Raw genomic sequence first — 60,948 nt, 5'->3', positions numbered from 1 at the left:
AAGTATATGTAAATACAGGAGTTGACATTCTGCTGCCTTTAATTAATGTCTTGAGAAATTTGCTGTGAGAAGTTTTGTTTGTAATGCTGATCCCAGGACATCCCTCGTTTACTATAATTTTTATTTTAAAAAGATGACAAGTATAACAATCTGAAGTGATTTGCGTGTTTATGAAAGCGTTGTAGAGTTTTTTGTAATTATCTATTTGAAAGAAAAAAAACGTTTGTGACTCCCTGGTCTCACTGCGCATGCTCTGTTTGTAAAAGAGGAGGGGCGCTACTCTCTGCTCCATCCGGGTACTTCAGAATCACCATTGACAGCCGAAGCACAACTTTTCCCGAGGCAAAGTGAAATTAAGCCGCGGACTCGGACAAAATATAGTCCACGTTTTTAAACTAAATTTATCGAAAAAACGTCGAGCTTCTCCCGCGTCGGACCTCTCGACGTTCGCTTGTCATCTGGAGAGGATCTGTCCGGGGCCTGACGTCTTTTTGTCGGCTTCGGACCACTTTTTAAGACGGGCGGAAAGTCGGTGATGAGTCCCAGGCTGTAAAAAGAAGCGAGAACTTGCTTTCCCTGTCGAGTACTTCTTCTTTCGATTGTTATTGTCGCTTCAAAAACCTCCAATTCACTTAAAGTTCGTCTCGTTCGTGTCGAAAGTGTGAGCAAAGTGCTTTTGTCGACGGAACATGGAAGTACAAGGCCTGCAAGAGGCGCTGAAAGTAGAGATCCAATGTCATCAGGTAAGGAAAGATGGTGTTATGATTTGCAGCTTGGAGGACGTCAAGGAGGCGAAACTAATGTCTGCTTTCTCCTCGCCGTCACTCCTTCGCACTTTGTCTCTCGCTATTGTGTTTTTGCGAGCAACAAGAACGGGGAGCTAATGCGGCGAGCAGGACGCGAGCTGAATATTTATGAGGGGCAAGAAGAAGAAACATCCATGGCCGCTTTGTTCCTCGCACACACAACAACTTCAACACTTTTTCCCAACGTATTCTGGCGGCTCTCTTCCCGACTAACTAGTTGCACACATGAAGCACAAGCGCCAGGTAAAGCTCTTTTTTGCACGAATCCACCGCCCGGTCTGGGGAATTTGACGAGTGTGACAAACTTTATCAGTGTAAATCTTCCTCGGGGCTAGCGGCCACTTAGCTCTCCTGCTAGCGAGCTGCCATTGATGTGCTTTTCGTGACGACTTTCTTGTCAAAACACTGGAAAGGTGCGCAAACGCCAGCTGTGTTGTCATTTTTTTGTGCTTGGTGCCGTCAGCCGACTTGCTCTCAAACTTGTGCAATGTTGCTCTAAATTAGCGTCCATTTTGAGTTGTTCGACGTGTTTCTCCCGAGTGCCGTTAGAGGCGAGCTAACTAGCACATCGGCTAACTGGGAGCAGTCTATACGACTTCTGTGGAGCTTAAGTCAACCAAAGCTGACGTCCGCGGCAGCCTCGACGTGCCTTGTAACGTCTTTTTTATTCGCTACGCTCCCCCATTTTGTTACTTTACACTTAGTCTGCTGGCATTATTTCTTCGGGTGTCACGTGACGGCAGCGAGGCGTCTGATTGGCCCACGACTACGCTTTCACTCTTGCACACTTCATGGCCGCCCGGCGGCCTCTCCCGTCAACTTTGCCGAGGTGTTTGTTTTGAGCTAGGCGGCTTCGGCAGGTGCGCTGGGATGCTGGAGGATGCTGCGAGCAACCTTCAGCACCCTGGCCAGCTCCGCCCGCACCGCCCCTTCGGCAGGCGCCGTGCAGAAAGCGGCGCACACAAGTTGGCAGCGCTAGCAAGAGGAGGAGGAATTGATGGAAAAGAGGTCGATATTTGTTTAGTCGCGGCAGTTACGTGTTCTATCACAGCTGTTAGAGGGCCCTTTTCCCTCCCTGCCCGACTTTGATCGATCCCATTTCTGGTGGAATGTAGTTTCTTAGCACTTGAATGCACCCTCGAAGTTGCTTCTTCCAACAAAATGTGTTGGACTGTTTTCGTCTGCTCCCTCACATTCATAGTGGAAGCATCCATTTTGAGACAGAAGGGGTGCTTTCTGCCCCCCCACCCCTTTTCCAACATGGAGAGCAAAAAGTCTGCAGAGTTTAGTGCAGGAGGAGGGGGGGATGGGCCCCATTCATGCCTAACATTACCATTTTGATTGCTCTGATGCTGTTTTTGGTTGGAGGGGGAGGGGTGGTCGGGAGAGGCAGAGAAAGCCCAGTCAGCATTGCACAGCCATGTTTTTTTTTTTTAATCATTCCATTCTGACTTGTCTGTTTTTAGCAACAAAATGTGACCTTTGCAGTACTCCCGCACACACACACACACACACTCTTCTTGTTGTTAAAGGCTCATTAAGCCCAGCAGACTTTGTGAACATTTGCAGTGCCTGAAAATAAACTGCACGTGAAGTGGGAACAGTTTATTGGTCAACTGTTTATTGGCCAGGATGAGGAGTGATGGAGTAACGAGTGCATTTCTCCTGCCCGGAAAGGAATGGAGATCAGTTTGTTTGGGAGCGTCCTCGTTGAGAATACGAAGGAGGAGTTGTTACTTGACAGTGCTTGAAAAGCGCTCGTTCATTTGAACGACTTGTGTCCACAACTGCCTCAATGATTTCTGGTGCCAGCAGTCAAGTCCATCTGTCACCATGGTTACGGCTACTTCTTCCACGTTTGAGTGTAAAGCTAGTTAAGGCTGTAAAGTGCACAGGGAGTGTAGCTGTGACTGCGCCGCCATGTTGTTCACATCCATCGCAATGTCCCCAATATAAGGTTACTGCTCTGCTTCATGGTCACATGACACGTCAAGGAGTCTGACGTTAGCGTAGCTGCTGTCAATCAAGTGTGACTGTGTGTCTGATGTCATCAACACGCTCCCTTCTGTCCTCTAAAGGCCCAATTGTGTTCGTTATCCCATAATGCTCTGCTTTTTATGCATTTTGCCACATTCTTGAGCAAGTGATGATGCCACTGCAAGTGGTTAATGACTAAGCCTGCCTTAAAGGCCGAGGAGGCCACCGCATCACCTGGTTGCTCATGAAGATACATAAATGGCCACAACCTGCAGCCGCTCGTTACGTCACGTGGCGGCCATGTTTCAGGATCATTTTGCTGCTAAGCTGACATGAGCCATCAGGTCGACACCTCCGTGCGTCTAATCCCAATCCATCTCATCCTCCCGTTGCTTGACGGAGCTTTAGGACTGATAATCTTTCAAATCCTTTTAATCGAAGCTGTTTGATGAGATTTTTATTGGAACAAGTGCTTCATTTCTGAAAATGCACGAGTGCACTGTGAGTCCTCAAATGTGCACGAGTCACCTCGCCGCCGTTCAAAGACGTCACGTGACCGCCACAAGATGAGGTCTGAGTCAAACATGGAAGCGTGGACCTTGGATGTGAGAGTTTGCTGTATGCCAACACTGATTGGTTGTTCTAAACCACCATGATAAGGTCTGCTGAGAGTGACCAGGAAGTGCAAAGCAACTTCCTCTGCCAAAGTGCTCAGCAAGGGGCCTCGTCGCCTGCGTTGTGCACAACTGACCAGAAGCTGTTGACTTGGTGAAGCCATGTGTGAATATTGATCTTATTGATTAGCATTGGCATGTTCCTAACTCAGTGGTTCTCAAACTTCTTTTCACATGTACCCCTCAGAAACCACTTGGCTCTCCGAGTACTACCATAATGACCAACATTAAAATACAGTAGCGTAGTAGGATTATGTTTTCATTAAAAATATGGCAGAGGTTTTATTTTACAAGTATATTCAATATTTTGGCCGCTTTAACATTACACACAGTTTGAACAGTAACACTGTTTGAAACTTGGAAAATTAAACACTAATCACTTACGTAATTCTTTGGCGTACCACTAGATGGAGCCTGTGTACAACTTAAGGCATCTGTACCACAGTTTGAGAATCGCTGTCATAACTCATTACTTTGTGTTCTTAGGCAACAATGAGTCTTCTTTTCACGGGGACCTTTTAAAGAACAGTTAAACACTGAACCGGTTCTGAAATTCTGCACACATGTGCAGTGTTTGACCTTGAGTTGCATTATGAATTATTCAGTCTTGCTATTAAAGGTTTAAAGTTGAGAGGTTTGTTTGGTAGCCGCAGGTTAGAATATCATCATGGAGCAGCCATGAATGAAAACTGTTTGGCGTGTCCTGTTCCTTCTTCTAAAGTGGTCACATTATGATTTGTTATAAAATACTTCCTTGTGGTCTACATAACATGTAATGGTGGTTCTTTGGTCAAAAGTTTGCATAGAGTTTTACAGATTTGTTTTTTTAAGCTGCTTTCTGATCATCTCTCAAGGCTGCTTAGGGAACCTCAAATATACACAACCAAAATGGCTAAATAAAGTGTTGACAAACAAAATTGAACATGTAGGCAGAGGTAGAGTTGTACATTACTGAACAGACAATCAACTTAGGAACTTTTAGAAAATAATTTGAAGAAGAACAATATAAACACTACAGTAACAGGTCGTATGAAAAAAAAAACAAAAAAAAACCTTAAGTGTCTGATTTCCGGGCCCTGCGACGAGGTGGCGACTTGTCCAGGGTGTATCATGTCTTCCTCCCGAATGCAGTTTGGACACCCCCGCGAGAGACAAGCGGAAGAAAATGGATGGATGATGGATGGCAGATTCTGAGTGAGGAACACCAACATGACTTGACAACATGACAAATGTCTGTCAAACGTTTGCAACACTTTTTTAGAAATGCTAGTTTTCAACAGCATTATGGATAAATGGCAGCATGTTTTTGGGGATTGTATTTTAACAACAATTTCTTTAAGTGCTCGCCCTTTTGCGCTGTTTTGTTTGCACTCAGCTTGTACACCAAATACGGATTGTTGTGTTTCAAGTGGGCGTGCAAGTTTGTTGTATTCGCACACAATCGGCCAACTTGGTCATGGTGTCGATAGGCTCATCTCGTTCCAAAGGTTAAAACCTGAAATATTCCCACACTGCTGCGGTGGGATTTGGTTTTGTGATCATTTTGTCCATTTTCGCTACATGTTACATGGACAAACTTGTTGCACTGTCTGACGCTAGCAGGCCAGTGGCCCCGCCTCGCCACACAAAGAATCAAAGACACTTAATGAAGGACAGGAGAATTTACACCCTTCTTTTCATTCCGCTATGGCACAAACATAGCAGCTGCTGAAACCAATGAAAAGCATGAATGCTCTTGAAGCATACACATGACGATTTATTAATGCTGGAAAACTTACTGTCTTTTTTCATTTATCGTTGGTTAATTGACTTACGAATATTGGCCCAGGCCTACACGAGTCATTACAGGTATGCATGGTATCCCCGTCTTTATCAAAATAAAACTATAGATCTATTAGGGGTGCTACAATACACATATTCATATTGAATCTTTCGATACAATGGTTTTGGTTCAGTTTGATCAACTTCTGACTATACGCTCTGTGCTGAAAGCTCAGTGGATCTGCGCTCGACTATGCCTCTTTAGGCTGCATAGTTGAGCGCAGATCCACTAAGCTGCGCCACTCACATTCATTCAGGTCAAAACAAGCTGCTGAGACAGAAGCTACATGCGAAGCGAGCTCCTTGCAACATGGCTAATGCCTCAAACATACCTGAAATCGAAGATCCTCCACCATCATTCAGATCTGGCGTGTGGAACTACCGTATTTTCCGCACTATAAGGCGCACCTAAAAACCACAAATTTTCTCAAAAGCTGACAGTGCGCCTTATAACCCGGTGCGCTTTATATATGGATAAATATTAAGATTCATTTTCATAAAGTTTCGGTCTCGCAACTTCGGTAAACAGCCGCCATCTTTTTTCCCCGTAGAAGAAGCGCGCGGTGCATGCTGGGATATGTGACGTTTCATTTCCATTTGTGTGTTTATGTAAAGACCCCAAAATGGCTCCTATTAAGTGTGTTGTCTGTCTAATTATAAATAATGCAGACGAGGCGTGTTAACTGAGTTCTCAACGTTTACTCACAGCGTGCTCATAACCACATTCTAACTCCCAGCATACAACAACGCTTCTCAGGGCTACCGCGCATGCTCGTCACTATCGTTGCATGCTGGGTAGTGTAGTTGTTATATTTGCTAGCTCATAACATCACATTAAGAGACACGCTTACGCGCTTAATTCAATACTCGCCGTCATTCCGGGTGGATTGACAAAAGACCTCCAGCCGCTAGATATTGGTGTCAACAGGGCATTCGAAGCTAGACTGCTAACTGCGTGGGAACAGTGGATGACAGAAGGCGAACACACGTGACGTTCACCAAGACAGGGAGGCAGGGAGACAGCGCCAGACGACATTTTGGATCCCACATTCGCCCAACTTTTCAATTCGGACAACGAAGGAGAATAATTAGAGGGATTTATGAATGAAGAATAACTTCAGAAAGTGAGCGTTATGTTTATTTTGTGTGTTGTGACATTAACGTTCGAGCAACATTATGTTGCTATTGCTCTGCACTATTTTGAATTTTACTATGTTTGTGATTGCAAATTTGCGTACATTTTGGGAGTGAACAGAGTTGTTAGAACGCTGGTTTTTAATATATTATTAAAGTTTGACTGACCTATCTGACTGTTTTTTTTTTACATTCCTTTAGCGCAGTTAGATGCGGCTTACAACACCGGGCGGCTTATAGGTGGACAAAGTTTTGAAATATGCCGTTCATTGAAGGCGCGGCTTTTAACCCAGGGCGCCTTATGGTGCGGAAAATACGGTACTTTGATTTTCGTGTTAAGTATGACCCTGATGGCAAGTGTGTAAGGGACACGAATGCAATGGTATGTCGGAAGTGTCACACAACAATAAACTACAACAGTTGAAATACGACAAACCATGACAACACATTTACGCCGACATCACCCCGATGCGGTAATAGGTGGAACCAAACAAAAACAAAGAGCGACAACACACATGCTACAAACTTTACCCGGGGCTTTTAGAGAGCCATTAGCGCATTCAAAGAGGGCAAAATAAATCAATCGGGCTGTTGCTACTTTTATTGTTGACGACACGTGACCCTTTTCTGTTGTGGAAAATGTCTGGTTTGCTGCGGTACACTTGAGCCGCGTTACAAGATTCCTTCACAAACATATTTCACAGATACCAAAGTTCCTGCTTTGTAAAACAAGACACACGCCCAGTTAGATACAGCATTGTCCGTAGCACCCGCTGTTACTTTGCTGCTAAGAATGCACCACAGAATATGGGTATTTATCAGGTGCATTTATTTTAGTTTTTTTTTTTTTTTTTTACAAGGTGCTGGTTTTGTTTTGTATGGTGCTAAGTATGCACAGCTGAAAACGGGAAAGGTATAGCTGCACCAGATACATTTAATTTAGTTTAAAAAGTGTACTTTTGAGTTTAAACAAAAATGTTTATAATTGTATTAAATTATAAGTAAAAAAAGGCATGAAAATTAATTTTTTTGTATCGAAAAAATATCGAACGTGACACTAAAATATGGAACTGAACCGAACCGTGAATTTTGTGTATCGTTGCACATGAAATGTTGTGTATGCGCTAAAAGTTTCATTTATGATTACTGCCTTTGGTAAAAGCTTAATAACTCTTTTAGGTTTTGCTCACATTTGCTTTCTTTTATTTAGACTCGCTGAGTTGGTGCTTTACGAAACACTTTTTGCAAAAAAACTTTTTAAGAACTCCGGAACAAAACAAAATACAAATAATATCAAGATAATCCCTAAATCGGAGACACTAAACGTTAAAAATATATCAAACAAACCTTTAACGGAGTGATCACTGCAAACTCATGCCTTTCTCGTCGTCTTTTTGTAAACTTTTGCGCTTTTTCACCCTTCTCGAATTCTGAAGAAACTTGTGTCCTTTTTGCGATTTGAACAATAAGGATTCCGCCCGAATGCAGCTGAGATAGGCTCCAACACCCCCGGGGACCACAAAAGGGACAAGCGGTAGAAAATGGATGGATGGGTGGGGCATTTTACTTCGAGAAAGGCAAAATGTCGCCCAGAACACCTTGACAACAAATGCTCGCTTGACCACCACTTGGAGCCTCTCATGTTTAATGATTTGGATGTGACATCAGGTGAATACAACCTAATCACATGCGCAGATACCATCAGGTTAGAAAAGTTGGTTTTGCATAATAGGGCCCCTTTAAATGGATCTTATTGTGAGTTTTTTCTATGTTTAAAAACTCTTCGTTTTGGTCTATATAACATGAAATGATGGTTCTCCGGTGAAAAATGTGCATATATTTTATTTTACAGACCTATTTGTAAGCAATGTTTTTGCTCCGTTTAAAACTGCTCGTCTTGAGAGGCCGAGTTCTTAGATGCAAATTAACCCCACCTCACCACGACCCCTGGCGCTGAGTTGGCTTTCGTCCCCACCTGGCAAAAATGTTCTGTAGTTTTTTAGCTTTCTTGCTTTTATTGTGCACTTTGGACATCGATGACCGGCACCAGCCCTCTGTTTTGAGTGATTTTCACCACAACACAACATCCCAGATGATACAACAAGATCAAAGAGCTCACCGTGTTCTATTGTTTGCACGATAAGGAGACTATATGCGGGTGGACTAAAGTAAGGAAGCAGGAAGCAGACGCAATAGGCTGCAGTCTGTAACTATACACTAAGGTTAAACTTCTACAGAGTCTGTTTCTCTCCAATGCTAAATTCTGTACATACAGTCCAAAGTTTACATACACTTGTGAAGTTAAAGTTTAAGTACCAAGGACATAATCTCATGGTTATCTTGAGTTTCCAATAATTTCTACAACTCTTATTTTTTTGTGACAGAGTGATTGGAGCACATACTTGTTGGTCACAAAAAACATTCATGAAGTTTGGTTCTTTTATGAATTTATTATGGGTCTACTGAAAATGTGACCAAATCTGCTGGGTCAAAAGTATACATACAGCAATGTTAATATTTGGTTACATGTTCCTTGGCAAGTTTCACTGCAATAAGGCGCTTTTGGTAGCCATCCACAAGCTTCTGGCAAGCTTTTGGTTTCATTTTTGACCACGCCTCTTGACAAAATTGGTGCAGTTCAGCTAAATTTGTTGTCTTTCTGACATGGACTTGTTTATTCAGCATTGTCCACATGTTTAAGTCAGGACTTTGGGAAGGCCATTCTAAAACTTTAATTTGAGCCTGATTTAGCCATTCATTTACCACTTTTGATGTGTGTTTGGGGTCATTGTCCTGTTGGAACACCCAACTACGTCCAAGACCCAACCTCCGGGCTGATGATTTTAGGTTGTCCTGAAGAATTTGGAGGTAATCCTCCTTTTTCATTGTCCCATTTACTCTCTGTAAAGCACCAGTTCCATTGGCAGCAAAACAGACCCAGAGCATAATACTACCACCACCATGCTTGACGGTAGGTTGGTGTTCCTGGGATTAAAGGCCTTACCTTTTCTCCTCCAAACATATCGCTGGGTATTGTGGCCAAACAGCTCAATCCATGTGATGTCAGATGAAACAAAAATTGACCTGTTTGGCCACAATACCCAGCAAGAGGAGTGGTCAAAAATTCAACCAGAAGCTTGCCAGAAGCTTGTGGATGGCTACCAAGAGCGCCTTATTGCAGTGGAACTTGCCAAGGGACATGTAACCAAATATAACATTGCTGTATGTATTCTTTTGACCCATCAGATTTGGTCACATTTTCAGGAGACCCATAATAAATCCATAAAAGAACCAAACTTTTTTCTGACCAACAAGTATGTGCTCCAATCACTCTATCACAAAAAAATAAGAGTTGTAGAAATTATTGGAAACTCAGAACAGCAATGACATTATGTTCTTTACAAGTTTATGTAAACTTTTGACCACGACTGTATCTTATCCATCCATCCATTTTCTACTGCTTGTCCCTTTCGGGGTGGCGGGGGGTGCTGGAGCCTATCTCAGTTGCATTTTGACAATAAAATGCTTTACTATTCTATATCATGTTCATTTCACTTCTGCTGCCTTGAACACTTGTAAACAATGGAGGTTCAAGCAGTAAAGTAAGCCGGGCTATGACCGACATCGCAAATCTAACAACAAATTACATTACTAACTGATCCATTGCCAAACACATTAGGCACTGATCCAATTAAAGTAGTTTTTCGGAAAAATATTGTTTATTTTGTTGCAGAACGGTGATGCTATTGTCTTACATTAGAAAGCTAAGTTAGCTACATAACTAAAGCTAACAATGCTAGCGTATCATTCACAAATGTCTAACCTACTGTTATTACTTACCCTTTTATTGTTTTCTCCATTGCCATAAATAGTAGTCACCGACTCTGCAATTAAACAGTTTTTTGGAAAATCTATCTTTCTGTGCAAGTTTTTGGTTTGGACTCTTCTTTACACACACGTAAAGCAACTTCTTCACAGATGAAGAAGGCTCACTGCCACAAACCATAAAAGTTAAAAGTAAGGCACTTTTTACTTCAGATAAGGCTGAAAGTTAGTGTAGTGACTTGTGCTGGTTAAAACAATCAAACAGAGCATTTTTCTTCATTGGGTTTCATCGAGGGCATGATGTTGTAGCACTCATGGAAGGATGTCTGGGTAAATCTCTACCATATGTGGATAATCCGCTGATGTCACACTTGAACAAAACGTCACACTTGAACAAAATTCCTAACGAACCAGTTAGGGGAAGTAGGAAGAAAGGCCAAATTGTTATATAAATATCTCTGCAATGTGTCCACGGTTTGATTTCCAATTTTCGGGACTTACGCAGATCCCAAATACATGTAAGCAGGTACCATCAGGTAAAAAAAAAAAGTTGGTTTTGGATAATAGGTCCCCTTTAAGAACTATGGCTACATGTTTGCAAGAACAAATTGTGCTCTGGCTTTTTGCGTGCATCTTTGTCACACAGAGCAGGCTCACCCTTGGTTCCTGGGCTAATTTCCTGCTTAACTGCACAATGCTGCCCAAAATAAGTGTCCTTGGTGTCTTTTGTGCTTTTACACTGTGTTGCCATGGTGAACCTTCACAATATGTAAAAAATGAAGTGAGACTTGTGTAACACCTGCTCACATGGTCAGTGGACACAGTGATCATGTGACTGACTAATGTGCAAACCAAATTAGCATGTTAGCAGTGTGACGGTGACGATAAATGCTGTTCTGACTGTGTTCAACTTTCTTTCTGTAGAACCAGATGCTGTGCAAAGGCCTCAATGAGCTTCAGAATGGGCAGGTAGGCCACTCCCACTTACCTGTTAGCATGATGCCTATTTGTCTATGTATGCAGCATGCACAGATCTTCCGTGCTGTCTCTGCTGTGTGTCATCCTTCATCTTCATTCATTCATGCGAGCTCATTAGGCGGCAGTGGCTCAGGAGGTGGAGAGCAGGTCGTCCAAAAACAAAAGGATTAGCAGTTTCAACCCAGCTTTTTCATTTCAGTCATTGCTATTGTGTCCTTGGGCAAGACACTTCACCCACCTTGCTTCCAGTGCAGCCCACACTGGTGTATACATGGCAATGAATGTTTGGTGGGGTCGGAGAGAGAGTTCGAGCAAATTGGTAGCCATGTTTCTACCCCAAGTCCGCTGTGGCTACAAATGTGTTTTCCAGCACCAGTGTGGGACTGTGGACTGAATTAATAATTGTTAGTCTGAAGTGCTTTGGTTGTCTGGAAAGGTGCTATATAAATCCAATCAATGATTATTATTATTATTATTGAACCACACAGCGTTGAATACGATGTAAAGATGACGGAGGGATTGCCTGTTTTGCTCTGTCTCATTGGTGCAAATGTGTCCTTGCACTTAGGCTTTGTGGACACTGCAAGTCAGTTCCGTCTTTTGTGCCCATATGTGACGTGTATCAATTTTTTTCATGTTGGTGTGAACAGTACAATTAAGATTTTTTTTCTAAATAAACCCAGGCCTGTTTGGTATGTGGTCAGAAATCCAATATGTATCTGATATGACTGAAGTCTGGACGCTCAGGTCGCATTCCGCCAACCTATGTCATTGAGAGGCGGTATATGTCACAATCCCCACCAAAAAACGTTCCTGAAAAGGAATGGACAAATAAGCAGAACAGTCAGTGCCGAAATTAAAATGTTTTAGAACTAGGGTTTTAACAATAGGAAAATGAATAGATTGGTAAATGACGTTCACAATGACAGAAGACGTCAATCTGTCTTGAATTCAAGCTTGCAGCAATGAGTGCACTACATCGTAGCTAGTAATCAGGGCTCAAATGCGACAGGACTGAGACTGCAACGCATGTGATATCAGGTTTTGTGCACATGTATGGACCCATTTTGTTCACTTCAAACCAAGGGTTTGTAATATTTTTTACCTCGGGTCCCAACTTTTCCACTACTCAAATATTAACACTGTATTAGTAATCTTACTCTTGATTTTAATTTTATTCAATAATTATATCTAACCAATTTACAGTTTACAACCTTGTCAAATGATATGAAACCATGTGCTGATTACAAATATTTATTTAACACATAAACCATAGGCTTAGGTCAGGCTGATTAGGAAAAATGAATACTAACCAAATATACCGCATAAGAAGGGACTCACAAATAACTGACAAACAATTTACATACAATTATCCATCCATTCATTTTCTATCACTTGTCTTTCTTGGGGTTGTGGGGGGCTGGAGCCTATCCCAGCTGCACTCGGACAGAAGGCAGGGTACACCCTGAACAAGTTTCCAACACAGACAGACAAGCATTCACACTCGCATTCACACACTAGGGCCAATTTTATTGTTGCCAATTAGCCTATTCCCAGGTGCATGTCTTTGGAGGTGGGAGGAAACTGGAGTACCCGGAGGGAACCCACGCAGTCATGGGAAGAACATGCAATCTTCATAAGGAAAGACCCCCACTCTGGGAATTGAACCTAGGCCTTTCTCACTTTCTCACGAGTGGTAACCACTGTACACCGTGCTGCCCTACATACAGTTATGTTGAGTAGAATAAACTAAATTAATAATTAATGTTTCTTAACTAAACTGTCAATACAAATAAAGTGCAAATGAAAATATAGCTTTACCACTTTAGTCATAATTTTGCGCTTAAACTTCTGTGACTTTAGCTCCATACTTCTTCTGTTTGTTTGAGATTGTCACTACTGCCCCAAGTGGTGGAAAAGTGTATTACAACTGAGTATCACTGTGGCCCATACGGACCACAGTTGAGAAACAGATATTTTTTGGCGGCCCAGTGGTTAAGGAACTGCTTTAGCCAGCTATTTTTAGGGGTGCACTGTAAATATTGGACGGACATGAGAAACTTTGACGATACACTGCAGGGTTTCCCCCAGATTGCCAATACAATTGGGTGTGGTCAATATGTCATATAATTTGCATAAATGGTAATGAGGCATATATTTTAATTTTAAAAAGGCAAAACAATTTCATACATTTAAAATATATCTGTATTTAGCATCAAAATATAGCATCTTATATTATATCGCTTTGCTCTAGTTTTCAATTGTTGCTGCTTTTTGTACAATGTAACAGACTGTAGTAGGGCTGGGCGATATGGCCTTTTTTTAATATCGCGATACACGATATATATCTCGATATTTTGCCTTAGCCTTGAATGAACACTTGATGCATATAATCACAGCAGTATGATGATTCTGTGTGTCTACATTAAAACATTCTTCTTCATACTGCATTAATATATGCTACTTTAAAACTTTCATGCAGAGAAGGAAATCACAACTAAAAAAAAATCACTATTTTTTTCATACGGTGTTGATCTGGAAATGTTTGCCTCGGCATTTTGTTGGTGTGGGCGTGTGGCACCGAACGGAGATGTTGACATGCAAAGTAAGCACTGTTCATTCTCTAGCAGGTGACTTTTCAAATGATGCTACATATTAGCAGTAATGCTACTTTTTATAGCAACGCTTTCGCCCCACACTTGACAAGTTACGGTTGTCTGTTCGACATATTCCCACTTGAAGCCAAACCACCGCCAGACGATGGGCCCCCTGCTGTTTTTTGGGGGAATTAATTATTCCTTCATTTGTTACCAGATTCGCATCTTCTTTCTCTCGTATTACCGCTCACACGGCTACGCTAGCATCACAGCTAGCGTTAGCCATGCTGCTACCTCTTTGCTGCGCGAGGGCGTATACGTATGGGACGTATGACGTGACAGTATGTGACGTGTGTAGAAGCTGCGCTTGCTATCTGTGAGAAGGAGAGACAGGAAAGAGCGAGTAATGCCAGCAGCTAAAAGCAACTGCGTGAGAACGCATACTCGAATATCACGATATAGTAATTTTCTATATCGCACAGAGACAAACCCGCGATATATCGCGTATATCGATATATCGCCCAGCCCTAGACTGTACACATATCCACAGCAAGTTTCCAAAGTGAACAGTGTCTAGTATGTAACTTAGGGAAAAGGATTGGCTCTAAGGGCTGGGTCGTGGCTGGCGTGCAAAGCGGGAATCGACGTGTTTCGCGGCAAGAGCGGGAAACGCAGCCTCTGTATTACTGCCAACCCCCACACACTTCCCTCCTTGAACGCAAACCACTCTTAGAATTTACACATTACACATTTTGTAAATCGCTGTGTATGGGTATGTTTTGGATATATTAAGTATTATATTACCGTATTTTCCGCACTATAAGGCGCACCTAAAAACCACAATTTTTCTCAAAAGCTGACAGTGCGCCTAATAACCCGGTGCGCTTTATTACGATTCATTTTCATAAAGTTTCGGTCTCGCAACTTCGGTAAACAGCCGCCATCTTTTTTCCCGGTAGAACAGGAAGCGCTTCTTCTTCTACGCAAGCAACCGCCAAGGAAAGCACCCGCCCCCATAGAACAGGAAGCGCTTCACCCGCCCCCATAGAACAGGAAGCGCTTCACCCGCCCCCGGAAGAAGAAGAAAAAACGCGCGGATATCACCGTACGTTTCATTTCCTGTTTACATCTGTAAAGACCACAAAATGGCTCCTACTAAACGATCCGGGTCATAAAAAGACGCAATCTCTCCATCCGCACACGGATTACTACCGTATTTCACAGCAACTGAACCGCACTGTGGAACGGGAGCACGTACGGTGAATATTCGCTCCACAGGGAATGAGAAGTCATCCTTCACTGTGGTTCTAGCTTGCCATGCTAACTTCCACTCATGGTGATATTCAAAAGGAAGACCTTGCCAAAAGAGACCTTTCCAGCCGGCGTCATCATAAAAGCTAACTCGAAGGGATGGATGGATGAAGAAAAGATGAGCGAGTGGTTAAGGGAAGTTTACGCGAAGAGGCCGGGTGGCTTTTTTCACACAGCTCCGAAGGCGAACACACCTTCACTAAGACGGGCAGACAGCCTCGGACGACATACGCCAACATCTGCCAGTGGATCGTAAATGCTTGGGCAGATATTTCGGTCACAACTGTGGTCCGAGCTTTCCGGAAGGCAGGATTCACAGAACAACAGCGACACTGACTCCCGATGACTTCTACGAGACGGAACCGGCCATTTTGGATCCCACGCTAGCGCAACTTTTCAATTCGGACACCGAAGACGAAGAATTCGAAGGATTTACGAATGAAGAATAACTTCAGAAGGTGAGCGCTATGTTTATTTTGTGTGTTGTGACATTAACGTTCGAGCAACATTATGTTACTATTGCTCTACACCATTTTGAATTTTACTATGTTTGTGATTGCACATTTGCGTACATTTTGGGACAGAGTTGTTAGAACGCTGGTTTTCAATATATTATTAAAGTTTGACTGAACTATCTGACTGTTTTTTTGACATTCACTTTAGCGCAGCGTTTTTTTGACATTCACTTTAGCGCAGCGTAGGCGCGGCTTTTAGTCCGGGGCGGCTTATTGGTGGACAAAATTATGAAATATGTAATTCATAGAAGGTGCGGCTAATAATCCGGTGCGCCTTATAGTGCGGAAAATACGGTAATAAGTATGTCCACATCGCAGACATGCCGCCTCCGCTCCAGACAAATGCATACGTCTTGCTCTACATCATCCCAACATCTTGTTTCGACATTGCTGTTTTGGTGATCGAATTTTCGGTGCATCACAAGGTAATACTGTGCAAATAATAGGTTATATACATCCATTCATACAATATATTACTTAAATTTGTTTTCACATTAAAAAAAACACATTTTTAAGATGTGCCGGTTTTTATTTTGTCGTGTTGCTACGAGACAATCAATTTAAATGTAGAGGAAACCCTGCACTGATAAATCTAGAAAAATAGCTCAGATAACCACATAAAAGTGCTCAAATGAGGTGAGATGAGCAGTAATGTACTGTAGGAGGGTTCGGGTGAGCAAATAAAGTGCCGACCAGTCTTGCTGTAAGCCTGCCTGTAAAAAGTTAATTGGAAACAAACATGACATTGATCGTTAGATGAAGACTTTTCACGTGTCAATTGCACCAAATGTTCTGCTAACATTCGAGGTGGGAAATACTGTCAATTTTTATTATTTTTTTTAAATGTAAATGTAAACCTTTATTGAACCAGGAAGAAAATCCCTTTTAGATTAAAAACCTATTTTTCAAGGGAGTCCTGGCCAAGAGGCAGCAAAGTTACACATAAAGTTACATCCACATTACACATTAAAATGACAGGATGGACATCAAGTAAAACAGTCACGGATAACTTAGGCTCCTTCAAATTCTCTCAGTTCAGATTTAAAAACATTTAAGGATAAAAGGCAAGTTTATTTATAGAGCACAAGGCAATTCAAAGTGCTTTACAGAAAATTACAAGAAGGCAATCCATCAAACCTTATCAGCCACCTGAAGCGCCAGCATCGCTACGACAGGTTTTTTCATAGTGTTAGGCGCTTGCTGCAAAAGATACAGCCCTAAAGACGGACGCAAAAAAGGCCTGGGGCTTGTCGCCATCGCTGTGGCGATTGGAAGAGTGCAGAAAGTTTGCCAGAGACGGCCTAAGGTCAAAAACAGATTTCATTGTGGAAATCAGGGTGCTGGATGACCAGCCTTTTAACGTTGTTGAAAATACTGGCTTTAGGCAGTACAAATATACAAGTACAGTTGGTCAAATTCCCATTTTGTTTGAGTGTTTCTGACCTCCATGTGTTTACAAACTACATCATTGAAGCCAACATTTAAAAATAACAGATATAAATTAGAAAAATTCCAATTGGACATCATACCCTGCAGTGTGAACATAGCCTTAGGCCTGTAAATGCATATGTGCGATCAGTTATGGTACAATAGGCCCTTTTCCACCAAAAGTTCCTTTTAGTTCCTGGAACCTCTAGTTCCTGAAAGTGTAGGTTCCTGTAGAAGTGTGTGGTTAAAACGATATGGTTTAAAAAATAAAGTCTACTGAATTGTTCATAAAAAGTCAGGCGTTTGCCCGCAATGTCAAACAGTCAGAAAGTTGTCCTCTCAGTAAATGATGAGTTCATGAGGGTCAGGGGAGGGTCAGGCAATTCTTTTTGGTCCATTTCAGCTGTAAATAACAATATGTAAAGAAATAAGTCAGTGTTTATCTTACGCCGACAACACAAACTCATCGGCTTTCGCGTTAACTTTTTAGCATTAACGTTCGGTTAGCTCTGATTGAGGCTAATAACTACACAAATGGAGTGTCACTAACTACTTGTACAACATGTAATAAAGTAAATTGTTAATATTTGATGTTATTTACTTTCTTACCACTTGTGTCCTGCCTCATTTATTCATATTTATCCAAAGAAGTCAGAGTAGTAAGCAGCTGAGTCCGGCTTCATACTCCTTCGTAAATGTGTTTAAAATATTCCGTTGTCCTCTCATAGCTTTGCGTATTGAAATTAAGTTTTTAAAAATAATAAACAACAATAAACAGCATAGAGTTTAAAGACTATGGCTGAGTAAAAACACTGCAAGATAGCTCCCCTGATCAGTGTTCTTCAGCACAAAGATGCTCCACAAAAGTTGTTGCCAGTCAAAAGTTCCTCTCGTTCTTCTTTCCCTTTGTAGTCAAGTTTGTTGTAATATAAATACATAAGAAATAAACAAGTCGTCCTTGCATAACTTTACTCCGCAATGATAATTGTGTGTTTGAAAAATAGGTTTTAGGAATAACGCCAATGGTGTTCAACTAATCAGCGTTTGACAGCACAGCCCGCCCCCGAAAAGGTTCCGGGTAGCTTCGAAAAGTCCCACCAAGCTAGGAGGAACTCCTAAAGGTTCCTGAAAAACTAAATCTACCCATGTAGTTTTTGGTGGAAGCACAGTGGGAACTTTATTTGCACGAGTAAGTGGGAAAGTTCCTGGAAAAGTTTCTGCGGTGGAAGAGGGCCTATTCACCACCTGCCATAGAGGTGGGGGGAAATTATCGATTATTCAAGGCCAAAGACACAGATTCTTAACAGCCTTCCCCGATTATTCGATGCATGACAATTGGAACGTGGACGATTCTAAATCAATGAACAAATGTCTAATTATCAATTTCTTATGTATGTTAAATAAATCAGCAGAGACTGTTAAAATGCAGAAGTAGTGCAGACACACGTATGAGGCAAGAGATAAGGAAAAGCTATGATAGCTGCGGCGCAAAGCCAGTAATGTAACGATAAAAGAATGAATGCTTTGTACAGTTCAACTGACATGTGATTGAAACAAAATTAAAGCAGAGAGTAACCAGCAATGAAGATGAAATTAGCAAATAGATTATTTGGTCAGGACAAGGAATAATATCTACACTGTGTGGCACAACAATCAGCCAGAGATATGAATGAGTAGATAGATGACACGTCTTTAAGGTGCAAGTTTATGGCAACTGGTGGCAAAGTGTCTGAACATTCAATGGTTTTAAAAGACATGAAAATAAAAAAGGGTTCCTGCTTGCCAAGTAGGGATTTTGATTTTATTATTCAGCAGGCAGCTACAGTTCTCACGTATCTATGTATGCTTTGCGCACACACATCCCAAACCGGTCATGACGCCTTACCACACACGTTCACAGCCAAAGGAGGAGCCTTTTGTATATATTATAAACAATTTAATATAGTACATTCATAATATATATTATAACAATATATTAATCATATACAATATGATAATCTACAATATAATAAATATGAAACCTCCATTTATAATTTAATTGTAGCCCCTGAATCGGAATCTAATCGTGAGTTGTCCGAAGATTCCCACCTCGAGTTGAGATCTTGGACATAGCAGAAGGGGAGGGACTACCAAAGAAAAAGTAGTAGTAGTAATAGCAGTTGGCAGAAAAAAATCTTATTTAAAGATTGTACAATGGAGAAGTAGCGGGCAGCAAAACTGGTAGATATTTTTTTTCTAGCAATCTAAATGTTGGTAATAATGCTGTCAAGTGGTCGCACTTCACCATTAAAACGGAGAGAAAATGTTGATTAAAAAAGGTAAACATTTAAAGGTGATGAGACTTTGACCACATAAAAGGATCAGCTAAATGTCTATCATACATGACTGACAACATTTAATTTGCACTTGATTTACACTGTATGTGTGATCATCTTCTTCATGCTATTTTGGTCGTAAAAATAGTAAGAGTTTAGGTAAATATTCCTGGCTCTTTGGTCAGCTACTCAAAATTTGGCAGTGATACCTGTCGAAGACCCTTTGTATTCACAGGATTTTAAATTTAATGTACTGATGCAAGCTTACAACCAGTCAGAACCTGGTCTATGCAGCCCCTGCCATCCTTGTCCTCCTGTGTGCTGCAAAAATCTAATGTTTTCCATGTTAGTATTTTAGTCTTAAAATGACACATCAGCAAGCTGACTAAGCGCCGTCTCCTCACCATGTTGACAAGTTTTGAACTTTGTACTGTACGCCCAGTTCGCTGCTTCAGGCTGTGGCCCCGCCTCCTCTTCAATAGTAGAAGAAGGTGGCGGGTGGGTGGGGACAGAGCCTTTTCCCCTCAACGCCACAAGACCCTTAGGAAGTTTGCAAATGTCTGTGAAGAGAGTGATCAAGAGACATGGCGTGCTGTGTACATGTTAACTTATGATGATGACATCTGAAGAAAAGTTCATGTCAAATTCTGACTTGATCCTCATCCTTGCGCTCTTGCACTCACACGCTTGTGACAAATGATAAAGTAGACACTTTTGAAAGTCACTAAAACACTAAGAAATGATGAACACCTGCTTTGTATGTGTTGCTGTTCATTGTGAATGCATCTGTCGGCCTCCATTGTTTCTGGAGGTCCATCTGCTGGCTTTCAGTACCGACCCCCCCCCCCCCCCCCCCACCATTTACCCTCCCCCCTCAGAGCCCCCTGCTTAGGTAACATCCCTCCCTCTGCCTGCTTCTCTCACTGAGGAGAAAGTTGCCAAATGCTCACGTTGGCTGGGGAAAAGAAGATAACATGGTGACAGTAGAGAAAGTTCGTATTTTTATGAAGGATGCTCTGCCCTTGTGTGCGTGCGTACAGGCGTATGTGTGTGTGTGTGTTTGAGATCTGGCAGCCTCTTAAGCACTTGTGGAAAAGTGAAGTAAACACATCCTCATGTTCTGCGTCCGCCATGTTTTTTTCCGTCAAGAGAGGAAATGAGGTGCAAGACGATCTTCCTGACCTCTGCACTTCAACTTCTCCTTCATCGTGACAGAGTCCTGTTTACTGCCGTGAGGCCGCTCAGTGTGACGGGCATTTGTTTAAGACTCCACCTTCTTCTTTGTGATTGATGATGACGATTGCATGTTCATCACATGATGAAGAGGTTGAGCATGGCGAGGCAGACAAGAGGGCTGTTGTCACATGACTCGTCCTTCGGTGGGGGACGTCTTTCAATGAATGACCTTTACTGCATTCCTGCTGGGACCACCATCTACCCCCTTAAAAGCAAGCAATGAGTGCTTGTTTGCTCTTGGATGTAACATAATAGTGTAGGCCAAGTGAGGTTAGCTTGTTAGCGACAGGCTAACACTTTCTTACGCATGCAAAGTCATTCTCTGGTTACCATGACAACACTATTGTTAAACAGCTGGGCTTTACATCTTAAACCATTCACCTGACACCACCAACCCTGCAGCTCGCCATCATTTATTTTCACCATGACTGTGACACTCCTGCTTTAGAAACTGACTGTGTTTTTTGTGTGTGTGTGCGTGTGTGTGTGCGTGTGTGTGTGTGTGTGTGTGAGAAGCTGGCTGTCAGAACTTGTCCCGTAGGGACTACCAAGCCGCTGTCTCTCATCAAGCCCCCCAGCCAGGGCATCGCAATCTCTGTGGTTCCGGCCAAGACTCCCGTTTCCATGGTGACGCCACACATTAACGGACAGAAGGTGGCGAGCTCGGAGTTGCTGCAGACGTCGCCCATCAACCTCCAGACGGGCGGCAGGGTGGTGGCGGCCGGAGTCCACCCAGTGAGCAGCAGGAGGCTTGGAGAGATTCCTCCCTCTCAGGTAATGCTTGGGAAGTGTATGACTAAATGAATGATAATAAACCTAATGAATGTTGATATCCTTTTGCCGGTCAACCACCCAGCAAGCAAACCGTACTATTCGCGGCGTGTGCGCCGCTTTAGCGTTAACAGTAATCAAAGAAACCCAGCCAATTAGGAGCCTTTCTACCTGCAGAGTGGGTGGGGCTGGTCTGATCACACGAGCAGTCACCATGGCTACCAGTCTGTGAGTTTATGTTGTCAACATGTGTCAGTCTTCCACATTTGGAAGTTTTTTCCAAGTGTTTGGTTTGTGCCACAGCAGGCAATGTTGATTGAGTGATGAAGGATGGCTGAGGAGCAGTGTTGCCATGGAAACAGCTCATTCCTGCTGTTTGGGGGTTAGTTGATCCAAGTGGAGGAGCACAAACATCTGCTCTTCAAAACAGCAATGAACTTTGACCCCAGTGAATTGATAGCATACGAGGCATAGCGCCCTCTGCTAGTGGCTGCAGGAACAACAGGTGCAATAGTAGGTCAAAAAGTATTATTCACTTAAAGCACTTTGTGTGACCATGACAACTGATAGAGGCGGAGCTTTGTTGGTCTTGAGGCGGTATCAGAATGAACAGGAAATGAGTGTATACTCTGCTCCCGTCCCCACTCTGCAAGACGCTTGACTTGGGAGAAAAAAGAAGCAATTAGGAAAATAAAAGCTCCCGCACTGCAAGAATGTTCTCCTGTGCGGTTTCCATGGGAACTGGCCTGCACCGCCTCCCTCCCCCTCCCCCTCCTGGCCGAGTGGCTCTGCAGTACAATACCACGGAACGAAGGGATTACCACTGAAGAAGAAGGGAGGAGGCTGGGCCTCTTTTTTTACATGATAAAATGAACAGGAAGTGAAGACAAAAACTTAAGAGACCTTATAATAAAACCAGAAAAGTATCTTTGTCTCACCATGCACCTGGTCTCTGTCACAATGATGTTGTCATATTATGTCTGCAGATGTTCACTGCTGTTCCCATCAAGGTGCCTCAAATCAGCTCTCTGCATCGACTGGCCGGGCACGCTGCCACCGTGCTACCTCAGGTACAGACACATACACGTGCATATAAGGCCATGTCCACATGAACACGGATACTTAATAAACGTATACTTATCTCTGCGTTTAGGCCATTTGTTCACACGCAAACGTATACTTTATTTTTTTAAAATGCAGACTTTTGCAAACGCTGGCCAAAGTGTAGAGTTACAAAACTTGCCGCTTAAAGTAGACTAGTGATGATGTCACTGTTCGCTGTCATTACCAAAGCTCAACAACACTGCTTTGCTGGATTTAAACACACTATAAGAGGACTTAATGTATGCTTGAACGTAAACATGTTGCTCTTTTCATTCAACATTAATAAAAAAGACAAATATAAATGGGCTTTGTGACACTCCCTCCAGCGCTAATGACAGTCAGCTGTTTGGGATATGATCGTTGTGGAACATCCAGCTGATGAAACATCCAGCTGATGGAACAACTTTGACACTTTTTGATCTGTATCATAAGAAAGGTGCAACATTATCTTATGTTTTTAGTCCTTATTTAACGACAAATCATAAAGTCAACTTTCATGTGTTGCTTCCATTTTTGTAGATGGAAACAGGCGCGAACGTACACGCGTCTAAAAAGCGACCTTGCAACTAAAAAAAACATGATGTAGCGTCCTCCTTGTAGTGTGTACTGCTGTTAAAGATATACACTTCATTGCACATGTTATGTACCACTACATCGATGATTAAATGTTTTATAATTCCACGGGAGTTTTGCAGCGGCAGATGCACGTCCATGCGCTTTATATAGGCACTGAAAACGTTTCCTTGGCTCGTTAGTTGTGCTAATTTTAGAAATAATGTACACTTCACTGCAAATGCGATTTATCACCATGTTGCTGAACATGTTATAATTCTATGAGTGTTGTGTTTCAGCAGTACAGGCGTGCATGCACGCCTTAAACACTGGAAAAAAAGATACACAATGTCCCCAGGGCTCTGTGTAAGTGCAGGCTGGTTTTAAAGATAATGTACATGTCATTGTACGTCTAGTATATCAAAATTAACATAAAGGAGGTATAATGCCACCAAGTCAGCTGTTGCTGCTTTTTCAGGCTTCTTATGGGACAAAATGTGCATGACAGCAGGTATATGCGTTTGTGTGTAGACATAGACAGTTTTGAAACTACTCTTGTGTGGATGGAGATCGTTTTAACCCCAAATATGCATTTTTGAAACTCTCCGTGTTCGTGCGGACATGGCCTAAGACAACAGTGTAGTATTTGTATTTAATTAGTTATATTGAATAGCACCACATGTTTACACAAATGAACACATCTAAAAAGGTGTAGAAAAAAGTAGAGCTTATTTCATCCTACCACTTTTCTATATTTCAGCAATTATTGATAAGGTGTTCAATTATTAGCTTTTTCTAAGAATAGAGAATGTAATAAGACATAAATGGTTTGTGCAGTCATCAGGCTGAAAAAAATTGTGAAATTACACATACATAAATACAATGAATCCAAAAAAATGATTGCATAAATAGGAATAAAATTACATACTGTAGGTAGCAGGCCATGGCCTCTTCTCCTGTTTACCACCACCCCACTATTTGCGTAGATCATTGGGAAGCTTATTTTGCTGAGCTTGGAGTTCTATACATTATTCCAGCATACAATTACAACTGCAGGCTCCATGAACACAAATATAAGACTCGTCGCAAACATAATTGAAATTGGAAGCTTGCAGTATTCCATCTTCCATGTTTTTCATCAAATGTGCATATTTACTTCTGCCAGGAAGTTATGTATTCACTGGAGTTTGTTGTCTGTTTAGTTAGTTAGCAACATAACTCAAGATGTTATAGGCAGTTTTTGATGGAACTTTCAGGAAATGTCAGAAATGGGATTAGAAACAAGTGATCAGCTTTTGGGGGTGATCCGGTGGTTTCAGGATTTTTTTTTTTTAAAGGATTGTTTTTATTGTGAGATAGGGCCTGGACCGGGTCTCCAGGTCCTGATTGTAAACTCGGTTAGCATAGATGCATTAGCCACTTCTCACTACCTAATGAACTGTGAATGTTTAACTGACACCTCACTTGACCTAATAAAAAACTGTTTACATGTCTGTTATGGTGAAATTGCCCATTAAAAAGTACCATCCCCACTTTTTTGTATGTAGCTAAGGCTTGTTACATACAAGCTTAAACTGCACTTTTTTTGGAATGTTGCCTATCGTTTACAATCCCTATGTAAGACAAGAACACAAACGTTTTTCTTTTCTTGCATTCTCAGTCGTAAAATACGACAAGTATGAGGTGGCTAACAATTGAGATGAGAGGACTTTACTGCCCCCCTAAAACCATCCAAAAGCATCCAAAAACCTCCAAATATACTCCATTTACATCTTGTGACCGGAATATTAACCAAGTATTAGTGATATTGTATTCTAAGCGCTAACGTAGATGAAATACTTTTAGCCACTTTGTGATCACAGAGAGCTAACTAGCTTATGTAGCTACTGTGTTGACATATTGATCTGCTACATCGCCTCTGAATTGTTTAAAAGTTATTTATAGGTTGTAAATCATGCCTTCAACTTGTACAGCAGGTTGTTGCCATAAACCCAGAAGTTGGTCAATTTTGACATTCAACTTAGACCTGGAGATGGCGAGAAAGGCACGATTAAAACGCTTGTTTGTGGCAACATTCTTTTTTTTTAACCTGCGTGATAATTCTTCATCTAATTAGGAAGATATGAACATCCCATTAGTCGGCATCCCAGGGAGAGCAGACATTGTACAGTGAGTGATTGTTTTATTTTCAGAATTTGTATTTCTTGTTCAGCAAAATACTGCTGCGTGATGCTTTGTGTGTCACTGAAGCTGGATCTGTTTAGCACGCAGCTTCTATAACTTGTAGCTAATTCTCCTTATATTCAAGCTTAAAAATATAAGGTTCTGGACCATTCAAAGTAGTTGTTGACTCCCATGCAGTCTGCCATGATTAGCAGTTTTTATAGGGAAAAACGATTGTTGCATCGTATGCTTAAAATCACAAAAATACATAAATATGACATGTTATTATGAATGTGCCTATTACTACATTACATATATACTTAACGTTGATGGAGGTTTTTGGATGCGCTTCATAGGCGGCATGGACCGAACCCCATTGGCTCTATTGTTAGATTACTTTTGCTAGCGTTTATTTATGAGTTAGAATGCATCCATCCATCTTCTACCGCTTGTCACTGGGCGCTGTAGCCTATCTCAGCTGCACTCGGGCGGAAGTCCGGGCACACCCTGGACAAGTCGCCATCTTATTGCACGGCCAATAAAAAAATTAAAACACATGTGTTCTTGTCTTATAAGGATTGTGAATGATAGGCAACATTTCCCCCAAGAAAGTGCAGTTCCCCTTTAATGATGACTGACACATTGAAGAGCCAATGAAATGGTTGAAACATTGAAGTGTTGATTTATGTATTTGATTGTATAGTTATAAACATTTGTCTGTGCTGTTTCTTTACTCACTCAATTTCATAAAGTTACTTCTTATACATATTGTTGTTCATCTGGATTCAGGTCAGGCCAAAGACCCAGATTCCCAACAGCCTTCCCCACAGTCCTTGCCAGGAGCCCCCCCAGTTTGTCAGCCAGCCAAGGACCACCTCTGTGCCCAGTCCCAAGAACCTGGGCCCCACCTTGCCCACCCCGAACTGCACGCTCAGTCCTGACCACCACACAAATGGCCAGAACGACGCCGCGTCTCCGCTTATGGCTGCGCCCCTTAGCCTACCGAGCAACGCCAATTCCAGCAGCCCCTCCCAGCACGCATCAGCGGGACCCGGTGTGGCCTACGCCATCATCGCAGCCTCTCCCACCACGGCGAACGGCGTGTCGGCGGTCAGCGAGGCTGTCAAAGTATGCAACTCTCGTTGTTTTGATTGATTGTTCACAACATGATGTAAAAAAAGTGTGTGTGGGTGCGTTCAATCAGGTGATCATCATCCAGCCTCAAGCCCCCAGCTGCAGTGAGGGCTCCCAGCCCTCCACACTCCCATCCCAAGAAGCCCCCTCTGCTCCCAGCTCCACGCCTCACAAGGAGGAAGAGGATGCAGAGGTGAGGTGAACAGGAAGTGAGCAACAGGAAGTGTCCGTATGCCACTAACGTCATGTCTTTGACAGAAAATCTCCTTCATGGTCTCCCTGGGCCTCGTCACCAACGAGCACCTGGAAGGTGACGTGCAGTGTCAGCGTTTCTTTGTCTGTGGGCTGCGAGCCAATTTTTAACAGCCATCTTTTTGCTATAAGTAGAGATCCAGATGAAGAGACAGGAGAGGAAGAGGCGGAGCACAGCCAACCCTGCCTACAGCGGCCTCTTTGAACCAGAGGTACTTGTCCTTCCTGTCGTTTTATTGTCTTGATCGTCTTGTCCACCCTGACTCAGGCTCGTTTGTTTGCCCACAGCGCAAACGTCTGACGTCCCATTACCTGAGCAGCTCGCTCTTCCTGTCAGCACGAGGTAAAACCAACAAGCAGCAACAACAGTATAACATTCATTTAATGAACATATTTATCATGTCTTTTTACTAACGATTTTACGAACACCATCATTAGCTTGCTGCATGGCTTTTAACGTGTGCGCTTGTCTGTTGCTGCTAACGTGTGCTCTGCTTCCATCCACATGCTAGACTCTGAGGAATTCTGCTGGAAGGTAGGTCACATGGCGCTTGTAGTTGTGTGAATGCTGAAGACACGTATGTTACTCTTCTTTTTTGTATTCTTATTCCACTTCCACACTTTAACACATTGAAATAATTCCAACATTAATATGTCGGGATCATTTGTGAAACGATGGATATCTATGGACTAGAGATCCAAGTTTTATGCTGCTGATTCCGATACTGATCATCCATGAGTGAGATCGGCCAATATCGATCACTTGCATTTACTGTAAATTTGTAATGTATTTATGGTAAGTGTTATTGACACTTTAACAATATTATCTTCACATTCAAACTAGTTCCTTATTCTCTTGTATTACATATGATTGTGACACAATAACTAAACCAAAGAAAAAACTACCATCTACTAGTATTTTAAATATTTTGGGTTTTGCCCTCAAAATCCTCCTGTGTCCAGGAAACTATTTCCTGAGTTTGTAAACATTATTAAAATTGACCAAAAAATATTTTGTGAAAATAAAAATATCTATTTAGTCATTCAAGTATCGATCATATACTTATGGGGCCGGTATAGCTCGGTTGGTAGAGCGGCCGTGCCAGCAACTTGAGGGTTCCAGGTTCGATCCCCGCTTCTGCCATCCTAGTCACTGCCGTTGTGTCCTTGGGCAAGACACTTTACCCACCTGCTCCCAGTGCCACCCACACTGGTTTAAATGTAACTTAGATAATGGGTTTCACTATGTAAAGTGCTTTGAGTCACTAGAGAAAAAGCGCTATATAAATATAATTCACTTATACTACCCTTGGTTAGCACTGATTTATGGATCGAGTAACAGAGCACCATTCTGTTATCTCCTCTCTAGACTCTTATTAAAATCTTTGTTGATTTCCTGTTAATGGCTGCTTACTTTCTGTTGTAACGCAGTTCCTCCTACACTTCTTAAACTTAACTTTATTTCTTGTTTTTTTTAAATTGCTTTGTGGCTAGTTTAATTATTAACATTTCTGATCCTGATTTTTTGTACTCAAGTGTGCAACATCTTTAGCCTCGTCCTCCAGTGAGACTTAGCAGACTAAGAAATGCAGTTTATTTTCGACAATAGAGGAATATTAATATAGGGGAGCGGCTACAAAATGAGTATGGACATTAACAGTTAGCTGCTAGCCGCTTCTGTCAGCCAAGATACCCGAAAAAAAAGGATCTGCAAGAGGGAAGAGGCTTTTGTGATCTGCATTGACCAATCACATACTTTTTCACAAAAACCTGCAAATACTGAACGGTCGTCAATTGATCAGCGCATCCTTACTATGGACGCAATCTAAAATACTCCCATAAATTCCTATGAAAATAACAGGAGATAGATATATATCTTTTTTGTAACCAATTCTAAGATGAAAACGTTGATCTCATTTAGGATATTGCGACATACATTTCAACATCAAAACCTTCCAGCTATTTGTTTTTCACGTTCCAAAAGTTGCCGCGAATAGCATATATTTTCCGTACAACTTGAGCTCTTCAGCATACACACGCAGTTCCTACACGGACTGTCGCTATGGTTTTGTGGAGATGGCCACCCAAATGCTCCCTGTTGAAAGCTGTGCTTGTGCTGTTGTCTGTCGCTTTGTTAGCTCATACTTCCTGTACGCTGTTGCGTAAGGAGAGTAACGTTAGCGTGGCGTTCTTTCTGCAGGATGATGTGGAGCATGACGAGCACTGTGCCGTGTGCAAAGAGGACGGCGAGCTGCAGCCGTGTCACAACTGCCCCCGAGCTTTCCATCCCGACTGCCTCCAGCCGCCCCTCAAGACGCCCCCAAGGGGCCCCTGGTACTGCCCTAAGTGCCAGAAGAAGGTAGTAGAACTTTTAGCGTGTTACTATTGTCATTATGAACCCGAAAGAAGACTTCAAATGTGTTCTTTACAACTTTGTTTCTATGTGACATATTGGAAACATTATAAAATCAGAGCTTGCCCGTCGCATAAACACTCTATGCAGGTGTTTAGAGCCACAACCACTAGCGGGGTAGGGTCATGGTCTCGGCTTTTGTAAATATTTGAAGATTTTATTCTTTCATATAAATCTGTCAGTTATAAAAGACGATGTCATAATAGTAAGACATAAATAATAATAAAAATATATGGACAAAGTTATGTTTTAGTTTCACTTTTGCATCCCATAAGACGTACTTGTTCAAGAAACCTTGATTAAAGTTCGAAACAGAGGCGTTGCTAGTTTTTACGGATGGAGGAGGCTTAAACCCCAGTAGATGCACTCGTGATAACAATTATAATGGTGATGTATTATTAGGATATTGTCCACTAATTATAATCCTACATGAATCAGCTAATCACTACACTACACTACCCTGATCATATTTAAGTGAATAATGACAGGCTGTATAATTATTAAAATTCACATTCTGGCTGCTTTATATCGAATTTGTCAGCACTATTTTGTAAAAAAAACAACAACCAATAAACAACTTTAAAAAATAAAAAATATAACGGTACCAAACAATTTAGGGGGGTTTAAGACTATCTTTGGTAACTTTTAGCCCACTTAAAAAGGCCTAATAACGCCACTGCTTTAAGTGCTTGATGAGAAATATTATTGGTTTAAGACATTTCTGATCATGAAGTGCGCCATCTACTGTGCTTCGGGGTTATCACATTGGGTAGACACACAGGTGCGTAGAGATACAGTGATGGTTGGATAGATGGGATTGTATACATGCAAGAGGAAACTTGTTTACAATAACATCAACCTGATATGTTAATCCCATTGTTTAAACCAAATTTAGTGAAGCATTAGTTTTTTTGTGCATGTAAAACTACCGAATGTGTATGTGGGGTGGTGACGCTAGGTTTAGGGTGGAGGCCCTTTAGGGGTCTAATAATAATTATCATAATAATAATAATAATAAATACGTATTATTAAAGACCAAGCTGGTGACACAAACCAAATGTTATTTAGGGCCACACAAAGCCTAAGTCTGACCCTACTTAAAGTGGTTGTCATGTGACAGATGACATACTGTATTTGTCACAATAGCAAAACCCTTAATGAATATCTGTTCAAATCATTTTAATTAAATCATTTATTTAATTCAAAGTATTTTTGATCTACACTAAAGACTGACAAATATGCAAGACATATACTGTATCATGAACGATGTAACATGTAACATCTTTCACATTATTGTTTTTAAATGTTTTATTCTCCATCATTTAATTTGAAAATATTTGTATGGCTTCATGATTTGAACGTTTTGTCTTTAGGTACTGAATAAGGAGAACATGTCGTGGCCTCACAACTTTGTGCAGTCTTACGTCACACATAAGACAGGTGAGTGAAAGAGTGGGTGAGTGAGGTGAATAATTTGAGTGAGGTAAGGGACTGAGGGGGAGCAGGGAGGTGAGTGAGTGAGTAATTTGCATGAGGTGAGTGAGTGAGGGAGGTGAGTAACTAGGGTTGTTATGGATAAACCGATGCGACAGGATATCTGGTTAGACAAGTGAGTGATTCGGCTTTGTCGGTAGCAGCCATCTCATTTGATGTGAATCAGTTGTGAATCTTAAGATTAATCGAGTATAGAAATATAAAATCGGGTGTCGCGACAAAATAAAGATCAGTTGATGGTTTTTGTCTTTAAAACAACGCAACAGCCATGGCTTTCCGCAAAAGATTCTCACGCTTGCTTACGTGACTGAAGACGAGAATGGATGTAACATGGACCCGCTGCACGTGAAAGTAGCAATCATTTGACAGTTTATCTTTAAATCAGCGTGAGAGCCAGGGCTGCCCGCGAAAGAATGACCCCAGATTTTCACGAGGTACATAACGCCTGCTGAACAGCAACACAGCGGACCATCTCCATGCTTTGCCGTCCGTCAATACCCACTGACTTGACTTGACTTGTGGAAAAGATGACAGTTTTGCCTTGCAGAACGACTATTTTATTTTTGTATTTGTAGCCAACAACACAGCAGTAACAACTGGCAAGCTTTGAACACACCCCCTGTTACCCCCACCCCAGTGAGGTCCCCAAATAGCTGGCGAGGATATGCCTGACAATATGTTCGTTGATTTAGGACCTCCAGAATCAACATGTCCTCATACATCGTATCAACAGGGTTAAATTACATCTGAAAACTTTTGACAAGTTGACCGAATTTGTAAGATATGCAGAGCAGCTCTGAAGTACACTTGATATTGTATTTGTATTCATGGGACTGAAGGCCAAGACTTCTGTTCTGATATTTTATACATTAAATTTAATATTATCTGTACCATCCCATCAAACAAAAATATGTTCATTCAGCCAAGTCTGTTTTTGGCCCTAGTCTAAAAAAAGTATTTTTGACATGTGATTCTGTTGACTTTTTACTTTATCTGTGCCTGACAGTATCTGTGGGGATTTATGTTGTGTATTACAAATTAGAAAATACTGTAAGCATGTAACTTTTATAGAATGTGCATTTTTTTATATTTGAAGAGGAATGTTGTCTATGGGTGTTCTCATTCATCCAGGTTATTGTTATTCTCATGGCATTCAACGGATCAGTAGACTGTTAAGTTTGTCTTAGAAGACGTTTGGCCTCATCTGAGGAGTATTCATCAGTTCATGCTCATAGACTTAGACTGGACAGATCTGGCCTGAGCGCTTGGTGCCAAGGTCCTAACTATTTATCCTCTAACATGAGTAACATATACACAGGAATGAATGTTTTTGTTCTTTTGTGCTGTAAAAAAGAATGTTTATCAACAAATACTAACTGTAGAATCGAGTCATTCATACACTATATCATATTATGTTTTTAAAATACAGTGGAACCTCAATTCACAAATTGGTTCTTGAACATGGATCGTGAATCGAAGAGTTCTTATAGTGAAGCAGAGTTTCCATAAGAATCAATGTAAACATTGATAATTGGTTCTAGCCTCAACACAAGTCCCTATTTTTTTTTTTTTTTTTTTAAGTAAAATATTTAATGTCTTCACAGATATCTTTCAGCACAGGGGTTACTGCATGAAGTTTGCATGTTCTCTCTGACTTCCCCCCACCTCCAAAGACATGCACCTGTGGATAGGTTGATTGGCAACGCTAAGTTGACCCTAGTGTGTGAATGTGAGTGTGAATGTTGTCTGTCTATCTGTGTTGGCCCTGTGATGGGGTGGCGACTTGTCCAGGGTGTACCCCGCCTTCCGCCCGAATGCGGCTAGGATTGGCTCCAGTACCTCGAGAGCGACAAGCGTCAGAAAAATAGATGGATGGATATATATATACTAGAGATGCGCGGATAGGCAATTATTTCATCCGCAACCGCATCAGAAAGTCGTCAACCATCCGCCATCCACCCGATCTAACATTTGATCAGAACCGCACCCGCCCGTTGTTATATATCTAATATAGACGATGCAAGGCATTAGTGAGGTTATAAAGCTTTTGCCTGTTAAAGAAAGGAGACTGATCCAATGCAGCACAGACATTCGCGTGCCACGCTGTCACGACCCAGACGGACACCAGTGCGCAATCATATGGGAGCCGCGCTGAGCGCACCTCCAAGCGCGTCTCGCTGCCGGCGACGGCCGGGTATGGGCCCGACGCTCCAGCGCCATCCATTTTCAGGGCTAGTTGATTCGGCAGGTGGGTTGTTGCACACTCCTTAGCGGGTTCCAACTTCCATGGCCACCGTCCTGCTGTCTATATCAACCAGGGTGAGCCCCACCCCTTTCGTGAGCGCACTGCGCGCGGAGTGACCCCTGTTACGCGCCCCCGGCAACGGGGGTGGCGGGCAGGTAAGCTGCGCGGGCGGAGCGTGCGGAGTGACCCCTGTTACGAGCCCCCGGCCACGGGGGTGGCGGGCAGGTAAGCTGCTTACCTGCTGCGCGTGACGCCGGCCGCGGCGAAGGCGGACGAGGCGGGGTGTCGGTGCGGTGGGCGCGGTGGTGACCCTGGACGTGCGTCGGGCCCTTCTCGCGGATCGCCTCAGCTACGGCTCCCGGTGGGGCCCTCTCGGGGGAAGGGGCCTCGGTCCCGGACCCCGGCGAGGCGTCCCTTCTCCGCTCCGTAAAAGTGTCCATCTCTTTTCTTTTTTTTTTCTTCTGTTGTGGCATATGCAGCAGGTGCCTGCTCGTTTTTCGTATGTGGGTAACAACATTTAACTATGTACCGGTATATATATTTCCGAATTGGTTTAACTGCCACCCGCCTGAATCTATTTAAAATCTAATTTTTTTTAATTTCATCCGCCCGATCCGCGGATAATCCGCGGACTCCGCGGTTGTGCCCGCAAACCGCGCATCTCTAATATATACCTATCTATCTATATCAAACTAACATTACAGAAAGCTTAAATGTCAACACGCACACACAAGTGTTGTTGGTGCGCCTCAAAACATTAACCACTGTGTTGCTACAATAAAAAGCTGAAAAAGGAAAATAATTTTACCTTGTCTGGTAAAATTTGTGGCATTGTTGAACACTCTGGGAGTTTTGTAGTGATAAACGATCAACGGCTTTTGCAAGCATTTGCACATAATAGCAGTGTGAGGCGATCCTTCATCGACTTGTGTCCCGGTAGTGCCTTCTCCTTCGCTGTAATAAAGTTCCATTGTGGCATCTTTTTCAGTCTCATCACAATTTGACTTTCTGCAGAACAAAGCCCCCTTCGCTGATAAAATCCTCAAACTGAAGGCGCCGCAAGCCGGAGGTTAACGAGCTAAAATGCTAGCTCAAAAGGGTTGTCTAGCGACCTGAAGCTATACAGCGAGATTGTGAGAGTTCGGACACATTTAAAGTGTTTCAAGTCACACAAAGTAATCTCAAAGACAGGCTAACACAGCTCTCACTGACGCAAGGTACAACAAATAGTGGAAAAACACGTCAGAATGTGCCGCTTGCCGTAGAAGCTTTTTTGAAATGGCCACGCCTGTGTGTACAAGATGTAAACAGGATGTGACGCAGGGGCCGTGTCCGTGTGTACAGGAAGTGATGTCATCAAAATGGCAGCCCCTGATTGAATGATGCGTTTATACTAGGGGTGTGGGGAAAAATCGATTCGAATTCAAATCGCCATTCTCACGTTGTACGATTCAGTATCGATTCTCATTTTTCAAAAATCGATTTTTTTGAAATATATTTTTATTTTATTTTATTTATTTATTTTTATTTTTTTATTAATCAAAACAATACACAACAATACCATAACAATGCAATCCAATTCCAAAACCAAACCCGACCCAGCAACACTCAGAACAGCAATAAACAGAGCAATTGAGGAGACACAAACATGACACTAGGGCTGCAACTAATGATTAATTTAATAATCGATTAATCTGTCGATTATTACTTCGATTAATCGATTAATAATTGGATAAAAGAGACAAATTAAATTTCTATCCTTTCCAGTATTTTATTGAAAAAAACAGCATACTGGCACCATTTTCTGGACATTGGGGATGCAGCATACACTAATAATAACACAGAAATGTAACTCATCAGATCAGAACTGAATCAGATATTGTACACGCTTCTGTTGTGAATAATAAAGGATTCATTTTAGGCTGCCTCTGTATAATAGCATGGAATATTCCAGCACCTTCATAACGTTTAGTTATACTAAAGCGTCACTCAAATCTAAATACATGTATATAGCTTTATCGGCCCGGCTACATTGATCCGTTATGAAACCAACCTGAGATATTTCTGTCCGTTACGTTTATTTCCAAATTGGTAACCGTGTGTTTTCTCTCTCAAAACGGAGTCAAATGTGCCGGAGACACATTATCAAACCCCGCGTTGCAACAAAGGCATAACGTTAACGTTACTCACAAAAAAGCTGAACTCATGAACGCTTGTTGCCATAATGGACTTAAAAAGTTACGTACTGTGAGTTCTTCCCTTCATCCATGGCTCCAACATGTTTCCTCTTCAGGTGCTCTTGTAGCAATGTTGTGCTTCCGTGCCATTTTGCAGGAAACTGTCTTCTTTGAAGTCTTTAAAGTAAAGTGTTCCCACACTTTTGACGACTTAGGTCGTACACTTTTCTCCATTGAAGCAATAACCTCAAGATGTTTTTCCGCTGAACTACATGTACTGTTTTCCTGCGCCATTTTTTTGAATGTTTCCGCAAAGGAGACGGCGTCGTCACGTGAGCTGTACATGACACATGATTGGCTAGCTTACCTCCACCTCATGAGACGTAGCCTCAGCGCCGCCCTGGCGCTGTTTTGTACTGTTTTTGTACTTATTTTGATTATTGTTTCTCAGCTGTTTGTAAATGTTGCAGTTTATAAATAAAGGTTTATTAAAAAAAAAGGGGGAAAAAAGCCTCTGCGCATAGCATAGTTCCAACGAATCGATGACTAAATTAATCGCCAACTATTTTGATAATCGATTTTTAATCGATTTAATCGATTAGTTGTTGCAGCCCTACATGACACAGAACAATCCAAAAGTAGTGAAACAAAAATGAATATTATCAACAACAGTATCAATATAAGTAACAATTTCAACATAGCAGTGATTAAAAATCTCTCATTAACATCATCATTACATACATTTATAAAAATAAAAAAAATTAAATATGAACAATAGTGTCACAGTGGCTTACACTTGCATCGCATCTCATAAGCTTGACAACACACTGTGTCCAATATTTTCACAAAGGTAAAATAAGTCTTATTTTTGGTCCATTTACCGTATTTTCCGCACTATAAGGCGCACCGGATTATTAGCCGCACCTTCAATGAATGGCATATTTCATAACTTTGTCCACCAATAAGCCGCCCCGGACTATAAGCCGCGCTTACGCTGCGCTAAAGGGAATGTCAAAAAAACAGTCAGATAGGTCAGTCAAACTTTAATAATATATTGAAAACCAGCGTTCTAACAACTCTGTCCCAAAATGTACGCAAATGTGCAATCACAAACATAGTAAAATTCAAAATAGTGCAGAGCAATAGCAACATAATGTTGCTCGAACGTTAATGTCACAACACACAAAATAAACATAGCGCTCACTTTCTGAAGTTATTCTTCATTCGTAAATCCTTCGTCTTCGGTGTCCGAAGTGAAAAGTTGGGCAAATGTGAGATCCAAAATGGACGGTTCCGTCTCGTCGAAGTCATCGGAGTCAGTGTCACTGTTATCCAGCAGTTCTGTGAATCCTGCCTTCCGGAAAGCTCGGACCACAGTTGTGACCGAAATATCTGCCCAGGCATTTACGATCCACTGGCAGATGTTGGCGTCGTCTGGCGCTGTCTCCCTGTCTTAGTGAATGTGTGTTCGCCTTCTGTCATCCATTGTTCCCACGCAGTTAGCAGTCTAGCTTCGAATGCCCTGTTGACACCAATATCTAGCGGCTGGAGGTCTTTTGTCAATCCACCCGGAATGACGGCGAGTATTGAATTAAGCGCGTAAGCGTGTCTCTTAAAGTGATGTTATGAGCTAGCAAATATAACAACTACACTACCCAGCATGCAACGATAGTTACGAGCATGCGCGGTAGCCCTGAGAAGCGTTGTATGCTGGCAGTTAGAATGTGGTTATGAGCACGCTGTGAGTAAACGTTGAGAACTCAGTTAACACGCCTCGTCTGCATTATTTATAATTAGACAGACAACACACTTAATAGGAGCCATTTTGGGGTCTTTACATAAACACACAAATGGAAATGAAACGTCACATATCCCAGCATGCACCGCGCGCTTCTTCTTCTTCCGGGGGCGGGTGGTTGCTTACAGTACAAGAAGAAGCGCTTCCTGTTCTATGGGGGCGGGTGCTTACCTTGGCGGTTGCTTGCGTAGAAGAAGAAGCGCTTCCTGTTCTACCGGGAAAAAAGATGGCGGCTGTTTACCGAAGTTGCGAGAACGAAACTTTATGAAAATGAATCTTAATATTTATCCATATATAAAGCGCACCGGGTTAATAGCCGCACTGTCAGCTTTTGAGTAAATTTGTGGTTTTTAGGTGCGGCTAATGGTGCGGAAAATACGGTAATAGTTAAAACAAATTTACATTATTGCAATCAGTTGATAAAACATTGTCCTTTACAATTATAAAAGCTTTTTACAAAAATCTACTACTCTGCTTGCATGTCAGCAGACTGGGGTAGATCCTGCTGAAATCCTATGTATTGAATGAATAGAGAATTGTTTTGAATTGGAAAAATATCGTTTTTGAATCGAGAATCGCGTTGAATCTAAAAAATCGATTTATAATCGAATCCTGACCCCAAGAATCGATATTGAATCGAATCGTGGGACACCCAAAGAATCGCAGCCCTAGTTTATACGCCGAGACATGGTTCGCACAAAGAAGCATATTTGACGTGATGTAAAGGTTCGTAAACGGAAATAATCGCAAATAGTGGCGTTTGTATATTGAGCCTCCACTGTATATCGTTTTTGAATTGCATTGTAACCCATGCATTTGGATGCATGGGTTACAATGCATCGAAATGCATATCAAATCGTCCATCACAAAGAGATGTACAACCCTATGAGTAATGTGAGTAAGTAGTGTGAATGAGTGGGGTGTTTCAGGGGAGTGAGTGTAAGTGAGTGAGCTGAGTACATGCCACTAACGTGCGTGTGCATATGTGTGCACAGTGCGACAAGAGGAGAAGCGGCGTCTGCTGAGACGAAACAACGAACTGAAGAAGGAGTGCGCTCATCTAGAGGAAGAGGACAAGAAGCTCAACAAGACGCTCAAAGTAAGACGTTTGCCGATAGCGTGTGCGTACAAGTCTGTCCGTGTGCTGTGGCGTCACGTGCACTCTGCCCTCAGCGCTGCGTGGAGCTGCGAGACGGACTGGCGGCGCAGCAGCGAGACACGCAGGCGTCGCTGGAGCGCCTCAAAGCGCTCATCAAGCTCATCCAAGTCACCATGACGACCACCGCCACCGTCGCCGCCTCGCTTCTCTCGCCGTCCTGGATCAAAAGCGGGCCCTCGACCACACCCCTCCAGACCCAACGTGGCAAGGATGACGTCACCAACTAGCCCCCCCACAGCGCTTAATCTTTTTTTTTTTTTTTTTCTCTGATGTGGAACAAAAGAAGCGAGAAGTATTTCTAAACACCTCCAGTGCTTACGAGATTTAATTTGTTCTTTTTTTATTCATGTTGTTGGCCTTAACGTATTTCCTGTCCCACATGCTCGAGTCGCCCAGCCACGCTCCTAGTGGCGCGGCGTGTACGGGCACGTGCTATTGACTTTTGCCAAAAGAATTCAGGACACGGTTGTTTATTTTTTTTGTTTCTCTTCAGTATTAATAGAGCTAAAGAAGAAAGTATTTAAGAGAAAAGTACACTAATTAGCATTTTAGTATTTTCATTGATGCCTGAGATCATTGTACATACGTCTTCATCGTTTTCATCATCATCATCATCATCATCAATGCGGTGCACACCGTGACTTTGAGCAGCTTTGGTCACATGAAGCGTGTGTGAGCAGAACGTGGTGAGTTTGTGCATCTTTAGATCAAACATAAGAATCACTCTTATATGCCAAAAAAGTCCACAGGAAGTCGTCATATCAACAAACATCAACACTGCCTCTTTTCTACACGCCACCAGGAGGCGCCACAATAACACGCAAGCGTGACGCGCTCGTCTTCCTGCTTGCTGACGATCAAATTGCCTTCATTTTGTCATGTGACCTCTGACCGGGCACGCTCACACTCCACGCATAGCAGCGCTCCCTATAGCAAGCAAGTGTTCATGACCTCCTAAGACATATCCACACTCACACACTTAACGTTCCTGCGTCCTGGTCGGGTGTGGAATCTTCTCCGGGAGAAACTGTGCAGCGATGAAACAGATCTATTTTACTAGAGCACACCTTTGAACAAAGAACACTAAAAGTTGTTTTCTATTCTTTTACGGAGCAGCAAAAACAATACATGTGTCCGAGGCCACCAGGAGGCGCTGACGAGGCGAGCTCCAACTTTTAGTTGTGGTTGGTTTTGTCTTAAATATGCCAATGTAGTAGTTGACTTTTTTCTACCAACTTCTTACAAAAAGATTCATGAATAAACATTTCAACAACAGTCTTGCATCCTGTTAAAACACTTGACACCTGCCGGACGCTGCGCGTATTGCAGCAAGTATACGCTGCAAAAACTGAAATCTAAGTAAGACGAAATATCTCAAATAAGGGTGATATTTGCTTATTTTCTGTCTGATAAGATAATTCTTCTCACTAAGCAGATTTTATGTTGGAGTGTTTTACTTGTTTTAAGGGTTTTGGTCCTAAATGATCTCCGTAAGATATTACAGCTTGTTGCTGAGATTTTATGACCTATATTGAGTAAAACATGCTTGAAACTAGAATATCAAGTGTTGCAAAGCTGTGTCATCTACACTCGCAAGTATAAAACTACTTTTTTAAAGTAATAATTTCTTCAAGAATGAAAAAAAATAAAAATCATGATGCATATTGCAAGAATATTTTTCAACATATTGAGCAAAAAGATTTTTATTTTTTTTCTACCAAGAAAAGTGCACTTGCTATTAGTGAGAATATACTTATTTTAAGGTATTTTTGAGTTCACTGAGGTTAGCTAATTAGGGCCCGCAATGTCCCATTGCAAAAGGACTCCCACAGGGAGTCCTTATGCAATGGGACATAAGGACCTATTGTATTTGTAAGGTTTTATTCTTTATTCTTTATTATTCTTCCGCCACCTCTTCGAGCACTAATTTGACCCACTTAACATGCTTCAAAACTCACCATATTTGACCCACACATCAGGACCTGCGAAAATTGTCTTTTAATAAAAAAAACAAACTGCAAAAATCAAAATTGCGCTCTAGCGCCCCCTAGGAAAAAAAAAACTAGACTGCCTGTAACTCCCACTAGGAAGGTCGGAAAGACATGAAACAAAATCCTCTATGTAGGTCTGACTCAGACCTAACTTTCATAATGGTACATTCTCGGGTTACAATCAACAGGAAGTTGGCAATTCCCCCTTCAAGACAAAAAAGTACTAAAAACAGTCACTTTTGCCTCTTTGAGCTGTAATTTGACCCCCTTAACATGCTTCAAAACTCACCAAACTGAACACACACATCAGGACTGGCTAAAACTGTGATCTAATGAAAAAACCTAACCCCAAATCTAAAAATTGTGCTCTACAGCAATTTTTTTATAAAACGCACAAAAAACTGCTCCTCGGATGAAAAATCTGACAAAACTGCCTTTAACTCCCACTAGGAAGGTCGGAGAGACATGAAACAAAAACCTCTATGTAGGTCTGACTTACACCTAGTTTTCATAATTGTATATCCTCGGGCTAAAATCAACAGGAAGTTGGCAATTCCCCCTTCAAGACAAAAAAGGACTAAAAAAAGTCACTTTTGCCTCTTTGAGCTGTAATTTGACCCTCTTAACATGCTTCAAAACTCACCGAACTGAACGCACACATCAGGACTGGCAAAAACTGACATCTAATAAAAAAACCTAACCCCAAATTCAAAAATTGCGCTCTAGAGCAATTTTTGAATAAAACGGAGAAAAAACTGCTCCTCGGAAGAAAAAAATTACAAAACTGCCTGTAACTCCCACCGGGAAGGTCGGAGAGACATGAAACGAAAACCTCTCCGTAGGTCTCACTTAGACCTACATTTCATAAATTGACAACCCCCAGCAAAAATATACAGGAAGTTTGCTATTCCCCCTTCAACACAACATTTTTGTAAAAACCCGTCACCTTTCTTCAAACATTATCTCCTCTGAGCGCGTTTGTTGTTTCGGCTTCAAACTAACACAGGAGAGACATTGAACCCTTCTGATTAAAAGTTGGTGAAAGAGTTGTGATACCTGCTCCGGTTTTGATTTTATGACCCTTCAAAGACCCGCTGCACTGATGCTCCTGCGGTGCTGTTTTTTTAAGATGGCTGCTCAAAAGCAGGAGGCACCAACGTGCCCACACAATGCAGACAAGGTAGGTACACTAGACAAAAGTCTTGTTTTACTTGTTTTGGAAAGTCTTGACAAGCCGAATTTTCTTGTTCTATTGGCAGATAATTTTACTTAGTTCAAATAAAATACCCCAAATTTTTTTTATTGTTTTTGATGAAGATGACCTACGATTCTGTTCGTAACTTTTATGGACAGAATTTCTAGGCGCAGTCAAGACGTTGAGGGGATCCGGTTTGGTGGCTGCAGGATTAGGTCTCTGCTTTTTGCAGATGATGTGGTCCTGATGGCTTCATCTGGCCAGGATCTTCAGCTCTCGCTGGATCGGTTCGCAGTTGAGTATGAAGCGACTGGGATGAGAATCAGCACCTCCAAGTCCGAGTCCATGGTTCTCGCCCGGAAAAGGGTGGAATGCCATCTCCGGGTTGCGGAGGAGATCTTGCCACAAGTGGAGGAGTTCAAGTCCCTCGGAGTCTTGTTCACGAGTGAGGGAAGAGTGGATCGTGAGATCGACAGGCGGATCGGTGCGGCGTCTTCAGTAATGCGGACGCTGTATCGATCCGTGTTGGTGAAGAAGGAGCTGAGCCGGAAGGCAAAGCTCTCAATTTACCGGTCGATCTACGTTCCCATCCTCACCTATGGTCATGAGCTTTGGGTTATGACCGAAAGGACAAGATCACGGGTACAAGCGGCCGAAGGTGGCGGGGCTCTCCCTTAGAGATAGGGTGAGAAGCTCTGTCATCTGGGAGGAGTTCAAAGTAAAGCCGCTGCTCCTCCACATCGAGAGGAGCCAGATGAGGTGGTTCGGGCATCTGGTCAGGATGCCACCCGAACGCCTTCCAAAGGGAGGTGTTTAGGGCACGTCCGACCGGTAGGAGGCCACGGGCAAGACCCAGGACACGTTGGGAAGACTATGTCTCCCGGCTGGCCTGGGAACGCCTCGGGATCCCCCCGGGAAGAGCTGGACGAAGTGGCTGGGGAGAGGGAAGTCTGGGCTTCCCTGCTTAGGCTGCTGCCCCCGCGACCCGACCTCGGATAAGCGGAAGTAGATGGATGGATGGGTTTTTGAACACTGACTTTTTGCAGTGCATTTTGGCGCACTTTTGTACACTTAATTGCACAAGTACCCGGATGTTGCACTCGAAACGCCCATCTTGGCGGAAGGGGAGGGACTAACTCGATTGATTGCAATTCAGCATTTGAAAGGAGAAGATGGTAAACATTGTAATGATCATCTATTAAGTACTTAGGTACAGTGTAATTATTAAATAACTGACCTGTTGTCATGGTTACAGCTTGCAGTAACAGTCGACTACATGAACAACTTAATAGCTGTCATAGCAGTGTATATCTTGAGGGGGGGGATAGTGAATCGCGACCTTTGACCTTTGCTGTTCTCCATGAGCAACGGCGACGTCACGGCGGGAATTTCCCTAAGGAGGGAAAAAGCTAAACGCCGACTCAGCCACGAGCTCGACAGCGAGCGCCGACTCAGCACGATGGGCTGCCAGGTTTTGACTGGGATCAGAACCAGACCGCGACTGGTAGAGGAACGGAACGAAACGACGCCTCGCAGGATGTGACGTTGTTTCGATTCCCAGGATTAGCCCCACCCCCTTGGATAAAAGAAGAGTATCGGTTAGCAGTAATTTGATTACATGTGTGTCAACAAGGAAGCGCTTGTTTCTATCGACAATCCAATTGTTACCTCATCTTCAAGCGTCCGCCATGACTCCTTGTCGTGTAAGACCACGGCCGTGACGCAGGCTCGTTGCCAGCGTTGGGAATCGCCCAATTCCTGTGACCTGTGACCCACGCCATACGTGGTGGCAGTTTACTGATGATGTTGCTCTTATGTTATGATGACATAACACAATGGCAGGCCACTTCCCGTGTGTGTCTCTGATGGACGACATTCTGTGGAAAAGTCAAGGGGTGTTCTCTCCACGAGACATTCCTTCACACAGCAGACCAAACATTTACTACTTTCCTGCAGATGACCTCTGACCCCACACATCTCTGAAAATAAACCTTGAAACACACACACACATACAAGGAAAGACACAAATAGTTTTGTTGTGTCCATTTTACAGTTTTCATGTACACTATCCGCATACTTGCCAACCCTCCCGATTTTTCCGGGAGATTCCCGAATTTCAGTGCCCCTCCCGAAAATCTCCCGGGGCAACCATTCTCCCGAATTTGTCCCGATTTTATTTTTGAGGGCGTGCCGTGATGGCACTGCCTTTAGCGTCCGCTTTTTCTCCAAACAAACAGCGTGCCGGCCCAGTCACATGTTGTATGCGGCTCCTTCAGACACACGTAAGTGACTGCAATGCATACTTGGTCAACGGCCATACAGGTCACACTGAGGGTGGCCGTATAAACAACTTTAATTAACACTGTTACAAATATGCGCCACACTGTGAACCCACACCAAACAAGAATGACAAACACATTTCGGGAGAACATCCGCACCGTAACAACATAAACACAACAGAACAAATACCCAGAACCCCTTGCAGTACTAACTCTTCCGGGGCGCTACAATATACACCCCCCACTACCACCAAACCCCGCCCACCTCAACCCCCTGCCTCATCTCCCGAATTCGAAGGTCTCAAGGTTGGCAAGTATGGCATGAGGAGGTTGAGGTGGGCGGGGTTGAGGTGTGGGGTGCGGGGGCGGGGGGTGTATATTGTAGCGTCCCGGAAGAGTTAGTGCCGCAAGGGGTTCTGGGTATTTGTTCTGTTGTGTTTATGTTGTTACGGTGCGGATGTTCTCCCGAAATGTGTTTGTCATTCTTGTTTGGTGTGGGTTCACAGCGTGGCGCATATTTGTAACAGTGTTAAAGTTGTTTATACGGCCACCCTCAGTGTGACTTGTATGGCCGTTGACCAAGTATGCCTTGCAGTCACTTACGTGTGTCTGAAGGAGCCGCATACAACATGTGACTGGGCCGGCACGCTGTTTGTTTGGAGAAAAAGCGGACGCTAAAGGCAGTGCCATACAAGTCACACTGAGGGTGGCCGTATAAACAACTTTAACACTGTTACAAATATGCGCCACACTGTGAACCCACACCAAACAAGAATGACAAACACATTTCGGGAGAACATCCGCACTGTAACAACACAAACACAACAGAACAAATACCCAGAATCCCTTGCAGCCCTAACTCTTCCGGGCTACAATGTACACCCCCGCTACCACCAAACCCCGCCCCCCCAACCACGGCCACCTCAACCCCGCGCCCCCATCTCCCGAATTCCGAGGTCTCAAGGTTGGCAAGTATGACTATCAGTGTCTTTAAATCAAACGCTGTGCGCTTCCTAAACACTAGGGGGCGATTGTGGTCATTCCAGCTCGTTCAGGTAGAGCACAGGTGTCAAACTCAAGGACGGGGGCCAGATCTGGCCCGCGACATAATTTTTTCTGGCCCGCAAACACCTGGAAATTATATGTGTCAATAAAGTACCGTCTTTTTCGGAGTATAAGTCGCACCGGAGTATAAGTCGCACCTGCCGAAAATGCATAATAAAGAAGGAAAAAAACATATATAAATCGCACTGGAGCCCGGCCAAACTATGAAGAAAACTGCGACTTATAGTCCGAAAAATACGGTACTTAATATTTTCTCACTAAATGTAATGTATTTTTTTTCATTTTGACAGAAAAACATATGTACTGCTTGAAATTGCGTGCCTTTTAAACTTTAATAGTATCCATTATTGCAACTAATATTACAGTATATTATCATTCTTCCCAAACATAGTTTTCCTCTAAATAAAAATACTTAACTTTACAGCAAACTACCCATTAATTTAATTAAAAATGACAATACATTTTACGTTGTTCTTTACAGCATTTTACTGTAAATTCAAAACAACTAATACTGTTTTTTATGTTAAAATTCTGTTGACTGAGCTGCCAGTTTTGACTCAAATCTATGGTTGTTGTTTTAACGGTGTATTACTGTAAATGGAAAGATTTGTTTTTGTTTGTTTTTACGGGAGAAAAACTGGCAGGTAAGTTGCCAGAATAAATAAAAAAAACTTGTACTGTTTTTCCATTAACAATATAATGTTGAAAAAAACAATGTAAATTTAACACAAAAATTCTGGCAACGAAGCTGCAAGCTTTTTCCGTAAAACCCCCCATAAAACAGTGGTACTGTTTTCCCATTTACCGTAAAATGTTGTAAAAAATAAAAAAAAACACTACCGTATTTTCCGCACTATAAGGCGCACCGGATTATTAGCCGCACCTTCAATGAATGGCATATTTCATAACTTTGTCCACCAATAAGCCGCCCCGGACTATAAGCCGCGCCTACGCTGCGCTAAAGGGAATGTCAAAAAAACAGTCAGATAGGTCAGTCAAACTTTAATAATATATTAAAAACCAGCGTTCTAACAACTCTGTTCACTCCCAAAATGTACGCAAATGTGCAATCACAAACATAGTAAAATTCAAAATAGTGCAGAGCAATAGCAACATAATGTTGCTCGAACGTTAATGTCACAACACACAAAATAAACATAGCGCTCACTTTCTGAAGTTATTCTTCATTCGTAAATCCTTCGTCTTCGGTGTCCGAAGTGAAAAGTTGGGCAAATTTACGATCCACTGGCAGATGTTGGCGTCGTCTGGCGCTGCCTCCTCGTCTTAGTGAAGGTGTGTTCGCCTTCTGTCATCCATTGTTCCCACGCAGTTAGCAGTCTAGCTTCGAATGCCCTGTTGACACCAATATGTAGCGGCTGGAGGTCTTTTGTCAATCCACCCGGAATGACGGCGAGTATTGAATTAAGCGCGTAAGCGTGTCTCTCAATGTGCTGTTATGAGCTAGCAAATATAACAACTACACTACCCAGCATGCAACGATAGTTACGAGCATGCGCGGTAGCCCTGAGAAGCGTTGTTGTATGCTGGCAGTTAGAATGTGGTTATGAGCACGCTGTGAGTAAACGTTGAGAACTCAGTTAACACGCCTCGTCTGCATTATTTATAATTAGACAGACAACACACTTAATAGGAGCCATTTTGGGGTCTTTACATAAACACACAAATGGAAATGAAACGTCACATATCCCAGCATGCACCGCGCGCTTCTTCTACGGGGAAAAAAGATGGCGGCTGTTTACCGTAGTTGCGAGACCTAAACTTTATGAAAATGAATCTTAATATTTATCCATATATAAAGCGCACCGGGTTATAAGGCGCACTGTCAGCTTTTGAGAAAATTTGTGGTTTTTAGGTGCGCCTTATAGTGCGGAAAATACGTATTTCACAGTAACATTTTGTAAATGTAAAGTTTTTACTGTAAAATCAACAGTCTATTTAAAACAATTTCTATAATTAATAATGAAATCCAGAGGCAAATTCATACATTATTCGCCATTGCAAGCGGCCCTCTGATGGCAGCTCAATGAAATCGAGTTTGACATCCCTGAGGTAGAGAAAGGTATGCTACATGCTAAGTGCTAATTAGGGCCCGCAATGGGCCATAAGGACCTATTGTTATTCTAAGGTTTTATTATTATTCTTTTTTCTTCCGCCGCCAGATTAAACTGTAATTTGACCCACTTAACATGCTTCAAAACTCACCAAATTTGACCCACACATCAGAACCTGCGAAAATTACCTTTTTTTAAAACAACCGAACCCCAAAACTCAAAATTGCGCTCTAGCGCCCCCTAGGAAAAACTAGACTGCCTTTAACTCCCACTAGGAAGGTTGGAGAGACATGAAACAAAAACCTCTATGTAGGTCTGACTTACACCTAGTTTTCATAATTGTATATCCTCGGGCTAAAATCAACAGGAAGTTGGCAATTCCCCCTTCAAGACAAAAAAGGACTAAAAAAAGTCACTTTTGCCTCTTTGAGCTGTAATTTGACCCTCTTAACATGCTTCAAAACTCACCGAACTGAACGCACACATCAGGACTGGCAAAAACTGACATCTAATAAAAAAACCTAACCCCAAATTCAAAAATTGCGCTCTAGAGCAATTTTTGAATAAAACGGAGAAAAAACTGCTCCTCGGAAGAAAAAAATTACAAAACTGCCTGTAACTCCCACCGGGAAGGTCGGAGAGACATGAAACAAAAACCTCTCCGTAGGTCTCACTTAGACCTACATTTCATAAATTGACAACCCCCAGCAAAAATATACAGGAAGTTTGCTATTCCCCCTTCAACACTACATTTTTGTAAAAACCCGTCACCTTTCTTCAAACATTATCTCCTCTGAGCGCGTTTGTTGTTTCGGCTTCAAACTAACACAGGAGAGACATTGAACCCTTCTGATTAAAAGTTGGTGAAAGAGTTGTGATACCTGCTCCGGTTTTGATTTTATGACCCTTCAAAGACCCGCTGCACTGATGCTCCTGCGATGCTGTTTTTTTAAGATGGCTGCTCAAAAGCAGGAAGCACCAACGTGCCCACACAATGCAGACAAGGTAGGTACACTAGACAAAAGTCTTGGGACACTTCAGACTCAAAGTAGACAAAAGTATTGGGACACTTAGGACTAGCACCTGCCAAATATGCGGGCCCGACCAACGCTGCTTGCAGCTTTAATTGTTCCTGGTATTGGTAGAAGTCGTCCGGTCTATTATATAACACAACGTTCTATTTGTTTATGTCCTAATGTGTGTTTGAATGACGTTTGGTTTGTTTTTTTTGTGGTTAAAAGGGCTGTTTGCAACATTCACACTTATGCCTAGACCAGGGGTCGGCAACCCAAAATGTTGAAAGAGCCATTTTGGACCCAAAATACAAAAAAAAAAAAAAATCTGTCTGGAGCTGCAAAAAATGAAAAGCCTTGTATAAGTGTTATAATGAAGACAACACATGATGTACAGTCGCGATCAAAAGTTTACATACACTTGTAAAGAACATAATGCCATGGCTGTCTTGAGTTTCCAATACTTTCTACAACTCTTATTTTTGTGATAGAGGGATTGGAGCACATACTTGTTTGTCACAAAAAACATTCATGACGTTTGGTTCTTTTATGAATTTATTATGGGTCTACTGAAAATGTGACCAAATCTGCTGGGTCAAAAGTATACATACAGCAATGTTAATATTTGGTTACATGTTCCTTGGCAAGTTTCACTGCAATAAGGCGCTTTTGGTAGCCATCCACAAGCTTCTGGCAAGCTTCTGGTTGAATTTGTGACCACTCCTCTTGACAAAATTGCTGCAGTTCAGCTAAATTTGTTGGTTTTCTGACATGGACTTGTTTCTTCAGCATTGTCCACACGTTTAAGTCAGGACTTTGGGAAGGCCATTCTAAAACCTTAATTCTAGCCTGATTTAGCCATTAATTTACCACTTTTGACGTGTGTTTGGGGTCATTGTCCTGTTGGAACACCCAACTGCGCCCAAGACCCAACCTCCGGGCTGAGAATTTTAGCTTTTCCTGAAGAATTTGGAGGTAATCCTCCTTTTTCATTGTCCAATTTAAAGCACCAGTTCCATTGGCAGCAAAACAGGCCCAGGGCATAATACTACCACCACCATGCTTGACGGTAGGAATGGTTTTCATGGGATTAAAGGCCTCACTTTTTCTCCTTCAAACATATCGCTGGGTATTGTGGCCAAACAGCTCAATTTTTGTTTCATCTGACCACAGAACTTATTTCCTCCAGAAGGTCTTATCTTTGTCCATGTGATGTCAGATGTCAGACAAAATGAGACAAAAAAGAATTGGCATAAAAACACGTTTTCGATTTAGAAAGTCAAATTAAGTTGTAAATGTAAACAAACTATGGACCGCCAAAATTAGTAGGACAAAACGGTGCTCGCCAAATAGTCTCTAATCACTGAAGCATGTTTAATATATATATATATATATGTCTTAATAAGATTATCCAAAAAATAGTGCTCGATACCGTGGTAGAGCGCAATATATGTATGTGTGGGGAAAAAAAATCACAAGACTACTTCATCTCTACAGGCCTGTTTCATGAGGGGTTCCCTCAATCATCAGGAGATTTTAATAGAAGCATTCACATACCATGGTTTATATAGGGCACAGAGTGGGTAGGTACAGGCTGGCGTAGGGGCGTGGTGATTGGCTCATGTGTTACCTAGGAGGTGTTTCCGTCTGTGACGGCATGCTGATACAATTTCGCTGTGCTTGTTGAGGGATGACAGGTCTGGACGGTAAATAATAAACAGTTTCTCTTTCAAGCATAGGTTGCATCTTTTATTACCATTGTTGTAAGGTGTGCTGGATGCAAGAATTTGCCATGTTATTGAATATTCAACATTATTGTCTTTGAGGTCCCAAATGTGTTTGCGGAGTTCTGTAGTATTCCACAGGTTTTGGTTCCTGAAAGAAGCCTTGTGATTGTTCCATCTGGTTTTGAACTCGTGGCGCAGTGGAAGAATGGCCGTGCGCGACCCGAGGGTCCCTGGTTCAATCCCCACCTAGTACCAACCTCGTCATGTCTGTTGTGTCCTGAGCAAGACACTTCACCCTTGCTCCTGATGGGTGCTGGTTAGCGCCTTGCATGGCAGCTCCCTCCATCAGTGTGTGAATGTGTGTGTGAATGGGTAAATGTGGAAGTAGTGTCAAAGCGCTTTGAGTACCTTGAAGGTAGAAAAGCGCTATACAAGTACAACCCATTTATTTATTATTTACATATGTGTCGGATGTGTTAATGTCCTTGCGTGTTACCTTTGATTGGTAAACGACTGATGTTTGTAAGCACCCCCCGTTGAGAGGGCAATCAGGTAGTCTTGTGATTTTTTTTCCCACACATACATACATATATATATATATATATATATATATATATATATATATATATATATATATATATATATATATATATATATATATATATATATATATATATATATATATACAGTATATATATATACACATATATAGGGAGGTGTGTAATGTTTGTCCTCCTACAGAAACCATATTAAAACAAAAAATATATTTTTTCTTCATCTTTTTCCATTTTTATACATTTTTTAAAAAGCTCCACAAGCCACGAGGCCGGCACTAAAGAGACTCTAGAGCCGCGGGTTGCCGCTAACTTTCCAAATGTATTTTACACAATATATCCCGCCCTCCAGAACGTAATGACGTATGACGTAAACTTGGTGTTTTTAGCTAATGTTAGCGATTTGCAAAGTTAGTAGAGATATCCGATAATATCGGCCTGCCGATATTATCGGCCGATAAATGCGTTAAATGTAATATCGGAAATTATCGGTATCGGTTTTTTGTTATTGGTATAGGTTTTTTTCTAATTCTTTTTTATTTTTAAGTTTTTTATTAAATCAACATAAAAAACACAAGATACACTTACAATTAGTGCACCAACCCAAAAAAACCTCCCTCCCCCATTTACACTCATTCACACTCATTCACACAAAAGGGTTGTTTCTTTATGTTATTAATATTCTGGTTCCTACATTATATATCAATATATATCAATACAGTCTGCAAGGGATACAGTCCGTAAGCACACATGATTGTGCGTGCTGCTGGTCCACTAATAGTACTAACCTTTAACAGTTAATTTGACTAATTTTCATTCATTACTAGTTTCTATGTAACTGTTTTTATATTGTTTTACTTTCTTTTTTATTCAAGAAAATGTTTTTAATTTATTTATCTTATTTTATTTTATTTTATTTTTTTTAAAGTACCTTATCTTCACCATACCTGGTTGTCCAAATTAGGCATAATAATGTGTTAATTCCACGACTGTATGTATCGGTTGATATCGGTATTGGTTGATATCGGTATCGGTAATTAAAGAGTTGGACAATATCGGGATATCGGCAAAAAACCCTTATTGGACATCCCTAAAAGTTAGTGTTAGCTGTCATCGAATGTTTATTTTATAACAACTATTTAGTATTACATAAAGTTGGAAATGTTTATAAATGTGACGATTTTACGACAAATGTGTTTGGTTAAACCACTAAGGGTTTTTGTTATATTTTTTTGCTTTGAAAAATGTAACTGTGAGCAAACAGCCCCTTTAAATCCTTACAAACATAGAAAAAACACTACAGTATTCTTATAGTTTGCTTTCATCGCATGCTTCCTAAGTACAAACCAGCTGTGTGTGTGTGTGTGTGTGTGTGTGTGTGTGTGTGTGTGTGTGTGTGTTGTGTTTCTTCATCTGTCCATCAGCAACAACCTGACCACACACGCAGCAGGAAAACAAGACCACCACCACAGAAGACCACTGAACTGTAAGTTCTGTCATACATGTCTACCTTTACGTCTACACAATGTACACATGATCCATGAACTGAAGTGTAGTGTAGTGTGGCTGTGCAATAGTACGTCAGTGTTTCCCACAGATTGACAATCTATCTGTGGTGGTGGGGGTGTGTCCTGGGCTTTGTCAATAGTAGGATTTGGATAATTGGCTGTGATGCATGTATTTTTTTAAAAAAAGACTAAACAATTGTATACAAATATTCAAACACAAATCTGTCTTACTAGTTATTAGTGTCAGCAAATCTTTTTATTGATACATTGTATTGTTTCGCTGTATTTTTCAATTGTTATGTAAATAACCCTTTAAAATGGAGATGAAAAAACTTCCAATTTGAAGTTGTTTATTGATAATCTCCACAATGAGGTTACAGTTTGGCATAATCTGAAAAATCAATACAATTATACCAGCTCCTTTGCCGCTAGCTTAATGCTAACATACAATGGACAAGCCCATTGACAGGCTAACACAAATTAGCATCGTAATTGTTTTAAACTTGAACAAGTGTTTAACAAATGCCAATGCACTGCTATTTACAGCCATAGAGTCACTAAATTTAGTGGGAATAATAAATGGTGATAATTATCACAATATAAACTGAAAAATCAATACAACTATACCAGCTCCTTTGCCGCTAGTTTAATGCTAACATACAATGGACAAGCCCATTGACAAGCTAACAAAAATTAGCATCGTAATTGTTTTAAACTTGAACAAATGTTTTGCAGATGCTAATGCCATTGGCGTTGCTAGGCCTATTTTAGGGGGGCTCAAGCCCCCCTAAAATATTCTTAAGCCCCCCTAAATAATTTGGTGTTAAAAAATAAAATAAAAAATACAATTGTTTTTAATTTTTTTTTTTTTTTTTTTTTTTACAAATAAATGCCGACATATTCATTATAAAGTGGCCCGGATATGAGTTTAAATAAATAATCATATAACCTGTCATTATTCACTCAGTTTCCCCTCACTTCATAGCGTAAGGTAGAGAGCCCCTTTAGTGCGTCAGTATCCAATCCATTCCACTTGTTCATATAGAAAATGCCGACATCACTCAAAATCCAGTCCGCATTTTCCCTGCGACCTTATATGTATATATATACAGTTTATATATATATATATATATATATATATATATATATATATATATATATATATATATATATATATATATATATATATATATATATATATACACAGCATACATATATGTATGAAAGACTTAATATATATATATATATATATATATATATATATATATATATATATATATATATATATATATATATATATATATATATATATATATATATATATATAAGAAAAACCCAGACACCATATTTGTAGTCATTTTTCTCCTGCGTGGACTTCCGTCTTCCTTTACAATGAGTGAAGCTAAACGAAACCTTGTGTCTGCAATTGTAAATAATTTAGTTTTTGTCATGTCTGTGTTGATCATGTTTTTGTTTTAGTCATGTTTTGTTTAGTTTAGTTATTGGACTCTTTAGTTTCTGGTTGTTCACTCCGTTGTTTTGTTTCCATAGCAACCCATTAGTTTTCACCTGTCACGTCACTCACCTGTTTCACGTTTTGAGTCACGCACCTGTTTTCGTTAATTATGTCTGTTATTTAAGCTTTTCTTTTTCTGTTGGTCAGCCTGGCGACATCCGCATTTATGCTCTGCACACTCTTTATCCTCTCAAGCCATGTTCACAGTCCCATGCCACAGTAAGTGTTTTGTACCGTGTTCTTAGTTAATTGCCTTTGTGCTATAGTCATTTTGGTTTCATAGTTTGTTCTCCGCCACTGTGCGCGCTTTTCGTTTGAACTTTTTTGATAGTAATAAAGAATTATGTACTCACATTCCCGTCTCGCCCGAGCCAACTTTCCGTTGCCTTCTAGAAAAACAGAACCCAAAGATCAAGTCTTGACATTAAAAAAGTACAAACAAAAAGCGCGCACAGTGGCGGAGAACAAACTATGAAACTAAAAAGACTATAGCACAAAGGCAATTAACTAAGAACACGGTACAAAACACTTACTGTGGCATGGGACTGTGATCATGGCTTGAGAGGATAAAGAGTGTGCAGAGCATAAATGCGATGTCGCCAGGCTGACCAACAGAAAAAGAAAAGCTTAAATAACAGACATAATTAACGAAAACAGGTGCGTGACTCAAAACGTGAAACAGGTGCATGACGTGACAGGTGAAAACTAATGGGTTGCTATGGAAACAAAACAACGGAGTGAACAACCAGAAACTAAAGAGTCCAATAACTAAACAAAACAAAACATGACTAAAACGAAAACATGATCAACACAGACATGACAGTTTTTAAGTTTTGTGTTTCTTGTAGAATCCATATAAAGTAATATACATTAGCCTATTGTTAAAATAATGAAAAAAACATCATTAAATATATTTGTTTTATTGTATTGTTACATTAATAGCTGCTGTATTATTATAGGATGGCTTGTTAAACATTTCATAGGATTTTCAAAGGGAGGAAAAACCAAGACATTTAATATAAAATGTAAAATGAATAAATACATAAATAGAAAAAAAATGGTTAAAAGCCATCGTCCCGGAGAGCATTTAATTTTGTCCCGTGCATTTTTTTTACCGTCCCCGGCAGGACGGGACTACGTTAATCTCAAGCCCTGGAAGTTACATTTTATTGTTTACATTATTTGTTTCAGCATTGAAATTTGAAGATGGTCCCTCAGCAATTTGACAGCTTTGGCTCTTTTTCAGATCAGCAGACGGACTCTAAGTCTTTCTTATTTACAGTATATATAAACGTTTCTCATTTCTATTCAGACTTCCATATATATTTAATTTCCTTAACGACTTGCCATAATATATATATATAAATATATTATATATAAGCCAAATGATCCCCATCCAGATATTACTTTAATTCAAGTAATTAAGTAATATTTCCAGGGCTTGAATTTACAACCATTTTAGTCACATATGTGCCCAAAATGTAATCTGTGCAACTTCAAAATATTTGGGAACAAACAATTATTGTATTGTGAGCGAAAGTGGTGGCATTAGCCTCTATGTTGTGAAGTAATAACATAGAGGCTAATGCCATGACTTTCATTGTGTTTCAGTGTATCTTGAAGGATCATGCAAGTCATTGTTTCTTGTTGATGCTGTAAACAAAATGTCACTGTGCAAACCCATGTTTGTTGTTGTACCGAACACAGATTGAAAATAAACCCACTGAAATAATAATAATAACAATGAATAATTTCTAAGTCTTTGTTAGCCGTTTGTGAGGTTTTGTGCTCGTACGCTATGTTCGCTCACATCCTGTGCATCAATTCTGGGGGCTAAGCCCCCCCTGTCCTTAAAAGCTAGTGACGCCCCTGGCTAATGCACTGCTATTTACAGCCATATAGTCACTAAACGTGGTGGGAATAAATATTGGTGATAATTATCACATTCTAAACTGAAAAAGCAATACAACTATACCAACTCCTTTGCCGCTAGCTTAATGCTAACATACAATGGACAAGCCCATTGACAGGCTAACACAAATTAGCATCGTAATTGTTTTAAACTTGAACAAATGTTTAACAAATGCTAATGCACTGCTATTTACAGCCATATAGTCACCAAACGTGGTGGGAATAAAAAATTGTGATAATTATCACAATATAAACTGAAAAAGCTATACAACTATACCAGCTCCTTTGCCGCTAGCTTAATGCTAACATACGATGGACAAGCCCATTGACAGGCTAACAAAAATTAGCATCGTAATTGTTTTAAATTTGAACAAATGTTTAACAAATGCTAATGCGCTGCTATTTACAGTCATATAGTCACCAAACGTGGTGGGAATAAATATTGGTGATAATTATCACATTATAAACTGAAAAAGCAATACAACTATACTAGCTACTTTGCCGCTAGCTTAATGGTAACATTCAATGGACAAGCCCATTGACAGGCTAACAAAAATTAGCATCGTAATTGTTTTAAACTTGAACAAATGTTTAACAAATGCTAATGCACTGCTATTTACAGCCATATAGTCACCAAACGTGGTGGGAATAAAAAATGGTGATAATTATCACAATATAAACTGAAAAAGCAATACAACTATACTAGCTCCTTAGCCGCTAGCTTAATGCTAACATTCAATGAACAAGCCTATTGACAGGCTAACAAAAATTAGCATCGTAATTGTTTTAAACTTGAACAAATGTTTAACAAATGCTAATGCACTGCTATTTACAGCCATATAGTCACCAAACGTGGTGGGAATAAAAAATTGTGATAATTATCACAATATAAACTGAAAAAGCAATACAACTATACCAGCTCCTTTGCCGCTAGCTTAATGCTAACATTCAATGGACAAGCCTATTGACAGGCTAACAAAAATTTGCATCGTAATTGTTTTAAATTTGAACAAATGTTTAACAAATGCTAATGCACTGCTATTTACAGTCATATAGTCACCAAACGTGGTGGGAATAAATATTGGTGATAATTATCACATTATAAACTGAAAAAGCAATACAACTATACTAGCTACTTTGCCGCTAGCTTAATGGTAACATTCAATGGACAAGCCCATTGACAGGCTAACAAAAATTAGCATCGTAATTGTTTTAAATTTGAACAAATGTTTAACAAATGCTAATGCACTGCTATTTACAGCCATATAGTCACCAAACGTGGTGGGAATAAAAAATGGTGATAATTATCAAAATATAAACTGAAAAAGCAATACAACTACACCAGCTCCTTTGCCGCTAGCTTAATGCTAACATTCAATGGACAAGCCTATTGACAGGCTAACAAAAAGTAGCATCGTAATTGTTTTAAATTTGAACAAATGTTTAACAGATGCTAATGCACTGCTATTTACAGTCATATAGTCACCAAACGTGGTGGGAATAAATATTGGTGATAATTATCACATTATAAACTGAAAAAGCAATACAACTATACTAGCTACTTTGCCGCTAGCTTAATGGTAACATTCAATGGACAAGCCCATTGACAGGCTAACAAAAATTAGCATCGTAATTGTTTTAAATTTGAACAAATGTTTAACAAATGCTAATGCACTGCTATTTACAGTCATATAGTCACCAAACGAGGTGGGAATAAATATTGGTGATAATTATCACAATATAAACTGAAAAAGCAATACAACTATACCAGCTCCTTTGCCGCTAGCTTAATGCTAACATTCAATGGACAGGCCCATTGACAGGCTAACACAAATTAGCATCATAATTGTTTTAAATTTGAACAAATGATTAAGAAATGCTAATGCACTGCTATTTACAGCCATATAGTCACCAAACGTGGTGGGAATAAATATTGGTGATAATTATCACATTATAAACTGAAAAAGCAATACAACTATACTAGCTACTTTGCCGCTAGCTTAATGGTAACATTTAATGGACAAGCCCATTGACAGGCTAACAAAAATTAGCATCGTAATTGTTTTAAACTTGAACAAATGTTTAACAGATGCTAATGCACTGCTATTTACAGTCATATAGTCACCAAACGTGGTGGGAATAAATATTGGTGATAATTATCACATTATAAACTGAAAAAGCAATACAACTATACTAGCTACTTTGCCGCTAGCTTAATGGTAACATTCAATGGACAAGCCTATTGACAGGCTAACAAAAATTAGCATTGTAATTGTTTTAAATTTGAACAAGATGCTAGTGCACTGCTATTTACAGTTATATAGGCACAAAATGTGGTGGGAATAAATATTGGTGATAATTATCACAATATAAAAAAAACATAAAATACAATTTAAAAAAAATTCTGTTGCAGCACGCCACAAGTAAATTTGGGGCCACACATTTTTTTAAATTCCATCCATCCATTTGCTACCGCTTATTCCCTTCGGGGTCGCGGGATGTGCTGGAGCCTATCTCAGCTACAATCAGGCGGAAGGCGGGGTACACCCTGGACAAGTCGCCACCTCATCGCAGGGCCAACACAGATAGACAGACAACATTCACACTCACATTCACACACTAGGGCCAATTTAGTGTTGCCATTTTTTTTAATTCAATTTTTAAGAATGTTGTGATATTCATCCTGAATATTCATTCCCACCGAAGTAGTTAAACGTTGTGTAAACACCATAGAGGACAATGAAGTGACAGCTCGTGGCTTTTAGCTCACAGACTAGCAGTGCTCGACTAACCCTCAGTCAGTGGGGATTTGTGGTCGCCGGTTTGAGCCCAGCGTGTCCAGGAAGACCACTGTTACATAAACATGGAAGTGAGTCATATGTGCAAACACATGCGAATGCAACACTAAGCGTGTCCATTAATTGTCTTAACGAGCTGAACGTTAACGACCGTGATACGTTTTACACATCAGTGATTTTACCCCCCCGCCCCCCGCTGCTGACACGTTTGTTCGGCGGCAGGACGGCATTTTGACTTGATGAGGCACAGCGGTGGTGAAGGTTGACGACACAAGTTGCGTGGTCGAAAAGGACACGCGCGTTGTCCAGCGACTAATTGCGTGGACGTGTTGGCTGGCGGAACCACGCGGTCGCCACGGGGGCATCGGCGGCGGCGCCCCAGGCATTGCTCGCTGATGAAGATGAGGAGCGAAACGATCTTTGCATGAGTCACATGACATTTACGCCCTGTCTGCTTATTTTTAGCTCATCTCATTAGCGACGCTGCTTGTTGATCAGGCAGCGTGGATGCCGCTAGGCATGGTGGGAAATAAAAAGTACGAGTGACCTCACCTTAGTCTGTTGTTGGAGGCTGACTATCTTTTTATTGATTGATTAGAAGCTACAATATGTTATTATTAGAGTTGTCCGATAATATCGGACTGCCGATATTATCGTCCGATAAATGCTGTAAAATGTAATATCGGAAATGATCGGTGTCAAAAAGTAAAATTTATGACTTTTTAAAACGCCGCTGTGGTACACGAACGTAGGATTTTCCCGGGAGACTCATGAATTTCAGTACCCCTCCCGAAAATCTCCCGGGGCAACCATTCTCCCGAATTCCTCCCGATTTTCACCCAGACAACAATATTGGGAGCGTTCCTTAAAGGCACTGCATTTGCGTGCCGGCCCAATCACATAACATCTACGGCTTTTCACACACACACACAAGTGAATGCAATGCATACTTGGTCAACAGCCATACAGGTCACACTGAGGGTGGCCGTACAAACAACTTTAACACTGTTACAAATATGCGCCACACTGTGAACACCACACCAAAGGAGAATGACAAACACATTTCGGGAGAACATCCGCACCGTAACACAACATAAACACAACATCAACACAACAGAACAAATACCCAGAACCCCTTGCACCACTAACTCTTCTGGGACGCTACAATATACCCCCCCGCCCCCCGCACCCCACACCTCAACCCCGCCCACCTCAACCTCCTCATGCCATACTGGGGCGGCATGGCGTAGTGGGTAGAGCAACCGTGCCAGAAACCTGAGGGTTGCAGGTTCGCTCCCCGCCTCTTACCATCCAAAAAATCGCTGCCGTTGTGTCCTTGGGCGGGACACTTCACCCTTTGCCCCCGGTGCCGCTCACACCGGTGAATTGAATGATAGGTGGTGGTCGGAGGGGCCGTCGGCGCAAATTGCAGCCACGCTTCCGTCAGTCTACCCCAGGGCAGCTGTGGCTATGAAAGTAGCTTACCACCACCAGGTGTGAATGATTGATGGGTTCTACATGTAAAGCGACTTTGGGTACTTAGAAAAGCGCTATATAAATCCCAGTTATTATTATACTTGCCAACCTTGAGACCTCCGAATTCGGGAGATGAGGGGGGGGGGTATATTGTAGCGTCCCGGAAGAGTTAGTACTGCAAGGGGTTCTGGGTATTTGTTCTGTTGTGTTTATGTTGTGTTACGGTGCGGATGTTCTCCCGAAATGTGTTTGTCATTCTTGTTTGGTGTGGGTTCACAGTGTGGCGCATATTTCTAACAGTGTTAAAGTTGTTTATACGGCCACCCTCAGTGTGACCTGTATGGCTGTTGACCAAGTACGCCTTGCATTCACTCGTGTGTGTGAAAAGCCGTAGATATCACGTGATTGGGCCGGCACGCTGTTTGTATGGAGGAAAAGCGGACGTGACGACAGGTTATAGAGGACGCTAAAGGCAACGCCTTTAAGGCACGCCCCCAATATTGAAATTGGGAGAAAATTGGGAGAATGGTTGCCCCGGGAGATTTTCGGGAGAGGCACTGAAATTCGGGAGTCTCCCGGGAAAATCGGGAGGGTTGGCAAGTATGCCTCATGCTCTCTCAGGGAGAGCATGTCCCAAATTCCAAGCTGCTGTTTTGAGGCATGTTAAAAAAAATAATGCACTTTGTGACTTCAATAATAAATATGGCAGTGCCATGTTGGCATTTTTTTTCCATAACTTGAGTTGATTTATTTTGGAAAACCTTGTTACATTGTTTAATGCATCAAGCGGGGCATCAGAACAAAATTAGGCACAATAATGTGTTAATTCCACGACTGTATATATCGGTATCGGTTGATATCGGAATCGGTAATTAAGAGATGGACAATATCGGAATATCGGATATCGGCAAAAAAGCCATTATCGGACATCTCTAGTTAGGGCCCGCACGGCCCATTGCAAAAGGACTCCCACAGGGAGTCCTTATGCAATGGGACATAAGGACCTATTGTTATTCGTCCGTTTTATTATTCTTTCTTTCTTCTTCCGCCGCCTCTTTGAGCACTAATTTGACCCACTTAACATGCTTCAAAACTCACCAAATTTGACCCACACATCAGGACCTGCGAAAATTGCCTTTTAATAAAATAACCAAACCCCAAAACTCAAAATTGCGCTCTAGCGCCCCCTAGGAAGAAGAAAAAACTACGCTGCCTGTAACTCCCACTAGGAAGGTCGGAGAGACATGAAACAAAAACCTCTATGTAGGTCTGACTTACACCTACCTTTCATAATTGTATATTGTCGGGCAAAAATCAACAGGAATTTGGCAATTCCCCCTTCAAGACAAAAAAGTACTAAAAACAGTCACTTTTGCCTCTTTGAGCTGTAATTTGACCCCCTTAACATGCTTCAAAACTCACCAAACTTAACACACACATCAGGACTGGCTAAAACTGTGATCTAATGAAAAAACCTAACCCCAAATCTAAAAATTGTGCTCTACAGCAATTTTTTAATAAAACGGACAAAAAACTGCTCCTCGGCAGAAAAAAATTACAAAACTGCCTGTAACTCCCACTGGGAAGGTCGGAGAGACATGAAACAAAAACCTCTATGTAGGTCTCTCTTAGACCTACATTTCATAAATTGACAACCCCCAGCAAAAATCAACAGGATGTTTGCTATTCCCCCTTCAAAACAATTTGTTTGGAAAAACCGGTCACCTTCCTTCAAAAACTATCTCCTCTGAGCGCGTTTGTCCTTTCGGCTTCAAAATAACACAGGAGAGAGATTAAACCCTTGTGCATAAATTAACAGAAGCGTTTTGTGATACCTGCTCCGGTTTTGATTTTATGACCCTTCAAAGACCCGCTGCACTGATGCTCCTGCGGTGCTGTTTTTTTAAGATGGCTGCTCAAAAGCAGGAAGCACCAACGTGCCCACACAATGCAGACAAGGTAGG

At 41.4% G+C, this 60,948-nt stretch overlaps 1 protein-coding gene across 1 annotated transcript; it reads left to right on the top strand.

Moving 5' to 3' along the window:
* Positions 1 to 315: 315 nt before the first annotated feature.
* On the top strand, positions 316 to 39,154 carry phf21b (PHD finger protein 21B). Its single transcript, XM_061959704.1, has 14 exons — positions 316 to 743; positions 11,162 to 11,206; positions 21,134 to 21,391; positions 22,375 to 22,458; positions 25,997 to 26,335; positions 26,412 to 26,534; positions 26,600 to 26,651; positions 26,729 to 26,805; positions 26,882 to 26,936; positions 27,106 to 27,128; positions 28,794 to 28,952; positions 30,380 to 30,446; positions 37,716 to 37,819; positions 37,894 to 39,154. The coding sequence occupies exons 1-14, from the start codon at positions 690 to 692 to the stop codon at positions 38,104 to 38,106; spliced, it is 1,653 nt and encodes a 550-aa protein (XP_061815688.1). The 5' UTR covers positions 316 to 689; the 3' UTR covers positions 38,107 to 39,154.
* Positions 39,155 to 60,948: the final 21,794 nt, after the last annotated feature.

This window comes from Nerophis lumbriciformis, linkage group LG05, assembly GCF_033978685.3.
Source record: "Nerophis lumbriciformis linkage group LG05, RoL_Nlum_v2.1, whole genome shotgun sequence".
Lineage (NCBI taxonomy): Eukaryota > Metazoa > Chordata > Actinopteri > Syngnathiformes > Syngnathidae > Nerophis > Nerophis lumbriciformis.
The sequence above is the reverse complement of the archived record's forward strand: the minus strand, read 5'-3'. Positions and strand labels throughout refer to the sequence as shown.

Bases quoted from the DNA above. Each gene is read 5' to 3' on its own strand.
- phf21b (XM_061959704.1), top strand. From the start codon at position 690: ATGGAAGTACAAGGCCTGCAAGAGGCGCTGAAAGTAGAGATCCAATGT. The intron at 26,336-26,411 runs GTATGCAACTCT...GCGTTCAATCAG, and splicing joins CGGTCAGCGAGGCTGTCAAA to GTGATCATCATCCAGCCTCA. The intron at 26,937-27,105 runs GTAAAACCAACA...TCCACATGCTAG, and splicing joins GCTCTTCCTGTCAGCACGAG to ACTCTGAGGAATTCTGCTGG.